Raw genomic sequence first — 72,089 nt, 5'->3', positions numbered from 1 at the left:
ATAATTAAATTAGGATAGATAGGAAATATTAACCTCCCCAAAGATTAAGCTAGTGAGACACATCAGTATATCTCAGAGAACCTGGCTTCAATATTTCTTAACAAACAAAAAATATAATCAGTCTAGCATTCAGAAACCTGATCGCAGAAGATTCTCAAGTTTGTGGCCAACCTGGACCACGTTATAAGTTCAAAGACAGCCAGGCTACACACATAACAAGACCTTTTCTCAAAAAACCTGTCCCACTGACCCTATGTTCTTGTACCTTCTGTGTGCTGCACTCCCCACAGGAATCTGATAATCCTATGGGTTGTTGCCTGCATAATGTTCATAAATGCATAATAAGCTAGGTGTGGTGGCATATGTTTTCAATCCTAGTTACTTTGGACACTGACACAGGCAGGTCACTTGAAATAGCCTGAGCAAGACTATAAAATATAAAAATATTTTAAAAACCCACATAAATAAAACACCAGTGAGAAACAAAGAACCTTAGCGTTTGAAATGCCATTATCGAAAAGTGTCACATTAGAACTGCCATTTTATTAATATATTAAGTAATAATTACTAGCAGTCTAATGGCAAATAAAATAATAGTGATGAATATGGGGTAATTTTTTTATATCAGTGTCTATTATGACTATTGGTATTGCTAATGCCACTAAATCTGTTACCTACATGCAATATGGAAGGAAATGCTCACTGTTAGATGCTGAGCTCTCTGCTTCCTTCACCCAACTGAGTTTTGTTTACTCTTTTTCTCTTTTCACTGTCCTTTAGTTTCTTTTCCTTCCCCTTTTCTCTTTTGAGACTGGCTCTCATGTAGCCCAGGCTGGCTTTGAACTTGATATGTAGCTGAAGATGAACTTGAGCTCGTGACCCCCTTTCTCCAGCCTCCAAAGTGCGCAGATTACAAGTATGTGCCATAGTGCTTGCCCCTGAGCGAATTCCCTGTGTTCTCATCCTGAATTCGTTTATCACTGGGATTCAAATCGCAGTTTAATATTCCAGTTTCCTGCTACTACTGTGATTGGCATCACTGTGGGTTTTTTGTTTGTTTGTTTGTTGTTTGTTTTGTTTTTGAGACAGGGTTTCTCTGTGTAGCCTTGGTTGGTCTGGACTCTCTTTGTAGACCAGGCTGGCCTTGAACTCACAGAGCTCTGCCTGCCTCTGCCTCCTGAGTGCTGGGATTAATGGTGTGGACCACCACGCTTGCATCGCTTGTGGTTTTTACAGACAAAAATCTCACAACATGGACCAGGCTGGCCTTGAACTCTCAAGCTTTCTGCTTTAGCCCCTACCTCCCAATACTTGGATTACAGGTATGCGTCATCACACCCAGTTGATTCCAGTTATGAAGAACCTAGATGGGAAAGTCATACAGAAACATTTGTTCCATCTCAGTTCCAATAAGTCACTCCTAAAAAATTTCTTCTAGTACCAGAGAAAAGTATCATAGTAACCATAATTAACCACACGGCAACAGAGTCATGAAAATGCTGTGTATTTGCTCTGCAATTATGTCAGGTCCCTGGCTTCTTGAGACCTTTGCCCTTTCATCTTAGAGATGTTAAAGATAGGTGTTGGGCAGGAGATATGGAGAGCTCTCAGACAGCTGTTCTTGGATGGTTTGCCCATGAAGTCCCTCAGCTGTGGTTTGGTCCCCAGGAATGGTAAGAGAAGTGCTGAGCACCCCTTGGATGGGTCATAGTCTTAGTCAAAGTTCTGTTGATGTGAAGAGATGCCATCACTATGGCAACTCTTACACAGGAAACCATTTCATTGGGGCTGGATTAAAGTTTAAAGGTTTAATCCCTTGTCATCATGGCAGGGAGCATGGTGACACTTGCAGGCAGACATGGTGCTAAAGAGTAGCTGAGAGTTCTACATTCAGATCTTCAGGCTAGAGTAAGAGAAAGAGACACTGGGGCCTGCCTTGAGCATTTGAAAACGCCAAAGCCCACTGCCAATGAAACACTTCTTCCTACAAAGCCACACCTACACCAACAAGGCCACACTCTCTATTAGTGCCGCTCTGAGGTGACGAAGCATTCAATTCTGTGAACCTACGGGGAGCATTCAAACACCATAGTCCTGTTGATGGAGTCATGGGTCTGGCTGCCCTTGGCACCTACAATGAAAGACTGCTTAATGAACACTCTTTGCCATTCTCCATGATTTCTGACTGTAGGAGTCATTGTACACTAAGGGTGATGGGGGCTTATTGTACCAAGCATCAGGAGACAGGCCCATGGGGTTTGAATACTTGCACTCAGGGAGACAAGGACCATTCTTTGCTGTCTCTGAGCCCTGGACCCTTCACTAAGATCAAAAGGGTTGGAGCAGGTAATTGGTTTTGAGTTGATGTCCTCTTATGGCCCTCAGGTTGGCCTTGAGTACACTGTGTAGCTAGGTGACCCGATCACACTTGGCCTCCTATTTCCACCCTCTGGGTGCTGGGATCACAGGCGTGTGCCACCATGCCTAGCTCTGATTCTTTTATTTCGTTATCCTATTCATTTCCTAGGCCTGCCATAGCAAGGTGCCTGAGAGTGGGCAGCTTAGTCAGTAGCTCTGCTGTGCTCTGGGTGCTGAAGTCTCAGGTGAAGCCTTTGTTCAACAAGTTTGGTTCTTTTCTTTGCCTCCCAGGGCAGGATCTGCTCTAGGCCTCCATCTTGCCTGGACCATCTTTTCTTCTTTCCCCTCCATCTACGGGTTGAAAATGTCCCTTTTGCGAGAATACCAGTCACGGTGCCGTAAAGTTTACCCAAATGACCTCACTTTAATCGGATTACCTCTGCAGAAACCCTATCTTCAAACATTCTGACGGTGAACCGTTGACTTTCGTGGGGGGGGGGGGTGTTCGTGGGGGGGGGGGATGGGGGACATGAGTCAACCCTGAACAGTGACCTTCTGGCACTTCTTTGTATCAGATGCACTTAGGCAAACATCCAAATTTTCTGAGGTGTCACGGTGAATTCTTGACTTTCCCAAAAAGGAAGCAGCGTGGCTATTTATTACTTCCAAGGCACTGAAAGGACAGCTCTCATGGCAGTTTGGCATGGGTCACGGAAGTCTTGTTTGAAATCCATTTTCCTCACGACTCAAGAAAAGTATAGAAAGTGGTCACGGCTTTCCTCCTGGAGGAAATCACGGAGTGGAGCGCTAAGGCAAGCACCAACGCTGAAGGCAAAACCATCTTCACGTGACTAGTCTATCAAGGTTGGTGGAGACTGCAGGAGGAAGGGCGGGGCTGAAGCCTAGGAGCAGTTTTTCACTCTGGGCAGCAGACAGGCTGGTCCCAAGTGACACGTGCGCTTTCAGCCCCGCCTACAACACACAGAGCCAAGCAACTGCTAGCTATGGGGTCCACAAAGCCCTTAGATTCCCCACCCTGCATCTCAGCAGTTCCACTTTTGGGTGTCCCCAGGGTGGTATTTACTCAGCGGCACACCGTGTTTATAAAGTATCCTCTGCGTTTTCCTGCCAACTTCACTGTGGAATAGTTGAAATTAGGAGGAAAAAAAAAATCAAGACAAAAGGAACCAAGTTGCAAAGTCTGAAGTTCTCATTTCATCTAAAACAAGCTTTGTCTGGTGCTGGTCAGTTCTCTAGTGTTTCTTTAAACAAATCAGAAATGCCTTTTAATTATCAAGGAATTGTCTACAGGTCTTGAATTGCAACTGTAAAACTTGATGGCACTTGTTGTTGTTGTTGTTGTTGTTGTTGTTGTTGTTCTTCTTCTTCTTCTTCTTCTTCTTCTTCTTCTTCTTCTTCTTTTTCTCCTCCTCCTCCTCCTCCTCCTCCTCCTCCTCCTCCTCCTTCTTCTTTGAAACAGGGTCTCTGGTAGCCCAGGATAGCCTTTGACTTGCTTTGTAGCTAAGGATGACTCTGAACTCTGATCTTTTGCCTCAGCTTTCCCAAGTGCTTAGATTATAGACATGTGACACATAAGCCAGTCTGATGGCTTTATTTTATTTCATTAATGTTTCCTTATTTATCATAGTATCTTGTATCTGCACTGTCATCAGTGAATGAAAACAATTAAAATATGCAATTAATATTATGATTAAAAAGGGAAGAAGAAAATGAAAAATCATTTGGCCTCTTTTAACAGAGGTTAAAATCTGGATGTAAAAGGAGGGCCTAACACCCTACTTTTATGATGCTTTTCTTGTTTAAGACATTTTTCTTCCTTCCTCCCCCCTCTCTCTTTTTAAGACAGGGTCTCCTATATTATAGACTACCCTTGAACTTGTTATGTAGCCAACGCTGGCCTTGAAGTTCTGATTCTCTTGCCTCTACATCCTCATGCTGACATTAGAGGCTTGAGTCACTGCATCCTGGATACAGGATTGGGCCAAGGTGGTGTTTGCATGACAAGTAAATACTCTACAAGCTGAGCTCATCCCTATATGCACCTTTCCCAACATATTTCAACTTAAATTTAGTAATCTGATTCTGATTTAGGCTTGATTTGTTTTCACTATTAGTATATATATATATATATATATATATATATATATATATATATATTTGTTGGTTTCAGGGAGGGTTTTTTTTAGATAATAATTTTTTATTAATCTATTCAGATTACATCTCAATTGTTATGCCTTTGTCTCCTCCCATTCCTCCCTCCCTCTCTGTTTCACCCTATCCCCCTCCCCTAGGTCTGTGGCAGAAGGGGACCTCCTCCCCCATCATATGGTCATAGCATATCAAGTCTCATCTTGGTAGCCTGCCTATTCTTTCTTTGAGTGCCATCAGGCCTCCCTACCAAGGGGAAGTAGTCAAATATGGGACACCAGAGTTCATGTCAGAGTCCATCCCTGCTCTCCATACCACTGTGGATGATGTCCTGTCCATTGGTTAGATCTGAGTAGGGGTTCAGTGCTTACTGCATGTATTGTCCTTGGTTGGTGCAGTAGTTTGAGCAGACGCCCCTGGGTCCAGATCCACCCATGATGATGTTCTTCTTGTAGGTTTCTAGGACCCTCTGGCTCCTTCTGTTTCCCCATTCTCCCACACTTCTCTCACCTAGAGTCCCAGTAGGAAGTCCCCACATCTATCCCAATCTTCTGGTAAGTGGAGACTTTCAAGGGACATCCCTTTTGGGCTAGTGTCCAATTATAAGTGAGTATATACCATGTGAGTCTTTCTGAATCTGGGTTAACTCACTCAGTATGATCCTTTCTAGTTCCATCCATTTGTCCAAAAATTTCAGGATTTCCTTGTTTTTAGTAGTTGAGTAGTATTCCATAGTGTAAATGTACCACAGTTTCTTTATCCATTCTTTGAATGAGGGACATTTAGGTTGCTTCCAGGTGTTTTTGTTTTTCCTTTCTATAGACATTTTCCCTGCTTTACTTCCTTATGATTCATAGAGAAGGTAGCTGACAGTCATGTGTCCAGCACCTTCATTCATCTTTTCAATGTTAGTCACTCGGTCTGTGGCCTGTAGGTTGCTGTGGCTTCTTGGCCTCCCTGACCTTTGTCTTATATACATTCTAAGCTCCTCCAGGCAAGGATTTCTATTTGTTGTGTATGCTAGACCAGACTGAGTAGTCCTAGAGAGTGCACGAACTGGTAAGATCTGGTTCTGAATCTGCAATCAGCAATGTTGTGGAGCACATACTCTGTGGGAAGGGCAGGGTGTGCACACTCCATGCAGAGGGAGGTGAAGGAGGACATATAAGCAAAGGGGATGTGGAAATAAGTTTAAAAGAGAAGCAAGGGGATTCCCAAGCCTCCTGCATGGGGCTCCCAATGAATGCTGATGAAAAGTCACAAGCCAACCCAAGCCCCCGAGAAGAGCTGTATTGCCAGACATGTGCCACACAGACAAACTGACGGAGTTAGAAAACCTCTTCCTTGGCTTCAGAGAATCAATGGAGATTTGAAAAATATGAGTCATGCCGTACATGGTGGCTCACACCTTTAGGTAGAGGCAGGTGGATCTCTGTGAGTCTGAGGCCAGCCTTCAGTTCTAGGGCAGTCAGGGCTATGTAGTGAGACCCTAACTGGGAAGAGAGAGAGAAAGAAGAGAGAGGGAGAGAGAGAGAGAGAGAGAGAGAGAGAGAGAGAGAGAGAGAGAGACAGAGACAGAGACAGAGACAGAGACAGAGACACACACAGAGACACACACAGAGACACACACAGAGACACACACACACACAGAGAGAGAGAGAGAGAGAGAGAGAGAGAGAGAGAGAGAGAGAGAGAGACAGACAGACAGACAGACAGACAGACAGACAGACATGAAGCTGACACATGTTCTCACTGTTCTGGGCTCTGAGTGAATTATTTGGGGCTCTCTACTGCCTTTAAGGTCCTTGCCACATCTTATAGAAGGCTAGAAACTGACAAATTAAAAGCAGAAATGTAGAGGTGTCCCCTCACCTCAAGTCCAGCTACTTTTGGGTACTTCCTCATAGGCTTTGTAAAGATCTGCCCTCAAAGTCTATTATGTATCTGTAGTCCAATATTTATAAATATCTAAGGACCACTCCATAAATAGGTAAAGAAAGACATAAAATGGGTGCAGTGTACACACCTGTAATCCCAGCACTTGAATAGCAGAGGAAGAGTAAGTTCCAGGTCAGCCTAAGCTATGTAGCAAAACTCCATCTCTAGGCAAAACAAGGAAAAAAAAATCACTGGAGGACTTGATGATGGTGGCATGTGACTTTGATCCCAGCACTCTGGAGGCAGAGGCAGGCAGATATCTGTGAGTTCTGTCAACCTAACCCTAATCCTGAGTCCAGCCTGGTCTACAGAGATAGAGAGTCCCAGAACAGCCAAGGCTACTGGGAGAAGCCCTGTATTTAAAAAAAAAAAAAAAAAAAAAAAAAGTAACAGAAAACAAGACAATTGAATTAGCAGAACTTCAGAAAAATAAAGAGGCAAGGAAGTTTAAGCACAATAGAGTTTTGTGAGAGTGTGTAAGCCCTGCCCATACGGTTGCACATAGCTCTGGGGACCAGTGGCTTCTGGGAAGCCACTTTCTGATTATTGCCTGGGGCTGTTGCTGAGCCACCCCTGGGAGCTGCTAGGTGAAGTGTGGCTCCCTAGGGAATCCCCACCTCCCAGGGGAGTTTGGGATAAAAGAGCATCCTGATGCATACATAGGCTCTGGTGCTAAGACAGAGCCAAGTAGTATGTATCTGACTGTGGAAGACTTGAGCCACAGTCTCCCCTGGAGAGTTCATGCTAAAGGAGTGGAGAGACTCTGTGTATGTGTGTGTGTGTGTGTGTGTGTGTGTGTGTGTGTGTGTGTGTGTGTGTCTGGGGGATGTGGTGGGGGGGAGAGCGAAGGGTGTCACCTGAGCTAGCTTAGGCAGCAGAAGTGTTAGTGACCTTGATGGGAGGATGTTTTCAGATTTGGCAGAGGTCTAGGTGAAGATCTCTCTCCAGAGGAACAAGAGGCACAGGAGGGAATAGAAAAGGCAAAGCCGAAGCTGACAGTGTTGTTCAGCCATCCCACAGCCTTGCTGAGGTGACAGGGTGAGATGAGGTTCAAGCAAGCTTGGCACATTTCCAGGAAGCCACTCCACGGGGCCATTAGGGCACATCTCAAGCTAGGGTACAGCGAAATATAATAAAGATAACTAACATATGGCATGTCCAGAGTGCTGTGGGAAAATAAACCTTCGGTTTGCTCCGTCCAGGGTGAGAAGTGAGCTTGGATCCATGACAACGGTAGGATGAGTCCACTTTAGCACTAAAGTTAGGTAATGATTAAAGCCACAGAAACCCTGTTGATTGGCTTTCCATGAATTCTATTCCTCTGTTTGTCTTTGTCAACTTGAAAAAGCCTGAGGGTCATTTGGGTAAGAATGACCCTCAACTAAGAAAATGCCCACGCCCATCAGAATGGCCTGTGGGCATGTCTGTGTGGCATTTTCTTGATGAATGATTGATGTGAAGGGGCCTGGCCCACTGAAGGCTGCGACTACCCTGCAATGTATAAGAAAGCAGGCTGAGCAAGCATTTCATGGCATCTGCTTCCGGTCCTGCTTCTAGGTCCTTGCCTTAACTTCCTTTTATGATGAACTGTGTAAGCTCAAATAAGCCCTTTCCTTCCAAGATGCTTTTGTCATGGTCCTATCACAGCAATAAAAAGCAGACAGAAAAAATTCTGTCATAGCCCTGTGTGGTAGCGCACTCCTTTTATCTCAGCACTCAGGGACGCAGAGGCAGGTGAATCGCTGTGAGTTCCAGGCCAGCCTGGTCTACGAAGCGAGTCCAGGGCAGCCAGGACTTCAAGAGAAACCCTGTCTTGAAAAACCAAAAGAAAAAAAAAAAAGATTCTGCCACTTAAAAAATCCCCTTGATAAGTCTGGGTATGGAGCTCATTGTTTACCTAGCACTCATAAGGCCCTAGGTAGGTCCCCAACAGGTCAAAAGCAAGTCCTTAAAACTTGGAAATATGGGATTAACATTTCTCAGTCCTTTGGACTTGATGATATATGAAATTGAAAAAAAAAAAAATTGTCACAAAATTGAAGTTTTCCTTATAGCTAGGGTTTGTCCTCTCATATGAAATATTGCTAGTTTTGCATTTTTCCTTTCAGCTTTATTTTATTTATTATGATATTTATTAATTATACATTTTGTATTTATTAATTATAAATAATTCTTTATTATTTAATTTATCTATTATGATTCTGTAGCTCTAACTGTCAAAAAGCTAATTATATAGGCTAGACCTGAACTTGAATTTAAGGCAAGCATCCTGACCCTCCTGCCTCAGCCTCAGGGATGTGAGTACAGGCATCAGTTATCATCCTTAGCTCCGCACAGCTTGGTTTTATTGGTTGTCTAGAAGTTATTTCCTACAGAATAGGCTACAAAGACGTTTGAATTGGCTTTACATTATATCCCCAAAGGAAAGCAACTGTAATATAAAATTCTCAAATTTGACCATTGAGATTTAGATTAAAGCCACCTCAAGTCATCTAATCAAAGTGATCAAAATTGGGAACAGTTTAGCTGTGTGTAGTGGTGCATACCTGTAATTTTAACATTTGAGAGGCTGCAATAGGGGAACTGTGAGCTCAGGCTAGCCTGGGCTACATAGTAGTGAGACAGCTGTCTCAAACAAAGAGCAAATAGGGGTGATAAGATGGCTCAGTAGGTAAAAGTGCTTTTCATGTAACCCTGGAAACCATGATAGCAAGAGAAAAGTGACAGTCTAATATTGTCGTCTGATTTACACACACACACACACACACACACACACACACACACACACACAGAGAGAGAGAGAGAGAGAGAGAGAGAGAGAACACAGACACACAAAAGCCAATAAACTGTGGATTTTAAAGGTAGCATCACCAAGACCAGGTTTTTAGATTTTCATTCTATCTCGTGCATGGGAGTGTGGAGTGTGCACAGGCACAATGGTAAACATAGAGTCGGTTCTCTCCTTGTACAGTGTGGGTCCCATTAGTTACCCTTTTAAAGGTTGCGTGTTATCAATACTCCTGTTACCAAACACAACAAACATTTGCTAGTAGCCTGTCAGTTCCGTTGTCAATACTATTGATCAGTCAGTGGCCCTGGCACCTGTGTTTGAATTCAGTGCTTGCTAACCTCTTGCCCTCTGTGTGCTCCCTTGTCTTTTTAGCCTTTCCCAATGCTCATCTTTCTGTTGCTGTTGCTTGTTTTTTAAGATAAGGTCTTATTACGTAGCCAAAAACTTAAGCTTCTCCCCCTTTTCTCCAGTGCCAGGATTATAGTCTGCACCAAAGCCATAAGCATGCTGATTCGCTGCCTTAGGGCCAGTGAGACTGACAGAGGATGAGGATGTGCATTGGCAAACCTGACACTCTGACTTGGATTCCTGGGACCTCTATGGTAGAAGAAGAGGAGAACTGACTTCCACCAGCTGTCACCTAACCTCCCCATACACGTTGTGGCACCCCCACATACAGACGCACCAATAGGTAAACGAATATAATAACCAGCAAATAAACAAAAATTCCTCCTAACTATGTCATGGCATTATTATGAAGATTCAATCACTTTTTGGATGCATGCAGCCACCGCAGTGTAGGGAAAGCATTTTAGAGGGTGTGAGTTCTGTTTTGGTTTTTTCCCTATAATTTTTTCAGCCAGAGCTTCCTCCTCCCCCCACCCCCCTTCCTTCTGACAATACTCACTGAATTTCACAGATTGCCTTCCAGTCAACTTCCCAAAGTTGCTCAGATGGCTCAGCCCCACTGCCCCAGCACCATCATTTATTGGCTGCACCATTGTCATCATTTCTGACATCTACTAAAGCCAGCTCCCCCTGTACAGCACCAGTCAAGTTTTGAAGATGAAGATCTGGTGTAAGCTAAGCCCCATTGCAGTCCACCACTGGTTCCTGTAGAGTTCATAGTAAAGTCTCTAGAGTATGGCAGGGGGAATGCTTGCTGTCCAGGCTTTTCACTGCATCCGAAAACTTGATCCTGCTTTGCTTGACCACACCTTGCCCTAGATTTTCTTGGCAGTCCCTTACTCTCTGTGCCTTCTCTCCCTCTGTCCTCCCTCTCCTTCTTACCTCTGTACCCCAGTTCATCCTGCCAACCTGATGACTTCCTTCGAAGTTGCTTCAAGTTCTACCTCTTCTGCACCTCTCAGTAAGCTGGCCTGGCCTATGTAAACTCTATATTTTTGCTCCTCATCACTGTCCTTAGACCTTCTGTGGCCATGGAATAGAGTGCTTGGGTTTTGTTTTTGTTGCTGTTGTTGTTGTTGTTTTCTAAATGAGGTAATTGTCTAGCTTTTTTCACTACATTGAAGCCTTCTGGGAATGTGTAATGTTTTTAGACCTAACATATACCTTAGCTCAAGACTATATCTCAATACACATATACCCAACGAATAGAGTGCTATATGATCTATGGATGGAATGGGACGGGTAGCCTCCTGAATGAGTTGAACTGTTCTGAGTGGCCTATCAGGTACTGAGCCTCATAGGTAATTTTCAGTACACATGTGTCCTTTTCCCTCAGACTTTATCCCTGGCTAAGCCATCTTGCCAGTTGTATGTTTTTTTTTAAGAGAATATTTCTATAAATATTTTCTAGACTCCAAAATGTTTTTTCTTTTTAAATCAGAAGATATTTGCAAATACTCTGTTGTAAAAACAGATTAGGTGTAGTTTATAGGCTTGGTAGGTTTTTCTTTCATATAAAGATTTATTATTGTCATGTCTATCCAAATGAAAGTGATTTTTTTTCTCTCATGCTTTTAAAAGGAAAGAAAGATATGCTGGCTAGTTTTTATGTCAACTTGACACAAGCTAGAAACATCTGAGAAGAGGGCACCTCTGTTGAGAAAATGCCTCAGTTGGGTCAAGCTGTACATAAGCCTGTAGGGCATTTTCTTAATTAGTGATTGATATGTATGGGCCAAGCCACTGTGTGTGGGGGGCAGTGGGGGGGCCAGTAGGGGTGTGGGAGCGGAGGTTAGGGTGTGGGGGTGGGAACGGGGGTTAGGGGGTGGGGCGTGGGAGCGGGGGGGTTAGGGGGTGGGATGGAGTGGGAGTGGCTGGGTAGGGGGTGTGGGGGTGTGGGGGTAGGGTGTGGGGCCGGGGGCAGGAGGGGGGACATCGCAGGGATGCTAGTCCTGGGCTCCATAAGAAAGCGGACTGAGCATGGGGAGCAATTCAGTAACAGTTTTATAAAACATACTGTTCATAGATTCCTCTGTGGTCTCTGCATCAGCTCCTGCTGTTGGGTTCCTGCCCTGACATCCTTCATGATGGGCTGTGATATGGAAGTGTAAGCAAAGTAAACACTTTCTTCCTCAAGTTGATTTTAGCCAGGGTGTCTCACCATAGCAACCAGACCCTGATTAAGGCAGATTTTTATGTAGCTTTTGGAGGGTGACAAGGCAAGGGTCAGGCAGCACTCTGTCTGTGTTCAGCCTCTGGTGAGGGACGTCTGCTCTATCACAGCAGAAGGTTCCTGGTGGCTGCAGGCGTGCCGCATCTTAGTGAGGGAAGACAGCAATTGTGGGCTGTTCTCTTTTTCAAATCTGAGAGCCTTAACCCACTTCCATAAAATGAGTATCAATCTTTCTCTATCCACTACCTCTCAGTGCTATTATTTTGGGACTCAACCTTCTAGCATATGAACCGTTGTGGGATGAACTATAACTAAACCATATTTTCTCTATTTTTTGCAATCTTTAACTTATATGTGCAATGGGTTATTGTTGTATTTTACCACAGCTAGTCAATATGAAACCCCTCCCCCAACCCTGGTTTTTGGTGAATGATCTACACAGAAGTGCAAGAAACAAAGAAAAGAAATGGGGCCCAGGAAACAGCTCAGTAGTTAAGATCACTGGATACCTTTTCAGAGGACGCAGGTTCCTCTCTGAGCACGGTGTGGTGGTTCACAGTCGCTGTCTATGACTCCAGTACCAGGGCATCCAACACCTTTTTCTGTCTTCCCTGGGCATTGTGGGCAAAATACCTATACACATAATATTGAAAGAAAAAAAAAGACAAAGAAAAGAAATGTATCAAAAGCTTTGTTGGTTTATAGACTTTGATTATTTGTAATGTCAATAAGGTATTTCCGAGTCAGTGGTATTCAAGGCCTATGATTATCCAGCTGTGATACATTTCTGTTAACTTAGTCTTTGGGACTCAGAGGTAGGGATAGTTGCAAGTTCAAGGTCATTTCATCTACATAGTGAGTCCTAGGCCAGATAGGACTACATAACAAGAACTTGTCTGTAAAAACAAAACAAGGGGGTGGGAGAAAGAGCCAGAATTTACAACAGAATACAAATCCAAATGATTAAGATAAAAAAAAATGATAATTTTATTTGAGTTGATATTATCTCTTGTATTTTTGGTTATGAGCCTAGCCTTTAATGGCTGAGCCACCTCTCCAGTCCTTGATATTATTTCTTAGCTGAGAAATTAACTTTTTTTTCTGTGTTTTTTTATCTCATTAAATCTTTGCTTGAACTTTCCTTTCCTATTATTTTATTTAATAGAGTCTTCTAGACAAAGGTCCTCTTTGGGTAGTTAATCGCCTCACCTGGACAAATTCCCACAGTATCTTTCATGTCCTTTGTGTACTCTGGACAAATAAAACAGATGGGAGCGATACTTTGAGCCAAAGAACACAGTGCAGTTGGCAATCCCTGCCTCATGTAGCCACAGCCATGTTTGTAGTTGTGCTGGACAACAGATGCTAAAATGCTATAGAGTGGGAGATAAGGTGCACAAAACCCCTGGGGCTTTCTCACATGCACAACCATTGTCCTCCTGAAAGCCTAGTGTGGACGACTCTTCCCCCTTTCTGCTTTGTGAAGCGCTCCTCAATTAAAACCTTTATTTCTTGGGGCTGGACAGATGATGGCTTAGTGGTTAAGAACACTCACTGGCTACTCTTCCAAAGGACCTGAGTTCAATTCCCAGCACCCACATAGCTGCTCACAACTATCTGAAACTCCAGCTCCAGGGCATCTGACACCCTCACACAGACACAGGCAGGCAGGACACCAATGCATATTAAATAAACAAAGAATACATTATAAAACCTTAGTTCCCATAAGAAACATTTTTCTCTTTGCACCCATGTTTTCACAGTGCACTTTAGACAGCTCACATAGGTGTCCGTCTGCAAATCTTCCTTTTTCTGCTAGCTACTGTGCTTCCCAGGAACAATAGACTGTGGTTCTTTCCCAACCAGAGTCTCAGAGCATAGCATAAGGGAGGCCTGTTACTCAAATGTTTGTTGGATAAATATTGAGCAAATGCAAGTGAGAGCTGTCTCAATCAGAAATGATGTAATGCTTGGAACCACTGGCTCAGATAGTAATATCCTGAGCAGATCAATTAGGTAACATTTTTTTTTAAAGGCTACGATTCCTTGCGTGCATTTGTATCAAGTGTACTGAAGGTAATTGTTTTCAAACCCAGGCCAACATTCCAGTCGCAATGTTTTAGCTTTGTCGAACAGGTTAGAGGGAGTGTCCAGGAGTTAAAACTGTGACCTTTGAAGCGAGGACTCTCATGTTTTACTCCTAGTGTGGAAGCTACCAGACAGTTAGCCTGGAACTTCTCTCCCTGAGTTCTACCACTTGTAAAATAAGACAAAACTCCAACCCCTCCCCAGTGACTAAAATAGGACATGCCACACCCAAACCCTGTATGTATTAAGCAGGAAATAAATGATTGCCTTTATTTGAAGGCCATATGTTTCTGAAGCTCAACTGAGTAATCTGGTCTGAACATTTTGTTTGCTCTCTCATTTCCCCTAGTGTACATTGTGTAGGCAGGTGTTCGGATCTGACCTCAGCGCCTGGGATGGCGAGCCTCCCAGGATCTATTTACAGTGACACTACCGTTGTCATTTCAGATTTCATCTTTTTTCCCCCCTTCTTTTCCCAATTTCTCTGCCTCTTTCCTGATGCAAGTCTCTGGTTGTAATGTTTGAAGTTGAGGCTGGGAAGGAAGTAGGTGACGGTGTACTTACATCTAGGTGGTTTGGGATCCTAGGAGACTGAATTTGGCTCAGGACTGAAGCTATCGTAGACCTAGGGTAGACTATTCAAAGGAGAGATCTATACGGAAATTAAGGTGACTAACTGAGCCATGATTTCAATTCAAAGGCTTTGGACAGTCTAACTGCCTTCCAGGGGAAACCGAGGAACAAAGGAGGAGGTAGAACAGCCTCACGTCCCAGGGGTCCAGCTCATAGTGTGACTTGGAGAGAGGAAAAAGCCATGGAGTTCTTCTCGTTCCCCCTCCACCCCAGATGAGAGTTTCTCTGTGTAGCCTTGCCTGTCCTGGACTCGCTTTGTAGACCAGGCTGGCCTCAAACTCACAGAGATCTGTCTGCCTCTGCCTCCTGAGTGCTGGGATTAAAGGCGTGTGCTACCACACCCAGCTAGGCATGGAATTCCTTTGTTTGTTTGTTCTTTGTTTTTCTATACAGAGTTTCTCTGTATGGCCTTGACTATTCTGTACTTGCTTTGTAGACCAGGCTAGCCTCGAACTCACAGCGATCCACCTGCCTCTGCCTCTCCAGTGCTGGGATTTAAGGCGTGTGCCACCACCGGTGGGCTAGGCATGGAATTCTTAAACATCTAAGAGATCCTATCTGAAAAAAGAGAGTTCATCTCCGAGGTCTCCAGCCAAGCGGTTTGCTTAAGGTTTGTATGAAAGACAGAGAAGGAAAGTGCGTTGATGTTTCAGATGATAGGAGCTCACTAGTTTAGAATGTGTACCTGCCCTGGAGACTCAGCCAGACCAGAGGTGCCTGGCTTCAGTCTCTGATAGGCTCTTGGCGCGAATCGGAAGAATGGTAAAAGTGGGACACTGAAGGATATGCTGCCCTAGCACATACCTTTTCTTTATGGATACTGGTACCTACTCCCAATGGAGTAATATCCCCCAAGCTTAGCTGAAACATTTTAAACCATGCGGTTTACTTTGCTCTGATTCTCTTTGTATGTAGAAACAACTGTGTTGCTCATTCCATCTTTAGTGAAAGTATTCTGAAAGCTTGTTGAGAGTACAACTGAGCACTCTGGCCAAAAGGCCACAGTCATATAAGGTAGCATGATACTGTGAATTTCAGTTGCCACTGATTTTATTTAGTGTTTAGCTCTTTTCTTGGGAATAAGTCTAGTTTGCTTTAGTATAATTGTAGATGTTTAAAGGTCTTAATGCTTGAATTACTATACTGCTCAACTAGGGAGATGCTGGAAAAGAACAAAAGAAAATCAGTGACCAAGAGGAAGCCCACTGCACACATGCGGCCTTTGAGCATGAGACAGATGTCTTACTGCCTTTTTTTACTAGCCATATGCTTACTAAACATAGATTAAGAAATTAATATTGGCTGGGCATGGTGGCACATGCCTTAAATCCCAGCACTTGGGAGGCAGAGGCAGGTGGATGGCTGTGAATTCGAGGCCAGCCTAGTCTACACAGCAAGTCTGGGATAGCCAAGGTTACACAGAGAAGCCCTGTCTCAAAAAACCAAAAAAAAAAAAAAAAAAAGAAAGAAAGAAAGAAAGAAAAATAAATGAATATTGATAATAAATTATCTGTCTCTTGAAGCCAAAACTTGCTTTTGTTTATATTTCAAGAGGAACCCATCAGAATACCTGCAGGGATTTATGGTCTCAAGTGAGAGAAACATGAAGATGAAAATAGTTAATGATCAAAGCTCAGCCAAGTTGTCTTGGTTTATGCCTTTCCAATGAATGGTACATGATGAGTGACCCCACCCCCACCCCCACTTTCCTTAGGCAAGCTGTTTAGGCTGCTCGGTGCCCAGCTCCCCTTCCATTCTCCCCTAACTGTGCATGCCTCTGTGTGGAATGGCAGTTAGCTCGGTGTAGTCTTCTGACATGAAATACATTTAAATCAACAATGATGCTCTCCTTTGAAAGCAATCTACTTACAAAAGGCTACTAGCCCCTTTTTCTCCTTTTTTTTTAAGCCTTGGCTGTCCTGGACTCACTTTGTAGACCAGGCTGGCCTTGAGCTCACAGCGATCCACCTGCCTCTGCCTCCTGAGTGCTGGGATTACTCCGCAGCCACCACCACCACCACCACCACTGGGCTCAAGTTATTCTTGTAATCTTCTTTAACCCCTTCATGGAGGGTCTGAGTCTTGGGGCGTGAAGATCTGTGCCTGAGTCTTGCTTGTTCATCCTGTGGTCTTGAGAAACGCACTCAGCTTTCACCTCTAGGAAATGGAACATTGAGGCTTCCCGACGGCTAAAGGGCTCCCTGAGCTAACTCCACAAATCTGAACTGCTTGCAAGTTCAACTTATAACGACCTAAGATCTTCTTTGTCCTTCCTTCTCTAATGCAGAGATGACTTCTCCTGCTCGCAGCCCGCTCTCTGACTAGGTCTCACAAGGTGGCCCAGGGTGGCCTCAAGCTTACATTCCCCCTGCCTCAGCCTGCTGAGTGCTGAGGATATAATTTAGCAAGTTCACAGCAGGCCTATAGCCAAGCGTGTTGAAAGAGGTTTTTGTTTGTTTTGTTTTTTAATTTTCCCAGACGTTTGTGTTTACATAAAGGCTTCTTTGCTCACTTGCGAGCTTGTTAAGGACCATAGTCTTTCTGACTGAGTCTAGCACCGCCTCAGGCACGCAGCAACTGCCTCCTAAGGACCCCAAAATGGATGACCAGGGAGCAGGCTGGCAACCCACTCTGCTTCTGAAGGAAGCAGATCAGTCTACTGTATCCCGTGTAGATTTGGCCTTTCTTTGTAGCTCCATCAGTGGATGGAGAGGTCTTTACGTTTCTCTAATGACATAAAAGCTAGGCAAGCATCCATAAAGAAAGAGTCATGCATGACACCGGGAATAACAAATAATCCCAAAGAGAGCGCAGATGTTCAACCGTAAGAACAATAAACTCCATAAAACCGTTCCAGGATAAAACACATCCTCCAACAACAGGAATTAGAATCTCTTAAAGAATGAACAAAGAATCGGGGGGGGGGGGGGTGGAGGAAAGGGGGAGAATCACTTTTTGTGAACAAACCACTGGCTGCATTTGCCCAGCTGCATTTTCTTTGAAAAAGACAAGTGAATGAGAGCCACGGCCTGCATGGAAACTGTGCGGAGTTCTTAAACCGGGCTCCGAGGGCTCTCAGCCATTGCATGTGTTTCCAGGACCTGGGGACATGGAGTCCTGCGATTTTTCCCAGCCCTAGCATAGGCAGCAAAGAAAAGCAAGCAAGCTAACCCTCGTGTGCCTTAGTGTCCTAAATTCGGAAGTGAGTATAAGAATGTGTTCGTCCACTTACATCTCAGGATGATGTTAGGGATTAAATGAAAATGTTCAGGGAAGGACAACGCAACCCTCAATAACCCAGATGTTTACAATTACTGCTGGTTGAGGCCTGCATGGGTGCCTTTAAACCTAGCACTCGGGAGGTTGAGGCAGGTGGATCGATGATGAGTTCGAGGCCAGCCTGGTCTACAAAGTGACCCCCCAGGACAGCCAAGACTACACAGAAAAACCCTGCCTCGAAACCCCCGCCCCAAATAAAATAAACAATGACTGCTTGTTGCAATTGCCACTTGTAACCCTATACAGTTCCTCTCTTCAGTTAAGATGCTACAGGAAGCCAACATGGCGGTGTACTCCTTTAATCCTAACACCCCAGAGAGAGAGGCAGGAGGATTACTCTGAGTTTAAGTCCAGAGTGGGTTACATAGTGAGTGCCAGGTCAGCCAATATAACACAGAGAAACCCTGTCTTGGAAAACAAAAACCAAAACAACAACAACAACAACAACAAAAAACAAAAATCAAAAAAAAAAAGAAAAGAAAAGAAAAGAAAAAAGAAAAAAAAAAGGTATTTAGTTAGTTTTATGGGTATGTTTATGTGCCTGAGTGCATATATGTGTACCGCATGTATTCATGGACCACATTCACATGGCAATTCACAACTATCTGAAACTTTAATTCTGGGGCTCCAACACTCATTTCTGGCTTCTATGAGCACACACACACACACACACACACACACACACACACACACACACCATGCAGATGTATACACTGCAAAGAGTAAAATTAAATAATAAAAAGCCAGTTGAATAAAGGAATTCTTTCCACTGTTACAAACACCAGAAGTCCCGTGGCAGGCAGGCTCTGCAGATAAGCTGTTCCTGCCTCCCACATGGTCCCCTGAGGTCCAGAGCGCTGATAGCAGATTGCATCGCTTAGGAAGGCCTAGGAGGCCTGTGCTGCCGGTGAGAACCGAGCTGAGGCATGCCGGGATTGCAGGCCCAATTGACTTGGTTTCTTAGGTCATCTTTTCACTGACTGTAAGACATAATACTAATTTACATGGTACTAATTTCCCTACTCTACTGATTTCTGGTATTGTTTATAGACTATCAGTGCCCAGAATACTTGAATTTCGTTTGCATTCTTCTCCCATTCTCAGCAGCACTTTTCTGAGTTCAATTGTCAGGCTGTGTAACAATTTTTAGGTCAAATATACTTTTGGGTACAACTACTGAGAGGAACTGGGTATCATACATTTCTCGAGTCTGTTGTTAGATATTATCGAATTATTTTAAAAGCAAAATTTAACGGCTTTCTTCAGCATACCTGAGTTTTGTTTTCTCCGTGCCTCCCGCAGTCTTAGTGGAAACTTCTCTTGGCATGTGGTCTTCTGAAGGATTGACTTCTTCCAGGTGCTTCTCATTGCCAACTCCAGAGAAAGCCAGTTACAAGATGACAACATAAGGGTGCATCATATGTACAAGGCAGGTGGAGCCCTCGGGGCAGGTGCACAAAGAGGACCGAGTGTGGACTTGAGAGCTGCCCAAAACCTTGGCCTGAACTCATGTTTTCCTATATTCACTGTATACATTTATGCAACTTATTTAAAACCTTTGATTTTCATTTTTTTCTCACCTTAAAAGAAGGGTATTAAGGGCTTAGCTTTTTAGGGAAACTAAGAACAAGTAAGTTAATAATAAGAAACCTTCAGTATATACCCTTAGAACTCAGTAATGACAGCTACAGTATTCTCTATTTCCTTTTTACAACTACTAAAGTTACAGCTTTACAGCTTTTACAATTCAATGAAGGCACAAACTATTTCTCATTGCATACAATGTAAACAAGTATATATGCTTATTTCTATATGTCTACATCAAGTCCACGCTCGCTCCTTTTTGTGTGCACCTGCCTCTCAGGCTCTAAATGCCTGGTAGACATCGACTTGTTTGTTTGTTTGTTTTTTTGTTTGGAGATACGGTTTCTCCGTACATCTCTGGGTATCCTGGAAGTCACCCTGTAGACCAGGCTGGCCTTGGACTCCGAGTCTCACCTGCTTCTGTCTCGTTTGTACTGAGATTAAAGGTCTGTGACATCAATACCCAGCCCCTTCAAACTTTTAAGATGGCGGGTTTTGTATCTGAATAAAAGTTGATCAACTAGAATAATAAACAATGTATAACTTTTCTGGGTTTGCAGATTTTTTTTTAAACCTTATTTTTAGGTTCACATACAAAGTAAGAAGTTTCCTAAGTCTTCTTCACATCTCATTATACTGTTTTTTTCTGTTTGTTTGTTTGTTTTGTTTTGTTTCTCTGTGTTAGCCTTGGCTGTCCTGGACTCACTCTGTAGACCAGGCTCGCCTCGAACTCACAGCCATCCCCCTGCCTCTGCCTCCCAAGTGCTGGGATTAAAGGAGTGCGCCACCACCGCCCAGCTTGATTTTATATATATATATATATATTTCTCCTTATACCCTCATACTACTGTTCTCCTCATGCTCACTGCCCCCACTCCAGCCTGTCCTTTCTCCATTCAGTTAGTCCTGCTTTTTGCTTCCCTGCTCCTCTTTCTTTTTCCACCTCCTTCAAGAGCTCGTCCTCCTCTCTTTATTTCACACATGAGAGGACACATCGACATTTGTTTTTCTGAGTCTGGCTTATTTCAATTAACATATTGACTTCCAGTTGCACCAATTTTTCCTGAAAATGTCAATGATTTCATTTCTCTTTTATTTTTTCTTCCTCCTCCTCCTCCTCTTCTTTTTTGAGACAGAATTTTTACTGTGTTCCCTAGCTGGGATGAACATCACTATACAGATCAGATCCATCCACCTGCCTCTGCCTCCAGACGGTAGACCACAATGCCTGGTTCATCTTTCTTTACAGCTGCAGATAGTTCCCTTGTGTGTACGCACTGTCTTTCCTTTATCCATTCATCTATTGATGGGCATCTAGGCTTAGTCTACTTGCTGGCTGTTGTGGATGGCTGCGTAGCTGTCTATGCGTCCTGTTGATGTAGTGTCCTTCAGGGATATGCCTAGAGTGTTATAACTGCGACACTCACACACACACACACACACACACACACACACACACACACACACACACACACTCACACACATGCTTGGGGCTTGAATGGAGATCAAGGATATCTTGGAGGGGTCTGTTCTTTCTTATCCATAGGGATCTGAGGGATTGAATTCGTGTTGTCAGGCTTGGTGGCAAGTGCCGTTACCCACTAAGTCATGAAGCTGGCCCCTATTTGCAACTTTCTTGAGGAATTTTCAAACTAATTTTCTACAAATTTACATTTCCACAAACATTTCCTGTATTTCCATATTCTTGATAGCAGTTGTTGTTGTTGTTGTTGGCATTGTTGCTGTTTAGATAGGGTTTCATTGTGTAGCCCTGACTGTCCTGGAACTCACCCTGTGAACCAGGCTGGCCTTGAACTCACCAAGATCTACCTGCCCCCTCCTCCCTAGTGCTGGAATTAACAGAATGCACCACTATGCTTGGTGAATTTATTTATTTTTTTCTTTTTTCTTTCTTTCTTTTTTTTTCTTTTCTTTTTTTTTTTTTTGGTGGTAGCCATCTGATTGAGGAAAGATGGAACCCCAAAGTAGTTTCAGTTCATATTTCCCTGACGACTAAGGATGTTGAACACTTTTTATCAAGTACTTATTGACCATTTGTATTTCTTCTTTGAGAATGTTTATTCGGCTCATTTGATCTCTTAGTTTTGACTTTAAATTTTCAAATCTTTTATATCCTGGGAATCAGTCCCCTGACCAGTGAATAGGTGGCAAAGATTTCCCCCCATTCTGTAAGCTGTCTCTTCAATATGGTGGTTGTTCTCTTTCTTGTGTAGAAGCTCTTTAATTTTTAAAATGTTCCTTTTTCCCCCTCTTCTTTCTTTCCTCCCCATGCCCTGCCCACCTTTGCTGTTATTGCTATTTATTAAGACAGGGTTTCTTTGTGTAGCCTGAGCTGTCCTGGGCTGCAGACTAGGCTGGTCTTGAGCTCACAGAGATCCACCTTCCTATGCCTCCTGAGTGCTGGGATTAAAGCTATGTTCCACCACCAACATGATTCCTTCATTTCATGTAACCAGATTTGTAAATTATTGAGATTATTTCCTGCGTGTTAGAGCGCTCAGAAAAATCCTTGCTTATGCTTTTAGGCAAGAGCAGCAAGTGATCTGAACCGTGGCACCATCTTTCCAACTCCATCTTGAAATATTTTAACTTGTGTTTTTCCCTAGTAGTTTAGAAGTTTCAGATCTGCGTTAAGGTCTTTGGTCCATTTTATTTATTTATTTATTTGAGGATGCAACATAGCCCTGGTTGTCCTGGAACTCACTTTATAAACTGGGCTGGCCTCAAACTCACGTAGATCTGCCTGCCTCTGTGCTCTTCAGTGCTGGGATTAAAGGCATGCGCCACCACGGCCAGGATCTTCGATTCATTGTGAATGAATTGTTATGCAAGGTAAGAGATGAATTTCCCACTTGATTCTTCCAGACATGGAAACCACATTCCCTAGCAGTGTTTGTTAGAAGGTATTTGTTTTGTTTTATTTTATCTTAGTCTAATTTATGTTTTTGACAGGTCTGGAAAAATTAGGTGGCTACAAGGGTAGATTTATTTTGGGGATCTCTATTTTATTTCACTTCTCTACATGTCTGGTTTTGCACTGGCACTGTGATATGATTTGAGGTTGGGTATTGTGGTAGCTCCAGAATTAATTTTTTTCCCCTAAGGATTGTCTTAGCTCTTTGATTTCCTTATATATTTTAGGATTGGTTTTCCACAGTCTGTATTATTGAGATTTTTTTATGGGTTTGCATTTAATCTTGTAGGCCACTTTCTGTAAGACAGCCATTTTCACAATGTGATTCATTCTAACCCTGAGCACGAGAGGTCTTTCCACATTCTACTGTCTTCTTCAATTGCTTTTTATCATTATTTCAATGTTTTGCCTCCTCAATCGGTTTATTCATAGGTTCCTTTCTTGATCTATTGTGATTTTTTAAAAAAGGTTTTTTCAAGACAGGGTTTGTATAATAGCGCTGGCTGTCCTGGACTCTCTTTGTAGACCAGGCTGGCCTTGAACTCACAGTGATCCGCCTGCCTCTACCTCCCTAGTACTGGGATTAAAGGTGTGTGCCACCACGCCTGGCTCTATTGTGATTTTTTTTACTGCATATTTCTCCCCTTGGCATATTTCCCAGTGAGCTTGTTATTGGTATGGTTTTATTGACATGAGTTAATATTAGTCAGTTCTCAATCACTGCAAACGATACATTATATACACATGGTTTAACTGAAGTATCTGAAACACTACAGCGTTTCATCCTTGCACACCTTGGCATGCGTTTCTTAATCAAAAGAGCGTTTTCCCATATAATCACCCCGTATGTCAACTATGAAATTTGATAAAAATCTTTCTCTTAGGGAAACCTTCCACTGCTTTTGCTCACTTTCATCCTGTCAGTGGAAGCAAGTCATTCTGAGTTCCTGCTGCCTGCATGTCAGTTCTCAGAGGCTCCTCAGGACAGAGAGCAGGTTGGTTCTGAGAAGGTAGATGTCACAGCACATTGTGATAAATGAAGCTGTAGAGGAAAGTGTTTGTTCTTAGCCTGTCTCTGCCTGCTCCAAATAAAGACTGGGATATTTTAGGTAACCAGTTTTTTTGTTTCCTCAACGTGTCTTTACTCACTCATTGCACTCAAATGTACCTTCTACCCTGTTCATGAGCCTGACATTTTTTCCTATAGCACCCACCTCCCACTTTCACCTCTCTGTGTGATTCCCTAAATATCATCTGGTCACCCCGTGTCAGCCTTCTCTGAATTGCTGTACTGTTTGCCATGTGCTTTATCTGTGGAACATTATTTAATAATGTTCTCAGATCATTTTCTATGACCTCCTGAAAATGATTTAGGCTCTCTCTGAGCAAAGGTCTTGTGGTGGTTTGCGTGAGAACAGCTCCCCTGGGCTCCTATGTTTGAATACACGGACCGTAGCTGGTAGAACTGTTTGGGAAGGATTAGGAGGTATGGCCTTGGTGGGGAGGTGTGTCTCTGGTGTGAACTTGGAGGTTTCCATTCCCAGTTAGATATTTCTGCCTTGGGCTCGCGAATCAACTGTAAGCGCTCAGCTACTGCTCTGGCTTCAGTGCCATGACTACTGCCATGCTTCTCATCATGGTGGTCACGGACTAGAGTCCTCTAAGACCGTAAGCCCCAAAGAAACACTTTTCTTTTTTTTTGTTTGTTTGTTTGATTCTTTATTTGTTTTTTGTTTTTGAAGATAGGGTCTCTCTGTGTTAGCCTTGGCTGTCCTAGACTCGCTTTGTAGAGCAGGCTAGCCTCAAACTCACAGCGATCCGCCTGCCTCTGCCTCCCAAGTGCTGGGATTAAATGCATGTGCCACCATGCCCAACTAACACTTTCTTTTATATGTTGTCTTGATCATGGTGTGTTATAGCAGCAATAGAAAAGTAAGACAGACTCTGTGAACAAGCACTGTGAAAACATAGTAGGTGCTTGATATTTATTCATCTGCAAAGTTAAAATAATATATGGTTGGTATAAAATTATTACTACATTAACTGATGTTTTTTATCTATCTATGACTAACAGTGAAACTGTGCTGACTGTGGCTTTTATGAATCCAGACTTTGTCAGGTCAAACGTGAGAGTGTACAACTGACACACCATCAATGGCAGTTGTTTTGTTATTGGCGTGTCCTTATCAAAAGATACAGACCCATTATCTGAGTCAATGTTAGTTGAAGCTCTTTTGTTTAGACAGAGGTTCTGAAGCCAGCTGGATGCCAGGTACTGTGACATCATTTGGATGGCTCTGTGGATGGAATGATCTAGATGTTTCAGTCATTGAAAGAGCTAGATTGTTCCATGGTTTGCTTTGTTATTCAGCTATCATTGTCTGGCATGTAGGAGCAGCGTGCTTTGCCACCTGCTTCGCTTCTGGAAATGATCTTGCTTGAATCATGAAGTGATGTTTTAAATGACTCCACTAGGCTCCTTCTGCTGGCTCTGCTCACAGACAAGTTTCCTCATGCTATAGAATTCCTACCATTATGTAGTATTTTAGTCACCACTTATATTTCTTAAACATTTTAGTGTGTTCATTAAAATTGTTTCTGTTTATACAGAAGCTGGTCAGATTAAATTACTGAGGTTTTTGTTTTGTTTTGTTTTTGTTTTTCCTATGTAGTCAAGAAAACATTCAGTCTCCTTAGGGAGCATATTTTATCAGTTTCTTTAGTCAGAAAATAATTCCATTTGGACTACATGATTTCAATTAACCAACAGTTCAAGTTTCTCTTTAATTAGTCTGTTCACTAGTTTGCACCCTATGCCACTCCATTTCTCTCTGAGAGTCTAAAGTATCTTAGGCTGGCCTCAACTTGCTTTGCAGCTGAGATGACCTTGACCTTCTGAACTTCTAGCATCCACCAGCCAAGAACCGAGGTTACAGATGTGTGTCATAGTGGCCAGTTTTCAAGAGTTCTATATATTACCTCCTGAGGTTCTGAGGTATGTGTGTCTGGGTCTCCACTTGTCATGGCTACGGCAGTTGGATGAGAGTCACCTGGTAGTAGGGACCTAGCACCTCCTAGCTAAGACACGGTTGCATTCTTGCTTTCTGTGTCAAGGGAATCTGTGAAACAGCACACACGAACCTGAGGTGTAGACACACAAATTGCATGTGAGCCTTTTGCATGCACCCACCCAAGTTCAAACTCTACAGCTCTGAATAAAAGCAAAACAGAGCAAAGCAAATATTTGGGTTTGCAGCCACTCAGGTTAGTTTTCCCTAAGTGTTAGTCACAGTGTAGTTTGACAGATGTGATCACTGCCCTCCATCATTTGTGAGGACAAATTTCTGTAGAACCTCCAGATAGTGAGTCCAGAAAGGCAAACTGTAGAGGCCGGTCTATTATAAAATGATACTTTCTCCACAGTTTGCTTTGATATTTGGTGACCTGCAGAACTAGGTCCTAAGACTGACAGTTAGCCAGATAAACAGGAAGCTGGATTCGTCATGACTCCTCACCCTCAGGGACTTGGCTTATATGCCAAGGTCAATGTCAGGGAGTGCCATGGATCCCTTCACAGACCTCGGCGGGGACCTTAACTTTCACTATGGAAACTCTTCTTCTAACATTTATGTACACATTTGTGGTTTAAATCAAGAATGGATTAATTACAGAAAATTCCTTGAAATGTTTTGGTTTTGAACTGAGATTCAAGTAAGACGTGCTGGGCAGAGGGAAATATGTAAGGCTCAAATGTACTGAAGAAATATACGTTAGCACAAGGTAAAATAACAGATGAGAAGTAACACACTATTTTCTTAGAAAGTTGGGCCTGGAGACATGGCTCAGGGGTTAAGAACACTGGCTGGACTGGCGGGGAACCTGGGTACAATTCCCAGCATCTACAAAGCAGCTCATAGCTGTCTGTAACTCTAGGGCATCTGATACCCTCACACAGACATATATGTAGATGAAATGCCAATGCACATAAAACAAAAACTAAATAAATTATTAAAAAACTTTAAATGAAAGTTCTTTGAAAATTGTCTATTTCTTCTTCGCCTTGACCCCCTTTCTCACTTTCAGTGGGGAAAGCCATTTATTTCTCTGAACTCTGTTCTCTGTGGGATAAGAGGTGAAGATGGATGCTTTTTTCTTTTTGAAGCCGATCTTGCTCTTTTCTCCAGATTGAGCTTCTGAGCTGAGGCTGAGAAAACAGGCTCTAGCCGTCAAGCCTGATTTACACAGGCCCTGTTAGCTGCTTCAGCATTAATCCTCTTGTTTCTCTTTTACTCTTGTGCCTACCTGTGCCAAATGCCATCTAAGACAAGCTCTTTCTTTCTTTCTTTCTTTCTTTTTGTTGTTAGGTTTTTTGTTTGTTTGTTTTGTTTTTTTGAGACTCACTTTGTAAATCAGGCTAGCTTTAAATTCACAGAGATCCGCCTGCCTCTGGCTCCCAAGTGCTGGGATTAAAGGTGTGCGCCACCACCACCCAGCTCTCTCTTAAACTGGAGCTTGAAATTTTTTTTGTAAGGAAATTGTATAAATTTCCATACTATGTTTATTCATATTTATATGCTCAATGATTTTTGCTATAAATTCAGAAAGATAATTAAGGATGGTAAAAATCACCGAGCATCTTTCATCAAGTGAAAGCATCACACACCCACTTTAGAATTCAGAATTTGCTGAGATTTTCTATGTGGCTTGTGGGTGGCTCATCCTAGTGAAGTTGAGAGAAACTTATGCTGTTGATTAGCTAAAATCATATAGGATATGATTTCAGTCTTCCTTTTGTACTGTTGGATTTCATACTCAGCTCCCCTTCAAACTTGAGAATTATCTACCTATACCTCTTGTACAATTCTCTCCATTGTTGTTTTTAAAGCTGTTTTATTGGGTTCTTATGTCTGCCACCATTCTCCACCCCAATCCTTTCCAACACCCCAACACTAGGTAGGAAAGACCAAAGGTTAGATGGGGGAAGAGGAAATAGACTTCTTTAGACTATTTCCTGCTGATTAGGGCCAAGTTAAATCCTCTTCACCAGAATATCCAACAATCCAGCAAACCAGTCAAATAGCAAGCTAGTAATCCAGCAATAGCGAATGCAGCAGCAGGAACCAACAAGAGCAGGGACCAGCAGCAGCAAGGCGAGCATCAGCCACCACAGGCCCTCTCAGGCTCTTCTTAAGAGTTCCCAGAATTAAACTATGTGTGGCTGGCACAAATCGTACCATAGCATGAGACATATTATTATTATTTGCTGTGGACAATCTGAAGCAGCCCCATATCCCATATCTGGTATTAAAACAAAAACATGTTCACATGACACACCTGGAGTTTTAGAAAAACCAAATTCTCACTACAGCATCATGGTACCCACTGCTTATAAAATGTGTGTTGCATGTGTCTTTAGGTTTCTCCATGTCCCAGATGACATTCTGACAGCAGCCTGAAAGGCCTCACAGATGACAAAATTGAAAGTCAGACAGCACGGCAGACACAACAATGACCCCCAGAGATATTCAGACTCTAATTTCCAGTACCTGTGTGTGAATTTGTTACCTTGTGTGTTTTTTTTAAAAAATGTGATTATAGGTCAGACTTTGAGATGGGGAGATCCCTACAAATTATCTATAGACCCATAGTAATCATGGTATCTTTAAACCCGGGAGACCTCTTTATGGTCATTTTAGAGAGTAGTATTAGTTGAGGAAGAGCACAGGCCTCAAAAAGGAGCACGAGAAAAACTGTAGAGAATTCTGAGAAGCTGGAAAAGCCACAGAAACTGTACATTAGAACTCCAGGAAGAACAGTCTTTGTCAGACTTTAGGTCTCCACGAATGAAAAAATGTACTCATGTTGTTTTGGTTTGTGATTACTCGACATAGCAGCAACATAAAACTAGTGCAGGTAGGTTGAGTTGATTGTACAGAGTCATAAGACCCTATATGTGGGGCAGGAGAGATGGTTCTGTACTAAGAGTACTTGTTGCTCTTTCAGAAGATTCAAGTTCAATTCCTGGCTACCAGATGATGCCTCCAGTTCCAGGCATCCAGGACCCGTTTCTGGCTTTTTGAAGGAACCATATATACATGTGGTGGATGTGCATACGTGCTGAAAAAATGAAAGAAAAAAAAAAGTAAAAAGCCAAAACAAAGCAAAATTTCATGCACTGGAGTCAAACTTAAGAGGAAGTGACCAGAAAGAGAAGTGAGGAGGATGGAAGTCTGACGCCTGGGGTGAACTGGAACACAGTTCCAGCGCTGGGAGATGGGAACTGGAGGATTTCTGGGGCTTGATAATCACCCAGTCAAGCCAACTGGTAAGTTTCAGACTCAGTGATGGACCTGATCTCAAAACAATAAGGTGGAGAAGAGTAGAAGAAAACACTAATTTGTCAGCTGTGCACTCTCGATGTCTCTGTGTCTGTGTCTGTCTGTCTGTCTGTCTGTCTCTCTCTCTCTCTCTCTCTCTCTGTCACACACACACACACACACACACACACACACCACAAAGAATCTAGCAGAGAGAATTAACATGTCTCTCCACATGCCAATGATTTGAACCAAGGTGAATTGAACCAATTTTACTTTGTTGACTCTTCTTTTTGGTTCCTTTTAAATTATCTTTGATCTTGATATATCATAGTGTATAGATTCAATAAAAGCCAAGGAATGGCCAGAGGTGGTGGCCCACACCTGTAATTTCATCACTCAGGGAGGTAGAGGCAGGCCTCTTGAGTTCAAGGCCAGCCTGGTCTACAAAATGAGTCCAGGACAGTCAAGGATACACAGAGAAATCCTGTCTGGGGGGGGGGGGCAGCGGGGAACAAAACAAAACAAAAAAGCCAAGGTATGCATAACAGCAGGAAAGAGGAAGTTTTTTTTCCATTGTCTATGTGAGAATCTATCATACTCCACCAAAAGGGACTGAGAAGCCAAACATGCAGACAGAAAAATGGAAGCAGAGCGGTGTCATCCATGTGGTATTTGCTGATACTTCAGTTCTGTGGCCACATGAAGTACCTTCTATCCTACTGTATAGGACTTAGTTAAAATTAGGTGGTACCCAGTTCATCTCAGAAAGCTGTTTCATACTCAAACAGCATCTCACCACCCTCATTATTTCACTGTCTCTCTATTGTTGTACTTGCAGAGGAAAAACAAAGATGATTTGTAAATATTGACTGAACAAGGGATACCTAGGATAGCCTTCCAGGAAGGTCCTCCCACTGCCACCTCCCACTGCCACTTCCCATTGCCACCTCCCACTGCCACCTCCCACTGCCACCAGAGTGGCTATTTAGAGGTGGGAGGGGGTTAGCTGGGAACATTTCAGAAGTGAGGACATCTCGAGCAACTGGATGGGTGTAGTTAAAACCTAAACCAGAAAACGGCAGCAAAATAGGGGGATAAAAAGGATTGTTACAGAGCTGGAGTGATGGCTCAGGGAGTACAGGGCTTCTTTCTTTGCCCATGTAAAAAGCTGGATACAGCGGTGCACAGCTGCAATCCCAGAATTCCTATGTCAAAAACCCCTATGACACAGACTCAGCCATGAGCCAACTAGCCTCCAATATACAAGTCAGCAGCAAGAAAAAAGATAGACTAAGCTTCCACACCTGGGGAATGGAAGGGACTGACTCTCCCAAAGTCTTCCTCTGGCCCTGGCACAAAAGATCCCTCACTAGAATACTCTTTAAAGAGAATTATTGGGTGATTGAACTTAGTCTCATTATCGTACCATACATCTTTTTTTTTTTTTTTTTTTTTTTTTTGGTTTTTCGAGACAGGGTCTCTCTGTGTAGCCTTGGCTGTCTTGGACTCACTTTGTAGACCAGGCTGGCCTCGAACTCAACAGCGATCCACCTGCCTCTGCCTCCCGAGTGCTGGGATTATAGGCATGAGCCACCACAGCCTGGCTTCGTAACATACATCTTGATCCTCACACAGACTCACGGAATAAAGTCTCTGTTTCGACTGGAAAAGAAAATCCTTGAAAATTTTATAATGAGAGTTGAACGAGAAAACTTCAGGTAAAAGACTGATGGATACAAAAGCAGAAAATCTCCTTTCTTCACTTGCCCTTCCTCCTCTTCCCTCCCCACTTCCCACCCTCATTCTATCTGATGCTCACGTTGCTTCTTCTCCTGTACCAGGCAACTGGGCATTGAACCCAGAGCTTCGCATATGCCAGGCAGGTGCTGTACCATTCTTGATTTTCAGATGTATTCCCATTAAGTTTTCCACTTCATCTTGTTCTCACTCTGTAGCCCAGGATGGCTTTGAACTGTCACTCCTCCTGCCTCAGCCTCCTGAATAACTACGATTACAGGCCTGCAACAGCAAATCATTTTTCATCTCTAAGGAAAAATGTTCGGCACTGGAATGAAATGCCTAAGGAAACCATGGTAGTATTGGGGATCAATCCAGGTCCTTGCATGTGGTAAGGAAATACTCTGTGAGCTACACCTCATCCCATAGACGCCTTTTAATTAATTTGTATGCATACAGTAACCTGAAGATTGCACTTAGGGCCTTACTGCACATGCTAGGCCAGCCCTGGACCTATGGTCCCAGCGCTCTTTTTACTATTTAGACTATTTTATTTTGATCTCACTAAATTGCCCAGGGTAGCCTTGCATTCATCATATAGCTCAGGCAGACCTTGAACTTCTGGAGTCCTCTAAGACGGAGCCTGCTCTTTATTCATCAGTGATCATTAAAGACAGTGCTGAGTTGAGACAATGAATGGCCTGGCTGGTTACTCAGGAGTTTATTGTGGAATTATCCCATGACTATGTGTAGTGCTACTAGATTCATTATCTCTGACTTTGAGAACTGAGAAATCGGAATCTTCCAGTCAGTATAAAGCTGTAAAGACATGGTCTTGCTACACAGCTCAGCTGGCCTAAAACTGACTATGGTGCTCAAGCAGGTTTTGAGTGCATGCTCTGTCTGCCTTAGCCTCAAGGGTACTAGCATTACAGGCATTTACAACCTCCCTATGCAGGAAAATCTCTTCAGCAGTTTACAACCTTATTTAAGAAACTGTTTCTCACCAGGTGTCTTTAATACCAATCCCTGGGAAGCTGAGGCAGGAGGATACCTACAAATTCAAAGCCAGCCTGGACTACCGAGACAGGACTCAGAACCACATGCACAGATTGTTTCTCTGCCAATGATCAATCACAAAAGTCTACCAACCAGGCTAGTGGTGCTCTCTGGCCAGATTTACAATTTATAGTTTAGATACATGAATCCTGAGGCCAAACAGGGGCCCGGTGGCCCTCCATGTGACAAGAGGTAAGCAGCAGACAGATGAACTCATCCTTCTTTTATCATCCTCTGAAACCTCTGCAGAAACATAGACCTGAGGGTGACCTAAGACGGTGAGTCTTTTGTTGTTGAGACTGGGCTTCACAATAGCCTTGGCTGGCTTTGACCTTGCCAAACAGCAGAGGTTGGCTTTGAACTCCTAATTCATCTGCTTCCACCTCCCGAGGTCTAACATGACGGACAAGCACCATCATACACATCTTGTTGACCTTGAGTCATTCGGAATTAAACATTTCATAGCCTATGCTAAGAAAATCAAACAGCACAGCAATAAAACTTTGTGCCTGGTCCACCCATTTATTCTTCAGACCCAGATAATGTGAATGCATTTACTTACCTTGACTAAACGCCTACTGCCAGTATGCACTCAAACTTGAAAAGAGGAACTCATTACATAATTTTAAATCAAACTACGTATCATCCTTTCCACACAAGATTGATGTCTGTGTGTCTTTGCGGTCTTTTAATCTATAATAAACTTTAATATATACAGAGCAGTGGAGACTCAGAGATAAATATATTCTATTTTGGGGCACTTGAATGGCAGCAACTTCCTCTTTTCAAACAAAAGAGAGTTTGCTTTGCTTTTTTCTTTTCCAAAACACTTCATGGTGCCAGTGCTTCTGAGCTCATATTGTCCGGACTCTTTGCTCTAAAGTTTGGGTGAGCCAATCTAAAGAAAGGTGCCGATTTTTCAAGATCACAGAGTGTAAAGTAAAAGGGGCTGAGTAGAGTGGTGTAACTGGAGGGGAAAACTCAGGAAGAGGCAAAGAAGCCCTAGGGAAGCTTCCTCTAGATGAAGGGATGCTGAGGAACCAACCCGGGCTTAGCACACTTTCACTGTCTGCTCCTTTTGGCCCTTGACGCTTAACACATTATTATTATTTAATCCTTGTAGAAGCGTCATCTGGCTCCTAAATTCATGCTCCTGCTCAAGTCACTTGAGCTCTGCTAACTCTGTGTGGCCTCTACTCACAGGGTGAGCCTTTAACAGGCCCTTTAACATTCTTCAGATGACAACCTGAAGAAGCATACAGGGTGGAGTTTGCAGAGTCTGCTCTCTGAGGGGAGGGCACCGAATGAGTGCCGCCTTAGCTCTGAGAACTTGAGTGGCTTTGGTGGTGGTGTTTCTAGATATAATACTGTGATGAAACTCTAGTGTCGATTCAGACTTTTCTCACTAGGAATTAGTCCACTGTCTGGGCCAGCATCTCCCAGATAAAGAGACAAATGAGGGACAGAGGAAGGCAAACATGGATGCTCAATATCCAGAAGCCAACAGTAAGGGATTTACATATTCGTCTGAGTTCTGTTTGATGTTAGATGTGGGTGTATGTGTGTAGATATGAATATGTGTAAGAAAGAAAAAAGTTCTTGTGGGGTGTGTGTGTGTGTGTGTGTGTGTGTGTGTGTGTGTGTGAGAGAGAGAGAGAGAGAGAGAGAGAGAGAGAGAGAGAGAGAGAGAGAGATTTCCAGAGAAATCTTTCCCCAAGGGATGTAATTCTTTCCCTCTGGGGTTGAGAACTCTGTTGCCAAGCTGTCTTTTGGCAGCATCAAGCACCAGGCAACTTGTCTTTTCTTATTCCAGGTGGACATACAAATAGTCTTCTTCCATGTAATTTTAGTTGCCCCATTTGTTAAGACCTATTAGGTAAACAATAGGTGCTGCTCCATCTGGAGTCTCTTATTTCTACACACACACAAAGGGAATTGTCTAATGAGTGGCTGTGACTACTGTTCTGGGGTCACATGATCACTGAGGGAGTGATTGAGTCAGTGACTGAGTCAGGCAAAAGAATAAGCCCTCTTTGGTCTGAGCCTGTGGGCAGTGAGTGATCACTGTAGGTTTTGAGCAAGACACTTATTGACACGGTGAATAAAGAGTTTCTTTACATCTGGGCATGGCTGTGCTTGCCCGTGGTGTCAGCACTTAGGAGGTAGTAGCAGAAGAGTGATGATTCCAAGGCCAGCTTCTACACTTCATGGTTAAAATGACAGTTTATGTATGTATGTATACATACACATATATGTGTATATACATCTGTGTTATACATATGTGAACATACATATATATGTATATATGAACAGTAAAAGAGTACCCCTACTTGGGTTTGATGGCACATGCCTGTAATCCCAGCATTTCAGATCCTGGAGAAGGAAGATCATGAGTCAATGAGGTCCTGTCTCATCCACTCCCTCTTGTCCCACAAAAGAAAAAGAAAAGAGAGGATTGATTCAGGAATAATGAAATGTCCAAGAATATATGTCCTTCAGATTGGTTTTGTAAATGCTGAGATGGCTCTGAGTGGTGACAAAGGACTTCAGACCTAGGGGAATACTGAATGAGTATTAAGTGTTATGGTGGTTTACATGTGCAAGACTCTACATCCATAAGTCATACAATATATGCATATAGTTATGGGGTTGTAATCTTTTCTTCCAGTATTGGAAAAGACTCTCCAGAAAATAGTGTTTTGGAGCTTAGATATCTTTTCTCTTCCATCAACATATTATTTCCTAACCCAAGGGCCTTAAGATGTGAGCAAAATGTCTATCATAGTTACTGTCCTATTTCTGTGAAGACACACCATGACCAAGGCAACCCTTATGAAAGAAAATATTTAATTGGGACTGGATTACAGTTTCAAAAATTTAGTCCATTTTCACCTTTGTGGGGAGCATGGCGGCACACAAGGAGATATGGTCCTGGAGAAGTAGCTGAGAGGGACCTCATAATCTTGAGGTCAAGAGAAAAGACAGAGACTGGGTCTGGCATGGGCTTTTGAAACTTCAAAGCCCACCTCCAGTGTTATACATTTTTGTTTGTTTGTTTGTCCTTGAGACAGGGTTTCTATATGTAGCCTTGGCTATCCTGGACTCCCTTTGTAGACCAGGCTGGCCTTGACTCACATAGATCCACCTGCCTCTTCCTCCAGAGTGCTGGGATTAAAGGCATGCACCACCACACCCAGGCCAGTGTCCTACTTCTAAGGAGGCCACACCCACTCCAACAAGGACACACCTCTTAATCCTTCAAATCCTTTCAAATAATTCCAGTCTCTGGAGACTAAACACTCAATATATGAACCAGTGAGGGTGAGGGGGCATTCTTGTTCAAACCACCACAATGTTAAAATGTAGCTTTGTGGCAAGAGTTACAATTTATATGCAAATGCTAGGAATGTTTTGATGGGTGTGCAGTGATAGAATGTGAAGAAAATGTTTCACTGTTTTTTGTGGTTAAGATATCAGCTCTTCATTCTCCATGAGGACTATCAGAAGTTACCAGCACTCCCTTTTCTCCTCGGCCTAATTGTTTCCATTACTTTGGAGCCCCAGGGTAGAATGGTTTTTTATAAAGCCAACCTGGCTCCTCCATGGCCAGGGTTTTCAATATTACAGACAGGAGTGGGAATCATCAGTCTCTACCCTTTCCTGGACTGAGAACCATCCATCCTCTATTGCTGCTTCAGAATTTAGGAATGTATAAGCTGATACAATGAAGTCAGCTTACCTACATATGAGATCATTTGATTTTTTTTTTTAGAGCAATGGCTCTCAAACGCTTAATGGCAATGTGAGTTTCTAGTGCTGGTGCAGTGAGCGAGAACGAACATGGACCCTGTAGGTCTATATGTTTGAATCCTTGATCCTCACTCAGTCGGTAGAATTGTTTGGGAAGGATTAGGCAGTATAGCCTCAAAAGATTTATACCGTTCCCAGTGTGCTCTCTGCCGCCTGCTTATGGATTAAGATGTGAGCTCCCAGCTTCTGCATCAACTTCCTGTTGTCATTTCTTCTCTCTGCCATGATACACTCTAGCCCTTTGGACCTGTATATCCAATTAAACTTTCTTTTATAAGTTGCCTTGGTGTCACGGTGTCTCATCATAGAGACGGAAACGAAACTAATACAGTGGGTCTGTATGCTTAAAGCCATAGGTTCAATAGTCTCTCTCTCTCTCTCTCTCTCTCTCTCTCTCTCTCTCTCTCTCTCTCTCTCACACACACACACACACACATACACACAGAGTTGTGTTTTGAATAAGCCCCTATAGGTTCATATATTTGAATGCTTAGTCATCAGGGAGTGGTGCCATTTGAAAATATTAAAAGGATTACGAGGTGTGGCTTTATTGGGGGAAGTGTGACACTGGTGGTGTCGTGAAACCCCATGCCAGTCAGGTCTAGTCTCTCTCTCTGTCCTTCCTCCTTTTGGTCTGGGGATTAGGATGTAGCTCTCAGCTGCTTCTCCAGCACTTTATCTGCCTGCGTGCCACCATGCTCTCTGCCGTGATGGTGATGGACTAACCCGCTAAAACCGTAAGCAAGCCACAGCTAAATTCTTTCTCTTATAATAGGGACCATGGTGTCTCATCACAGCAGTAGAACAGTGACCAAGACACATACACAAACACACACTCAAAATGCCAGCTTCCTATGGCTTTAATTTCAGTTTGAAAATCACTGAGAGAGCAATCCTTGTTTGTACTTCCACCTTCTTTTGGTTTATTTGGTTTGTTTAATTTTTGGTTTGGTTTTTTTGAGACAGGATTTCTCTGTGTAGCTTTGGCTGTCCTGGACTAGCTTTGTAGACCAGGCTGGCCTTGAACTCACAGTGATCCACCTGCCTCTGCCTCCCGAGTGCTGGGATTACAGGCTTGCGCCACCACGCCTGGCTATACTTCCATCTTTGAATTTGGAACGTGGTCTTCAACCAGATGCCCTATCTCTTTATTTGGTGTGTGTGTGGAGAACCACCTCAAGGAGTCCTTTCTCACCAGTGCCAATGGACAGAGGGATGGATGATAACTGAATTCTGGGAATTCTTGTTTAAAGCTCTTTGGGGATATTTCCAATGCAAAGTTTTGCACATCATACAGGAATTTTCTGTACTTGAAAAAGGATGCAAACAAACAAACAAAAAAAGCCCCCCCCCCCACCATGGTGGCATATGCCTTTAATCCCAGCACTTGGGAGGAGGAGGCAGGAGGATCACTATGAGTTTGAGGCCAGCCTGGTCCACAAAGTGAGTCCAGGAAAGCCAAGTCTACACAGAGAAACCCTGTCTCAAAAAACAAAACAAAAAAGCAAAGCAAAGGAAAGGAAAGGAAAGGAAAGGAAAGGAAAAGGATGCTCATTTGATGAACAACATTGTCTCTACTTACCAACAGACACACAATCTGTGGCCCCTGAAGCTGGAAATGCTCAGCTTTCTGGGGTCATCCTTGCCTGTGCACTAAAGACAGAAACTGCGTTGCCATCCCAGGCTGGGGAGGCATGGCAGGAGGCTCAGGTGCCCCAACCACATTCTCTTTCCTGTGTCCTTTTGCTCTGTGGACAGTCTGTTTAAACTACACAGACAGTTCCAAGCTAAATGCAAAGAGAAGACAACATATCTCAACTCCTTCTAAAAGAAAGTACTACTGGGGTAGAATTTTCCAGAATCTGTTCTGCTCTTCCGTGGCAAGTGTACCATTGGAGGAGGGATCCCTAGGCACAAGAAACAAACTACCTGGATGTGTTTCATAGAACACGTTTCTACCCAGTTTGAATATCATACTTGTATAAAACAAATTACATTTGAAGTTCAGCAGGGAAAATTGTCATTTGAAAGGAATTTCCCTGCAGATCTCTTGCCAAAAATATAATTGCTTTGTTGTCCCTTAAGTTTTCTGTTAGCTATAGAACCTCAGTTAAACAGAGTGTTTGAGGAGCCAGGGGATGCTTGTCATTTAATTCCTATCTGTTTTGACTAACATAATATTTGGATGGAGGGTTTTAGTACTTCTTGCTTTGAGCATAATTGTTCAGCAGCATGCTTCTATCAGCTAGATCATATCAGGAATAAAGACCTGGGTTACAGACCAGCGAGGAGGATCCTCTGGAAATTAACATTTCGGGTACCGAAAATCTACTTGTAGTTTTATTTCATTGTCATGAGTGTTCTACCGTAGTGCTCAGCAGATAAGACCACCCTTTGGTTTAAAACTTGCTTTTGAGAATATATCTATATTTAGACATACTGATCATTAGGAGATCACTGGACTTAAGACATCTTTAAAGTGCAATTGCCTTCTCACTGGGTTAAAAACTAAGGCTTTAAAAGGAGGTGGTCTCTGTTTTAGCCTTTTTATTGCTGGCATGAAGATTAAAGTAGCAGCTTGCAAGTTGACTCTGTCCTAACTTGGCTGAAAGACACCATCTGTGGATGCGTTTGACAGGAGAAGAGGGAAGTTCAAAGCCTAGGTCACTGGCAAGCTCTGGGCTCAATTTCAATTCAACGAAAGCTTACAAGATAACAAGGATGACTCTTGGTCTCCAACCCTGGGTGCCGCTGGAGAGACACAGACACAAAGAAGCTCCAGCCTTCTGCAAACTCAGTCTGGTACAGGGAAATTCTTCTGGTGCACTTGGGAGGATGGGAACGTGTGGGGCCCCAGTAAGGGAGGTGCAGTCCAGGAATCCTTAAATGTGTTGAGAGTGGAGGCTGGCGATGCCATCGGTGAACACCATGGAATGCTGATAGATTAAGTTTCACCACAAGGGCTAGGCTGGCTCTCACACATGGAAAGCATGCCTACTTAAATTATATATATATATCCATACTGTGAAATCACAACTGTGAACACCCAGCACCACAAAAATAACTCCAAGCTACCAAGCTCACAGGATCGGCTGTCTCTCCATTTTTCTGTTAATGTTAATATGCGACGCGATAATTCTTGCTGTCATCTGCTGGCGCTTGTCACCAGACGTGTAGCAACAGGTGCTGAATGTTGAAGGGAAACGGCGACTAAAGAAAAATCCTATCGGTTGACTTAATTTTTTTGTTTTGTTTTGTTGAGATGGGGTTTCTCTATATAACCTTGGCTGTCTTGGACTCGCTTTGTAGACCAGGCTGGTCTGGAACTCACAGAGAAGCATCTGCTGCTGCCTCCTGAATGCTGGGACTACAGATGTGGGCCACCACTGGCCAGCTCATTAACTTAATTTTAAAATGTGATTTAGGGAAAGATGATAATCCTTCTACTTTTGTTGATGTTCAGAGAACCCCATGGCCCTGCTGGTCAGGTATAGGAGCATGGGGTAAAGAAGTTTGGGGACCAATATCAGAGGCAGTTGTTCCAGCCCCATCCAGCAGGGACTCCTTTTTCTCCCCTAATGATGGTAGGTGGACTGGGACACTGGTGACTCTTTAGCCTTGGACTATATCTTGGTACTAACATTGCTGAGGACAGTGGGTGCTCAGCAGTCAACTGTTGAAGCTGGAACTGCTCTTCCTGAAAAACAATGTCACTGTAGTTATTACGCTTATGAGAAATTGTGGTAATATAATAAGGGCAAGATGTTAAATAGGGCTTGAGGGCAAGCCTTGGAGTTTCTATCTCTTATTATAATTTAGACTGGACTTTAAGTAAGGCTTCCTTATTTTGGTCAATGCAATTGACTAGTATTTTCATATTTTTAGCACTTTCTGGACATTGGGCATATTTTTTTCTTCTGTTAAAAGGTGATAAAGTAATGTTCTTAACACAGTAATATTGGTATGAAGGTTAAACAGATTAGAATATGTAGCTTGTTTTTCTTAGCACATAGAATGTATAAGCTGATAAGTGCATATTTCAAGCCATTTGTTTGTTTATTTTTGTATATGGGAGGGCCTGTAAATTGTCGGGTTTGGAGACAAACACCTTTACCAAATGGATGACCTGCCTGTGTCTCAAGGGATTCTTTATTTATTTACATCAATATGATGCAGACATGGTCTGTCCTCATGGAGAAAGTCAAACAACACTGGGAAACAGAACTCAAGTGATAACACATGCTGTCAAGGAGGTGGAGAAGGGGAAACACTTCTTCATTGTTAGTGGGAGTGCAAACTTGTAAGGCTACTTCAGAAATCAATCTGGTGCTTCCTCAGAAAACTGAGAGTAGTTCTACCTCAAGACTCAGCTATCTCACTCCTGAGCATATACCTAAAAGATGCTTCACCATACCACAAGGACACTTGCTCAACTATGTTCATAGCACCCTTATTTGTAATACTGAAAAACTGGAAACAACCTAGATGTCCCTCAACTGAAGAATGGACAAAGAAAGTGTGGTACATTTGCATAATGGACTATCACTAAGCTATTAAAAACAATGACATCATGTAATTTGCAGGCAAGTGGATGGAACTAGAAAAAATAGTTGTAAGTGAGATAATCCAGGCCTGGAAAGACAAACATGGTATATACTTACTTGTAAGTGGATGTTAGCTATAAAGTACAGGATAACCATTACTACAATTCACAGACCCAAAGAAGCTAAGTAACAAGTAGGGCCCAAGAGAGGATGCTTGAATCTCACTAAGAAAGGGAAATAAAATAGACATCTGGGGTGGATGGAGGAAGGAAACTGTGTGGGAGAGGTCTTGGGGAGGGATGCAGGAGGAAGCAAGTGTGGGGAAGATGGGAGTGGAGTGAGGAAGACAGTGAGAAATTATCTCTGGGACAAGCTAGAAATCTAGGGCAATGGACCCTCCCAGGAATCTATGAGTGTGACCCTAGAGAAGACTCCTAGCAACAAGGGATATGGAACGTGAAAAAGTCACCTCTTCTAACCAGGCAACACTTCCAATGGAGGCATGGGGGTACCAACCCAGCCACAAGACCTGCCACTTGTAGCCGTAAGGCTATTGTGTAATTCACAGCTGATGTTTGTGCCCCCTGTAACTGGTGGCAATTCTTGTTCTGAGAATCTCCTGTCTCAATTTTGTGTAAACAGTGCTCCCCAATTGTCCCCTGATATGACAATAAAGTAACTTATGGGCAATTCCTGAGCAGGGGAGCAGACATGGGCTGGACTTCCTGCCAGCCAGGGTAGAGGACTTGCCTTCAGGAGGCCTCCATTAGGAGATGGAGCAAGAAAGCTACAAAGTGCAAGTGTCTCTGGCATGTACACGGGGAGGAAACCAAATTAGCTTAGAGGGTTAAGAATAGATTAATAGCTGCTCATCTCTTGCCCTGTGAAGCTTGTTAAAATAACATAACAGAGTCTCAATTATCTGTGTGATAGCTGGGTTAAGAAAGAAACTGAAGAACACAGTCTTATAAAAATATCTTTCACATCAGCCTACAATTTTTTTCTGCTTATAAATGGTGCAAAGATAATGAGGGAGCAGAAAGGAAGGAATGCGCAACCAATGGCCAGCCCAACTTGAGTCCATGTCGTAAGAAAGAGCCCACCCCTGACACTATTAATAATATTCTGCTACGTACGCTTGCAGACAGAAGGTTAGCATAGCTGTCATCTGAGAGGCATCACTCAGCAACTGATGAAAACAGATGCAGAGACTCACAGCCAAGCATTAGGAGGAGTTTGGTGAATCTTGTGGAAGAGGAGGGAGGAAGGATTGAAAGTGCCAAAGAAGTCAAGGAAACCACAAGAAAACCTACAGAGTCAACTAACCTGGGACCATAGGGACACACAGAGACTTAGCCACCAACCAGAGAGCTCGAATGGGATGGACGTGGGCCCCTCCCCCCACATATGTAACAGATGTAGAGCTTGGTCCTCATGTGGGCCCTCTAACATCAGAAGCAGGCTCTCTTTGACTATGTTACCTGCCTTTGGAATTCTTTTCCCAAACAGATGGCCTTGTCTAGCCTCAACAGAAGATATGCCCAGGTCTACTACAACTTGATATACTAAGGCAGGTGGATATCCATGGGATGGCTCCCCTTCTCTGAGGAGAAAAGAAGGGGGTCGTTGGGGGAGGGAAGGTACCCTTATTTGATCCCATTGTGAACCCGGAGGTTGTGAACTGTAAAAACCTATTTCTTATTTGGTCCTTTAACCCAAGAACTTTCTGTTTACGGAAACAGGTGATTATGGTGTGTCTCAGCCCTAGCACATACTTTTAATCTGAGAGCTTTCTGTACACAGGATTTAATAAAGTGAACCCAAGGTCAAGAGGTGGAACAAGTGACCGGATGGCAGGGATTAAATACAAAGGAGGGACTTTGAGTTGAAGGGTATTTAAGGCATCGTGGTGAAGAAGAAAGAGCTTTTAGCTTTTTCCTCCTGGGCTGTTGGGTGAGGTACCAAGCCTTCTCCTCCTGGGCCATCAGCTGAGCTAGCAAGTTTTTGGTTTTTTGGTTTTGGGCTTTAAGCTTTGAACTTTTGGTTTTCGGCTTTTTCTTTTGGGATGTGAGGTGAGTAGGAAGGTCAGATAGGTGCTTTCTCTGCCTCTCTGAGCTATCAGGTTTTCACCCCAGCATCTGGCTCTTGAGTCTTAATTGGTAAAAATCTAACAATTTGGGATTTTCATTCTTAATAACTACAGGGAGTGGGGAGGGAGAGACTGGGAGGAGAGGAAGGAGGAAGCTCCTATTGGGATATAAAGTTAATTAATTAATTAATTAAAATATAGGCAAGCTGAGCAAGCCATGTGAAGCAAGCCAGTAAGCAGCACCCCTCCGTGGCCTCTGCACCGGCTCCTGCCTCCAGGTTCCAGCCCTGCTTAAGTTCCTATCCTGACTTCCTTCAATAACGAGCAGTACTGTGGAAGTGTCAGCCAAATCAGCCCTTTCCTCCCAGACTTGCCTTTTTAGTCATGGTGTTTCATCATGGTAATAGAAACCCTAAGACGGAAGACTATGCCAGTCTTGCAGTTGGCTCCTTCGATTATGAAGCTCCTGGGTTTTTCTGGATGCCCTTAACACGCATCCTAGCTTCTGAAGATGCCAGAGAACTGAGGTGAGTTTCTTTGCTACTTCCTTCCGCTCAGTCCTGTGTAGCCCAAAATAGACCCTGCTGCACTGAAAAAGTACAACTGTACTTTGATGCTGTTGAGTATTTTGGGGGAAATGAAGTTATTGTTCCACTACACAGAGGTAATTCTGACATACTCAAGTTGGACCATGGCCAGAACTGATAGGACTGTCCTTTGAAGCATAGTATAGGCACTGTTCCTTACAATGGGGATTCGTGTGACTATTTGGACAGTATGTTTTATATACACTTTGAAGGTCAACTGTAAAATATCGTGAGGAAAAGACTCCTTGGCTTTCAGGGGTTTCCCTGGTTAGTGGGGTTCTCTCTAAATGCCCAATTCAGTGTCTTACCTTGTGCTAGACTAGTTCTATCTATTCAACAGTCTCTCCGTTTCACTTTTTTGGGTTTCTTGTCATCCATAAAGATTAAGATTAGCAACGGAAATTCTAAGAAAGCGAGTGTGTGACTGCTGATACTGTTTTCGGAATCATTCTACTTCAGTTTCAAAGACATCAAAAGGATGCAGATGTGTTCTTGGTTGCCCTGACTGGCCCTGGATGAAGGGCCTGGGGAGGTGTGAAGGTGGGGGTGGGGCAGTGCTCCAGTCTCATGGCTATGTTTGGAAAGAAGACAGGTGTTATGGCAAAAGGGGCCATAGGAAGTACTTGGATTTTGTCACCTGCTCAACTGAGAGGCCTGAGGGAGAAGTACAGTTACCAGTAGGAGAGATGGCTGCTTAACAACAGCTCTACTTGAGGTCATGGATGAGGATGCAGGGGCGGAGTTACATTATGTCAGGGAGCCTTGTGTAGTTGTGATTCTAATGCTAGGTGTGTGATACTGGAAGATTGCCATAACCTCTCTGTCACTGTACAGGCAGGACAATTGGATAAGCTGACTAGGTAATGAAACAATGGGCAGTTCGCCTAGTGTCTTGCACATAGTCGAAATCCCATAAATGTTGGAACTATTCTTGTTAATTTTGTTGGTATTTCTAACAAACAGAAAAAAGCGATTTAAGAACAGGGAAGAAAATAAATACACTCTCTATTAGAAGGTAATATTGAAATTATTGACAATGCCAAAGGTGAAATTCATTCGATTTTAATTTTCATCAATTAAGAAAAATTTCTGTTCATTTTACTACACTTTTTAATTTATTTAGTCTCTCTGTCTCCCTTTTTGTCTCTCTCTCTCTCTCTCTCTCTCTCTCTCTCTCTCTCTCTCTTTCTGCGTGTGTGTGTGTGTAATATACGCATGCCAATGTAAGTGTGTGGATCAGAGGTATGACATTTATAGACTCATATTTGAATGCTTGGTCCATAAGGAATGGCATGATTAGGAGCTGTGGCCTTGTTGGAGTAGATGTGCCCTTGTAGGAGGAAGTGTGTCACTGTGGGGTGGCTTTGACGTCCTAAGAAGCTCAAGCTATGCTCAGTGTGGCACCCAGTCCCCTTCTGCCGCCTGCAGATCGAGGGGTAGAACCCCAGCCACTTCTTCAGCTCCCTGTCAGCCTGCACACCTCCACATTTCCTGCCATGATAATAACGGACTCTAAATAAATGGGCTCTGAAACTGTAAGCCACCCCCAATTAAATGTTTTTTTTTTTTTATAAGAGTTGCTGTAATCATGGGTCTCTTCACAGCAATAAAACCCTAACCAAGATGAAACCTAAAAAAGTCTTCATATACCAAAGTTATTTTAGCATTAAATCCAGGCAGTGAACAAACTGGGAAGAAAGTTATCCGTGAACATGCCTTTAATATAAAACAAACAGTGTCAAGTATCAGAATGCATTTAATTTCTAGCTTTTTGTGTAGGCGAATAATTCATGAGCACAAGGTAAAATATTTAATATCTTCATTTTAACTTTTTTGATACAATGAAATACTGTTATAGCTATTTTATAACAAATATTTAAAAAGTATTTCTATTCCCTGAGAATTTTATACAATGTATCATGACCATATTCACCCCCTTCCTTCTCCCTTTAACTCTTCAGAGAGTAAGACCCTCATCTCCCTGCCCTTCCTCTTCTGAGACTTCATGGCCTGCTTTATTTTAATAACCCATTGGTTGCAATCTGTCCTGCCCACATACTCCTGAATAAAGCCATCCACTGGAGCGTAGTTGAACTGCTAGGGGATATACCTTTAAAGAAAGCAGACTGTCCCTCTCCCAGAAGCCATCCACTGTCCATAGCTCCTCAAGTAGGCGTGGGAGTTCAGGGAACGCCCCAGCCCATACTAGAACATTGACTGGCTTACTCTTGTGCAGGCAGCCATAGCTTCTACGCCTTCATGAGTGTGGCAGTCAGGGCCAGAAGACACTGTTCAGAGGGCAGTTTGAAACCATGTCTTTTTAGCAGAGTAGTCGTAGTAGCTTCGTCACTGGGGCCGGTGAGCTTCCCAGCCATGCATTCTGGTCCAGAGTTCCAGTACCAAGTATTGTCTTGAGTAGCTCAAGGCTTAAATCCAATCAGAAAGCAACTGGTCATGCTTATAACATCCCGGCTATGGTTTCAAGCACGGCTTGTCATTAGTATAGATAGTACAGATAGCTCTAGGGTGCACAGTTGGGTAAGACTTGTTTTTGTTTTTTCATTTTCTTTTTTTCTTTCAGGAGCTTGAATAACACCTAGGGGAAAAAAAATACCAACCAGGGGAAAAACTTTCTGGTTAGTACAACTTGAATTCTCTATGTCCTCTGACCAGTCCATGTGGTGTCTTTAGCAATAGGGTTTTACCATCTGGTTCGAGATCATGGAGATAGCCTGTATGGGTTTGGGGGTTCCTGGGACACTGCTGGCCAGCAGCTGAGGGGAAGATACCCCACATCTGGCACTAGGCTTTTCACTTGGCAAACTGTTGCTTCTCAGACAGCAGACTGTGTTTTCCCATAAAGTTGGACGGCTAGTTGTGCCACATTATTTGGGTTTTGTTCTAATGCTGTATTTGGGAAAGTGCTGTGAAACTTCTTGGAAGTACTTTTATTTTCATAATGGATCCCTAGAATCTTATAAAGAGTCACAGCAGCTATAGTGTCATAACACGAGCACACACACACACACACACACACACACACACACAAACACACACATCTGAAAAGAGAAAACCAGCACAAGAGACTGAAGGGCACAGCTGGCAGGGGTTGGATCCATGCTCCGTAATCCGTATGTTTACAACTGAAATTTGTTTGGATACTTGCCGTCCCTCAGCAGTACTTGACAGGAGGCATATGTTCTTAAAATTTGTCTTTAATTTCACCAGTGGCTCTTGCTAGTAAATCACACTTTCTCACTTTCAGACAATGTATAATTTATTTCTTGTAGTGATCCCTGAATCCATCTCCAGTGAATAATAGGCACTCAAGTTTTGAAATTTATAAACAGTTTAGATAGATGTTATCAGTTTGAAGGAAAAGAAACTATCCAAATATCTGTAAACAACAGATAACTGAAATACATTTATTTATTTTAGATAGAAAAAGAGATTAATGAAGATATGACCCACATAGTAGGAACTTGACCTTCTTTTTGAGTTCCTCATCTTATGTTTGCTTGTTGATTTTAGACATTCCCACATGTTTAAGTTATTTTGGAGGAAAATTTGTTCCCTCCTCAGGGACTGGTCATGCTCAGTATGTGGCTTAGGAACAATTGCCTGTCTGCTTGCCTTCTTATATTCTCACACGTTCCTACAGAAGACCCATCTCCAGAGGACGTGGAGAATGCCAAAAGGAAGTGCCATGCCTGGGCATGGTAGCACATAACTGACCTTAGCACTAGAAAGCTAAAGAAGTAGAGTCAGCTGGTGTTACAAAGCAAGACCCGGCATGAAAAAAAAAAAAAAGATGAAAAAACAAAAACAAAGATGGGGGGAGGAGAACAGAAAACAAAAGCAAGAAAAACCAACCCTACATGTCTGGAAGTGTCATTTGGAGATGAGGGACCATAACAACCCTTCTTGTCATATTACTTTGAAAAAGCACTCCCCGATCCACAGTCCCCACCAGACTAAGAGCATGTGAGACATACAAGTGATGGCTACCAGATGTGGTGGTCTGAGTGAGAACAGCCCTCATAGCCTCTTATATTTGACTGCTTGGGTCCCAGTTGATAGAACTGTTTAGGAAGGATTAGGAGGTGTGGCCTTGTTGGAGGAATTGTGTCACCGAAGGTAGATTTTCAGGCTTCAAAAACCCAAGATAAACCCAGTCTCTCCCTCTCTACCTCCTGCCTGTGGATCAAGATGTAAAGCCCTCAGCTTCTGCCTCTGAGCCACGCCTGCCTACCAGGGACCAGCCATCTCCGTCACCGTTATGGTGGTCATGGACTAATGCTCTGAAACTGTAAGTTAGTTCCTCTGAAACTGTAAGTTAGTTCCCAACCAAATGCTTAAAAAAAAAAAAAAAGATGTCTTTGTCATTGTGTTTCTTCACAGAACAGTGACTAAGACGTCAGGTGTTGCAGGGACTGGGAAAAACGTGCTAGGGGATTTTTGCTAGGGTTTCCCAGATTCATTGTTAGTAAGAACATAGTCGGCTCTTGGTTTTGGAAATGGCTATGACTTCTGCAGCCCTAATGTCCACTTTGAGGCCAGTTACTTTGTACTCATCTATTCTTTCTGCTCAGAACAGAGGAGCAGGGACATTTTCCACTTGTCTTTCTGTTTGTGTTCTCAGGTGTTTACGCTGGTAGACTCTACAGAGACTGCAACACAGACTGCCAGTGATTACAGCTGTTAGCAGCTGCAGGTTTGTCTGGTTGGTTTTGGTCCTTGGCATTTCCCAGGTTTGGCACTGGAGGTGGTGAGGTCTTCCACAGGAAGGCTTCGTAACATTAAAAAGTGCACATAAACATGGCTGTGTTGAGGAAAAAAAAAAAAGAGAGAGTAAAAATTACTTGAAGAAATCAATATTACGCTGAGAGGGATGGCTCACACATAAAAATCTCAACCATCCTGAGGCTAAGGCAGAAGGACTGTCATAAGTTAGAGGGAAGTCTAGGGAGAATCAGTTGAAATATCAGTCATGTGTGACTTCATCAGTTTGCCACATCTCAGTGAAGAAATGAGAAAAATATGCTTTGATGGGGGAGTCAAGATAAACGCCGCAATCTTACTTTCACTTAGAAGACAGAGATGTGGTCCATTTCCTTGGACGACTGCGGCCAAGAGAATCACACTGCTGGACTCAACAGCCATAGTAAGTAGCAGCTTAGGGACTTCCCAAAATGAGTCACTCAGAGTTGTTCTTGAGCAGCTGACCACACACAGGAAGCTGCTGCTCCTCAGGACCTCCATCCTTTTCTTCTCCAAGCCTCTTTATGCTCTTCCATCCCACTCCAAACTTTTTATTTACATACGTCTTTTCATCTTAAATCAAAACAAGGTCTCTATTATATACTTGACGTCACCATGTAGCCCAGGCTGCCCTCAGGGACTTTATTTTGTTTTGTGCTTTTGAAATGAGATTTCTTTGTGCAGCCTTAACTGCCCTGGAATTCACTCTGTAGACCAAGCTGGCCTCAAACTCAGAGATCTGCCTGCCTCTGCCTCCAAGTACTGGGTGTAAACGTGAGCACCATCACCACCCAGCTTCTCAAATACATCCTATTAGGAGGAGTTTCTTGGTTCTTTGCACAGTGGTCTTGGAAGTAGTCATTCTGGGAAGCAAAGACGAGAAGACTGGGTAGAAAGTGAAATTCATCCTCCTTTAGTTAATGTGTTAAAGGATGTGAGCCACCTTCTCTTCTTCTCTGACTCCTCCACTTTCTCCTCTTCTTCCTTCTTCCTCCTCCTCTTTGTTTTCTTTGTCTTGATCTATCACTACATTAAGTTTTGAGCTCCCTGATTGGCTAGACTGGCTGGCCTGTGAACTCTGTGGGTCCACCTGTTTTTCCCAACTCCTCCTGAGCGTTAGAGTATGGCTGTGCATGACCAGGTCTGGCTTTTTAATGTGATGTGAACTCAGGTGCTTCTGCTTGCCTGGTGGGCACTTTACCCACGGGACCATCTCCTGAGGCCTGTGTCTTTTTCTTTTCTCAGGAAATTGTGAACTTTGGATTTAACATGTGTTTAAGTTTCTTTTTTGAATTTGTGTGTGTGTATGTGTGTGTGTGTGCATGTGTGCATGTACACAAAATAAAAAAAACAGCAAAACTGATTACTCTAGGAATTTTAAAATAATATATGACAGTAGTATGGAGAATGATGTAGGCAATGACTGTATTTGGATAGTTTGATGCTACCATTTTTGCATATTTCCTAAGGTTTGTTTGTTATTGTTGATGACTGTAATCGTGTTATTTTGCCAATGCACGGTGTCTATGTTGCACACCTAAGGCAGGAATGCTATCCTTATCCTTCCTTGTGTGTTTTTTGTTGTTTGTTTTTGTTGTTTTTATAATAGCACTGAAGGTTGACTTTATGGAATTTGAATCTTAAGATACATTTACGTACTGCCCTATAATAACTTGGCTGTTTATGCAAATTGTGTTTGTGCATTTTCTGCCTGCCCCAAACACCTCAGCCTTCCTTCTCCTCTCCTGATCCTCCGGTCTAATCTGCACTAGTTTTCCAAGTGAGCTTTTATGGCATTTAAATTGTGTTAAGACTCAGTTTTCTCATTTGCAAACCAGGGGTTTGTATACATCTACTCTCTTTGATATTTCATGGTCCCTCCTTTCTGTCTCCCAACAAGGTTTCTGGCCAATGTCTTCCCGAATCAACTTGCAAAGTGTTATAGATAATTCTAATTATGCTGCTATCAAAATGTCAGCTTCCGGGTTTAGGAAAACCACTCTACTCTATTATCAAGGGACTGTTCTTTATGCAAGTCTTTGATAACATTTCTTTATCTTACTCAAAGAAATTCTTACCCCTATTTGGATTTCTTTGTTCTATTTGACCCTTCCACTTTTATTATACCATATACCCTTCTATTAGACAGGCTAAAGGTTAGGCTAGTTGATGGATCAGAGTCTTATTTTTGTCTTATTTCCTTGTAAAACCACACAGAATAAGTGGGGACAGTTTTTCCACCTTCTTACATCATCAGGACTGTACAGCACACATTGCTTTTGGGGAGAGGGGGTTGGACAATATGCTTTGATTTAGAGGAGGCACTGTAGGGTTTGGTTTAAAAGCCACCCCTCTGTACATCCTCTGGGTTTTATCTCAGAAGGTCACGATCACCCCTGTCTTTCAGTTTATGTGTGGCAACAGTTGTTTTGGTCAGGAAATGCCCACCCATGAAATGCACACACTATATATGTGCAGAGTTCACACCATGTCTCCCAGGGAGAGCAAAGAGGCACCTGGACCTTGAGAACGGCCTGCCGAGCACACTGAGATGTGGTGGTGCTTTGGCCCAAGGCTGGTTCCTGACTTCCCAGTGTGTGCCAGAAAAGTGTCTGGCTTGCAGGTGGAAGTGGGTAGATAACACCAGGTGTTTGTTGAATTTGGTTTCTAGCCGTGCAATTGGCTGTGGAACTGCCTTCCTCCTTCCATCAAATACATGATCCAGGCAAATATGCCAAGTTTGGTTCTGAAAAACATGTGGCCCTCACCTGAAACTATCAATAGCCTCAGGAGTTTTCAGTGCTCAGTTCCCATACAGATATCAAAGTGCTAGTGAAAGCCAGCTAAGCTTTATTATGGCTATAATCCCAGGGAGGCAGAAGTTTCAGGAGTTTGAGATGAGACACAGATCCGTAGCAATTTGGGAGCAAGCCTGGCTACTTGAGGCATTCTCTAAACCAAACCAAGCAAAGGCTAAAGAATCCTTAAAGACATTCTCAGAAATTCAAGCATGGCTTGAGGAAAGCAATGCATACTCAGACAGCAAGACTAATGACAAAGTTCCATCTCACACTCCAAACCAAAAAAGGAGGGCAAAGAGAAGTCTCTTGTTTACCTTAGCTATCAAGGTAATTAGTTGGAGAAGCTGCTATGGTGAAAACACTTAAGGATAAATTGCTCTTAAAATATATATCCTGGCCTATGATGGCTCAGTAGATAAAGCACTTGCCACAGAAGGTCCTTCCCTTCCTCTTTTCCTTTCTGCCTCTCTCCTTCCTTTCATAGAAAAGCCTAAAAATAAATACAATCTCTTGCTTCCCATTATGTATTTTATCAGAGCAAGACTGTGAGTTATAAATATGAAATGCATCTTAGGGAGAGCCTGAGAAATCGCTCTCTGCTCTCTGACTCACTTTTGTTTTGTTTTGTTTTTCAAGACAGGTATTCTCTGTGTAGCCTTGGCTGTCCCTGACTCACTTTTGTAGACCAGGCTGGCCTCAAACTCACAGCGATCCGCCTGCCTCTGCCTCCCAAGTGCTGGCATTAAAGGCATGTGCCCCACACCCGGCTCACCTTTGACTCAAAGTCATTTTGTCTCTAGTACTTATTTCCAGTTAAGCCCATTGTTCTCTGCACTGGTACCAAGGATTGAGCACCAGTACCAAGGAATGCTGCTTTCCCAAACTTTTAGCCAAGTTTCTGCTCTGAGAGGCAGGCACTTCCCTGAGACTTTCTCTACAGTCTAAACGTTTTTTTTTTGTTTTGTTTTGTTTTGTTTTGTTTTTGTTTTTGTTTTTGTTTTTCGAGACAGGGTTTCTCTGTGTAGCCTTGGCTGTCCTGGACTCGTTTTGTAGACCAGGCTGGCCTCGAACTCACAGCTATCCACCTGCCTCTGCCTCCTGAGTGCTTGGATTAAAGGCATGCGCCACCACACTCCATGAGAGATTTAATCTGACTTTTTAGGGAGCTGACTTAGTTATCCTTCATTGAAAATTGCTTCTGAAGTTTGTTAGCATGTCTCTTTAATGGCTTTCAACTAGCATTTCTTCTCATTTTAGTTTAGGGATAGAAGTCTTCCATTGATTTGAATGTTTTGAGGAGTGGCTGTATTTAAGTGGAGTGGGAAGGTGAGTTTTAAACATACACAATGGCTGCCCACAGAGAAACAGATGTGAGAGGAAAGGGCTCATTTCAAATTTCTGATTTAAGACTCCTAAAGTTAGTCAGGTGCAGTGGCGCATGCCTGTAATCCCAGCACTTGGAGAGACAGAGGCAGGTGGATCTCTGAGTTCAAGGCCAGCCTGGTCTACAGAGCAAGTTCCGGGACAGCCAAGGCTACACAGAGAAACCCTGTCTCAAAAAAAGAAAAAAGAAAGAAAGAAATGCAAACAAAACAACAACAAAAAGACTTCTAAAGTGTTGCTTTCTTTAGCAAATTGTTTTAGCAAAAAGCTTTTGTCCCCAATCATTTGAAGTGGGGTGTTGGAAAAAAAGATGAAATTATTTTATCTATAATTATTGAGAAGAAGCATTTTCTTATTTTACTCATATATGTTTGTCATAAGTATTATAAGGAAGATATATAAGTGCATCTATATGTGCATGTTTATGGGTTGGTGCACATATGTGTATGTACATATATTGGCTCAAGGCTGATCTTGGGTATCTTCCTCAGTGGCTCTATATCTTATTTACTAGGCATGATCTCTCACTGACACCAGGACTGGCCAGGTCCAGCTAATCTAGCTAGCCACTATTGTCCAGGGTCCCCTGATTCTGCATCCCCGGTGCTTAGCTTACAGAAGGCTGCCATGTCTGCCTGGCTTTTAGGTATGGTCTGGGATCCAAACTTTGGTCCTTATGCTTTTGTGACAAGTGCTTTACCCTCTGAGCCATCTCCTCCACTCAGGAGATATATTTTAAGAGTAAAATAGTCTTAAGTGTTTTCATCATAGCAACAGTGCTTTGGAATTTAAGTACATGTTCTGATCTTGAATAGAACCTAATCCACTTAATTACATTTTATAGCCAAGGTAAAAAATAAAGTCACCTGTATTCTTATATATATTAGAGTACCAGCCTAATATTCCTATGAATGTCCAAACACACAAGAACATCACATAAGACTGAAGTTGTCAGAAAGATAATCATATCAACCCTTGGTCTAAAGTAGGTCTGTGATAGACAGGATGAAACCACTCTCTCCTTCCCCACCATTCCCTCCCTTCCTCCCTTCCTCCTTGTCTCCTTTTCTTTCTCCAGTTAAAGAATCATCACTGAAGTTGTCCTAAACATTCTAGACCACAGATGAGTCAACTATGGCTGTAGAGCCCATATCTAGCTAGTTGCCAATTTTTGTACACTTTGAGATGTAGCAGAAGAAGAAGGAGGAGGAGGAGGAAGAGAAGGGGGGAGGATGAAGAGAAGATGAAGATGAAGAAGGAAAGAAAAGAATAGGGGCAGAAGAAGAGGAGGAGGAGGAGGAGGAAGAAGTGGGGGAGGATAAGGGGAGAATAAGATAAGAGGAAAAGGAAGAAGAAAAAGAGGAAAGAAAGAAGAAAGAAAGAAAGAAAGAAAGAAAAAAGTTTTTGTTAAAAGTTAAAATTTTAGCTTGGGCATGGTGCCTCATGCCTGCAGTCTTAACACTTGGGAAGTGTACATAGGAAGACCAGGAGTTCAAGTCATCCTTCATTATGTAATGAGTTTGGGCCAGCTGGGGCTAACCTTGTCTCAAGAAAATAAAAAACAAATAGCCAGGCACAGTGGTCCAGGTCTGTAATTTCAGGCCTTGGATGGCTGAAGCAGGAAGATTTTAAGTTTGTGGATGAGAATCTGATGACGCAGAGAGATTTTTGTCCCAGAAACAAAGAGTAGGACATGGAGGCTTATACCTGCAGTCCCAGTATAAGGAGGGCAAGGCACGAGAGGAGGCACAGATTTGAGGCCAGCCTGGCTATGTAGTAAGCCTCAGGCTAGCCTGGGCTACAAGATAAGACCATGTTTAAAAAACAAAAGCCACCACCCACTGCCAACAACAAAATAGGGTAGGAGAGATTGTTTAGTGAGTAAAATGCTTGTTGTGTAAGCCTGAGGACCCAAGTTTGGATCCCAGTACCTACATAAAGGCTAAATGTGCCTAAGTGTAATTCCAGCGCTTTGAGGGAGGGTGCGCAGGTAGATCCTGGGCATTCACTGGCCAGCCACTCTAGCCAAAGTGATGAGTTCCAGGTTCAATGACATGACTGAGGAAGACATTCTAGGGTCAACTTCTGGTCTCCACCCGCATTGATGTGCACCTTGCCACAGGCACATATGTACATACCCTGCACACACACACACACAGACCCACAAACGACAAAGCAAAACAATAGTTAAAAATAAAAGCTCAAATTTCAGTCTTTATGATTAAGTATTTCTTTATTTGTGGGGACAAGCTCTCTTGAGCCTAGGTTGGCGTTAAACTTGATGTGTAGTGAGGGTGGTCTTGAACACTTGATTGTCCTGTACGTACCTTCCATGTATTGGGATTCATGCCTGACTTCCGTGTACTAGAAAGACAGGCCAGAGTCACTGCACACAGATACAAATAAGGTCTCAATGGTGTGCAGATATACTTATTCTATATACTTATACTTGCAGCTGACTTCCGGCTACAAAATTATTTAGTATAACACCAAACGTCCTGTAAATTAAACATACTCATTTTCTGGTCCTTTTATTGAAGGTTTGATTACTCCTAGTTGTAAACACTGGGAATTTAGAAATGAGACAAATAGGGAGGGTGTGGAGGTACTCATGCAATTACAGTCCGTGGTGGTTTGAAGAGGAATGCCTCATAAGCTAATATATTTGAAGGCTTGGTCATTAGGGAGCGGTGCTACTCCAGAGACATTAGGAAGTGTGGCCTTCCTGGAGGAAGTGTGTCACTGGGGGTGGGCTTTGGATTTCAGAAGCCTAGGTCACGCCCGGTGTTACTCTCTCTTTTTACTGCCTGCAGATCTGGAGGTAGAACTCTCAGTTACTCTTCAGCACCACACCTTCCTGCATGCCTCCATGGTTCCGGCCAGGATGACAATGGGCTAAACCTCTGAACTGTAAGCCAGCCCCGATGAACTGTTGCTGTTTCTATACAGGAGTTGATGTGGTCACGGTGTCTCTTCACAACAATAGAAACTCTAAAACACAGTTTAATAGGGGAGCACAAAGAGAGAGACACAGACACACACACACAGACACACACAGACACACACACACACACACACACACACACACACACACACAGAGCAAGTGAACGAGATAGTTTCAAGCCTTTGACTAATACATAAGGAAAATGAAGTAGGTAGCACGGCAGAGAGGTTGGACTGACCTCTGTAGCACTTGAAAGTTGAATGACAATGAGTCAGACCTGCAGAACGGAGGAACAAGGCTTTAGTCAGAGGGAGAAGCAAGAGGTGGGTCTGCAGAACAAGGAAGCATGCTTACATCTCGGAGGGACAAGTGACGTAGCAGATGGGAAGGCCAGGGAGGGAGCTGGAAGCAAGCCAGCGCCAGGTCGCAGCTTGGCTATCCTAAGGAGGCAAGTTTACATTTTCTCTATGGGCAAAAGTTCTTGGTGGGTTTCATGCACAGGAGAAAAGTGTTCTGAATCATGTTTTTGAAAGGACCCATTCAGCTGGTTTTGGGAAGAGGCAGAATAGAAGCTAGAGGTAGAGGGCACTGCCGTGGTGAACCAGGTGAAAGGGGCTCATGTGTCTGGGAGGACCCGTGAAATGGGAAGGACTTGCTGCTGGAGACACTCTGTAGCTCCCACTTGGATTTGTCAGTTAACACTAAGTCCTCACGTGCATTGAACTAAAAACAGCACAGCCCGTCAGACATTGGTTGCACGTGCCTGAACCTCAACACCTGGGCGGCAGGGGTGTGGGGACTGAGAGTTCCACATCAGTGAAGGTTACTGACAAGACCCCCATCTTAACACACAACAACTGTACCAGTAAACATAAGAGCTAATTCAGTCCTCTCTCTCATGCAGGGCTTACAATTAATGGTTGCTACTCCCTTGTTCTCCACTACTAGTGTAGTTAGAACCCGAGAGCCTTGGCTTGGTTTGGTTTGGTTTTTTAGGATGGTTCTCATGCAAGCCAGGCTGTCTTTAAACCCACTCTGTACCTGTTGAAGATTTTTGAGCCCTGATCACACTTCATCTCCTGAGTAGTGAGGCTATAGCTATACGCCTCCATACCTAGCCTATCTCTAACTTCTTATCATTTTTTTTCTCACTGTTTCTGATGAATTTAGAAAGTAACTAAAACCACCCCACCCCAGAAGTATTCTCAGATAAAGATAGCAAGTTTTAAATTGCAAATCCATCTGTAGACCTATTGACAGAGACCGAGGATGGGCGTTGTAGATTTGTAAATAATAGAGGGATGAAGTCAGATTCCCTGTGGTGCTCGTATTATTACATCATTCTGATGGAAGTTGCTGACTCTGATTAGACTGTTTCAGCTGGGTCTGTGCCTCATGCACCAATGATACACACAGCTACGCCACAGTAACCTGAGCTTTCTAAGTCTGCTTGTGGGGGAAAATTCAGTCCTTGTTGTTTTGTCAGAGTGATCAGACACTGGCAACGTGCATCCACAAAGGAATTTTTCTGACAAAATCTGGGACATCATCTTACTGACACTGCTTTTCAAGATGGTAAGAAGTAAAAGTAAAGCCTTTTGAAAAGAAAGCCAGGACTGCATTCCTCCTTACAGACACTGTGGACACAGGCATGACTCACAAAGGCTATGCAACTATGAATAACTTCAGGTGTTTGAAATTCGTAAAATGGACTGAATGGTAAAAAGCTTGCAGGCAGCCCATTGTGGTGGCACACACCTTTAATCCCAGCACATGGGAGGCAGAGGCAGGTGGATCTCTATGAGTTCAAGGCCAGCCTGGTCTACAAAGGGAGTCCAGGGCAACCAAGGCTACATAGAGAAAGCCTGTCTTGGGGGGGGGGGGAAAGCTTGCAGGAATCAATAGCAGATCAGTAGGATTTTGTGGTAGGTCTATGGTGACCTGTAAGTGTATGAGAGCTAAGGGTGGACAGCTAGGTGATCTGCGAAGCCTTTCGCTGAAGTGGGAGACAGTGGAAAGTGACTTGAGGACAGATGGTTTCCATTTGGGGCCTGGGTTGAGCTCAGTGAGCTTGTGCATAGCCATTTGGGGCTACTCAGTAAGTAGGCCTGCATATAGGTCTGAGGTTTATAGAAGAGACTGTGATGAAAAATCTAGGGAGTTTGAAAAAAAAATAGTCTTGCTATATAGCCCAGGGTGCCCTCAAGGATGTGGTAATTTGGGATTTTTAGAATCCATGAAATAAATATGATAGCTCAGAGCAAGCTTGCAAAGCATGGAAGGCAAATACTGTCTAAGGGCTCGTAAGACAAGAGCCATACAAGGAGGACCCAGTTACCGAGACTTCAAATAGCACAGCAAGGAGCCCTGGGAGCTATGAAGAATTTGGGGTGAGGCATTTGAAGAATGTGGGGTAAGGTATTAGCTCGAGGTAAAATGTATACCGAACACATGTGAGGGCCCCAACTGGATTGCCAACTCTGAGTCCCTCGATCGGGGTTCTCACAACAGTGCAGGGTAGCACCACCAAATGCTGAAGAAATTGCGATTAGAAAATGATCGAACCAAGCATCATAGCCCCTACAGCCAGGACTAGGGGGAGCTGAGGCAGGAGATTTACTGCAAGTTGCAGTCTAAGCTGGCTGGGTTTCATAGCAGGGACCATGTCTTTTAAAAAAGAGATCTTAAATATTTATTGCATTTGGTCATATGCACACTATTTTAACAATTGTAACACAAGTCCTCCTGGTAGAATCAGGTTAAGGAAAACTAGATGCGGAGAAGACTGAGGAATGTTCTTGGGGAATAAGAGCATACAATCAAAGTTTCGAAAAATCTTTGACAATGAAGAACGGAAGTGATACAGGGCACCAGGGAGAAGGGATTTTGAAGGACGTAGGTGCCTTTTTTTTTTTCTCTGCCATGAGATCCAAGCTTGTTTAAACGCTGATGGGGAATTTAAAAAGAGTTCAATATGTATATACACGTATGTAGGGGAGAATAATTTTGGATCAGCACTGGGAACGATCATAGAAACACGGAAGGACTAGCTCCACATATGATGAAGACTTTTCAGTATCACAAGAGAAGTGTTGACAATCAAGTCGGATTTGGTGATCAGGTAATCAGAGTAGAACAGTTGCTACGTGGTGGCTTTCATAGTCTCAATGGAACGGGATGGAAAGTTATCTGGTGGAGGAGCGGGGCAAAGGGTAGCTGGAAGACTTGGTAGGGGAGAGCGTAGGAAACGGGAGCATGCTAGGGGATCATAGGAAAGTTACCGCCAGCCTGCAGAGCCCATTTAAGGCCGGCGCTCACAGAGTTGGGCACCAAAGCCCTCAGCTATTGCTTCTATCCTGCATCACGTGACAGGAACCAAGCCTGCTATATGCAGAAGGTTAGCAACTGGGTGGATAATGGCTTCTACTAGGTAGATGTTATGGGGAAACTGTGTGGCAGGGGAAGTGTGGCGTTTGATGAGAAGAGTCAGAATGTCCAGAGATGCAATCAAGTGAAATGAGACAGAGGAGCAGGTAGGAAGAAGCTTCTGACAAATGAGCAGATGGGCAAATAGAAGCCTGGAAGTGCTGACAGGACCCCGGCCCTCAACCTAGCTATGGCATACACTTGACATTTGCTAGTACGGCTATGCAGATGGCTTGTTCCATATTCAGTTTTTTTTTTTTTTTAGTGCCTTAATGACATATTTTTAATAATATACTTTTCAGAGTGTGTTGGATATGGTAAGCATAAATTCTTGCTTGATTTTGGATCTGAAAATACAGATAGATAATAGTCGGAGTTAGGCAGACTAGGAAAATAACTATGACTCCCCCCCCCCCACACACACACACACCTTGGACCATTTGTGTTGCTAGAGTAGAAGACCCGAGGCTTGATGACTTCTGAAGAATGAAGATCTATTTCTCACAATTCTGGTCCCCAAGCCAAGGGGTTCACATCTGAGCATATGTTTGCTGTACTATGGATAGAAATCAGAATGGCCAGGTTGTATGTGTTGGCAAATCCACTTTCTTGATGACAACATTAATTCACTCTTCAAAGCAGATGTATGCTAATCACTTCTGAAAACTTCTGCTTTTCTACACCATAGCACTGAAATTTAATTAATTAATTAATTAAAAATTAAAAGATAGGATCTCTCCACATAGCTGTGGCTGGCCTTGAACTCACTATGTAGGGCAGGCTAGCCTCAAACTCTTAAGTGATCCACCTGCCTCTGCCTTGCTGACACCACACCTGACTTGGAATGACATTTAACATGCAATGCGACATAGTAAAACCACAGCACCAGCCGTTACCTTTTGCAAACTTACGGTACATGATTAAGGGAATAAAAATTAGATAGTAAACTATTCCCCAAGTAGACTCAGTTGTTTAGCATTAGTGTTGTCTTTTCTTTCTGTCTAGTGGACAAAATGACATTGTTATTGTTGTTGTCATTTAGAAGAGACAATTGCTACACAGCTTAGTTGGCACAGAGGTCAATTTACTTTTACTAGACATGTTTCCAAGTACTTATATTGATTGAAAATTCAATAGAACTTGATTTAGTATTTGGCTTCATTTTAGAAAGTCACTGCTATGTACTTTAAGTAGTTTTACCTTAAATGTATAGATAATGTTTGTTTTTTTTTTTAAAAAAATGCGTCTGAATTTCCTTTAAAAGTTTGACCTAAATAAAAATAATAGTGTTTACAAGTCGGGTGTGACTGTCCACTCTGCAGATTCCAACCGGGGCTGATACTTGGTTGGCTACGAGTTGTGGAACTGACGCATTAAAGGAATTTTGTAGCATCTCATCAAGAAACAGGCCTGAATTCTCTCCAGTGAACCACCCAAGCTTCCTTCTTTTCCTTGTCTGAAGGTTTCTCCTTCATTTTAAGGAGTCTCGTAAGAGTTTTGTGTTCCTAAGTTAACGTCACTCAAAGGCTCTGCCAACGCGACCTTCATTCCCTAGAGGAGCTGATGGAGCACGGGCAATCTGCGCATGCCTGGGGCCCTGCGCAAACATTTTGAAGGAGCTGGCCAAAGAACTGGAGTTTCCCATTTGCGAATGAAGTAATTGCCTTAAAACTCAGCGTGACATATTCTGTGGATTAAAAACTGAGAGTCTAGTGTTTTGTTTGTTTGTTTGGTTGGTTGGTTTTGGTTTTTGTTTTTTAATACAAAAGCGAATGGATCATCTTTCCCTCTTTACAATCACTCGTGCATGGGCGCCATGGTTTTCATCAGTGAGAGATTATTATTATTTTTTAAAAAGATTTCTTTATTATGTATACAATATCCTGCCTGCAAGCCAGAAGAGGACACCAGATCTCATTATAGATGGTTGTGAGCCACCATGTGGTTGCTGGGAATTGAACTCATGACCTTTGGAAGAGCAGTTGGTGCTCTTAACCTCTGAGCCATCTCTCCAGCCCCCAAGTGATAGATTATTGAAGTTTACTAAAAAGACCCACCCCAATAAAACAACAATATGTGTCAGTATTTTAAGTATTAATAGATGCTTTGCTATTGAAAAGGGAAATTACTTTTTTGTCCCTTTTAGATCACAGATTGATAGTAGCCAACAGATCTTTGTCATGAAGGAGTGTAGGCCTAGTCATTTCCTCTGTATTTGCCCTAAGAGTAGAATTTGATAGGAGCTATAGGATAGCTGTGTCTGTAAAGCAATTAGTGTGTGTGTGTGTGTGTGTGTGTCTGTGTGCATACGCGTGGGTGTGTTTGGGAGGGGACTAGGGATAGGATCCCAGAGCCTAATACATACCGGACAAATGCTTTATCACTAAGCTACACACTCAAGCTCCCTTTATCCAACTTCTTAAAAGTATAAAGTCATTTCATTACAATAGAAATGTATACACATTATAGTGAAATTTAAAGCTGTAGCAATATTAGTTGATTTAAAAAAAAAATAGAACAAAATTACCACACTGGATTGGTTGGTGAACACTTTTTTTTCCACACTCCTTTCTCTGTCTGTGTGTCTGTGTCACCATATCAACCAATTTATGAGTTGTTTTATGTCCGATAATTATTTTATACATTTTCCCATGTTGCTATCCTTTAAAGATGTTCACATTTAAATTAACCACACAGTGCACTGTTACAATTAGTCCATTACTGAACATTTGATTGTTTCTAACATTTTGCTGTTGCAAAGAGCTCCTTGATAAACATCCTTTTACACAGTTTTTCTACACTTTCTTAATTATACCCCAAGGCCGAGTTTTCCAGAAGATGGGCTACTAGCCACAGGCCTAGGTTTTTAGAAGTCTGATAATTGCTGCCAAATTGTTCGCCAGGGAGCCCTGTTATCTGTTCTCTGACCAAGGAGATATGAGACCAAGGACATATGATTTCCCTCACCCACCGACCTGATGCCTAAACCTTTGTGCTTTCGTTTTCATTCTCACCATAGCTCTTTGAGGCAGACAGAACCAATGGGTGAGGGCTGTGAATAGTGTCACATGCACAGTGTGCTCAGTGCTCAGGTGGGAGAGCAGCCCCCTCATCCTTTCCTCATTCTTGCCCTCCTACTGCAGGTGGTACTGACACCAAGTAACTCCCAGCAAAGGACCAGGAGTAGGAATTCCCACTTGTGTTGCAGGCAGGGTTCTGTGGCATGATTCTTGTATTCTGAGCAAAGGGCTGTGCTGGCACACTGCTCACCCAGGCCAATGCTTAAGCCAGCGGGGAGGAGGTGGTAAGGAAGTAGAGGGTGACCAAATGGCAAACATAAAGAGCACAGCTCAAAACCCTTCAGCTCTTACAGCACATTGTGAGCAAAACAGCCCGGGCTATCCATCCATCTGGTGTGAAAGTTTAGTTAATGGGTTTGTTTTTCAATTATAAGATTTCTATGCACAGGATACTTTTGATATTTTATTTTTGGTTTCTAGACACAGGGTCCAAAATGGCCCAGGCTGGCCTCAAACAAGCTACGTAGCTAAGGATGAGCTTGAACTCCTAATCCTCCAGTTTCTCCATCCGAAATTCTAGGACTACAGGTGAGCATCACCATGCCTGGACCTTAAGCTTTTGCCATCATTTGGTTCTGGCTATGGGGAGATCCAGGGTCTCTTACATGCTAGGCAAGGAGCTTAATCACTGATCTGTGCCTCCATTTACGTATTTTTATTTATATACCACACTCAAGAAGTTAAGTTTTCATAAATAAGACAGAAGAGGTGGTGAAGGAAAAAAAAATCCCTTCAAGATAAAAAAAAAAAGCAGGAGTGCTCTTTCTTTCTTGTATCATGCAGTTAATATATTTAGTAAGGAAGGAAGAGGTTGGAATAAACAAACAAAAGCATTGAGTATAATCCTGAAGCTATCTGCTCCGGTCTCAGGAGTGTCTGGCTGTCCTGTTGTGTAAGGGAAACGTATGCAAAAGTGCAAGGGTGTGGGTAGCGGTGAGCAAGCCAGTGAGTGCTACTGATGTACACAGATGAAGCAGTCACAGGCACAGCGGCTGGAGCATCCTGCCTCACAGCGAGCACAGTTCCAGGGAGCTATCCACAACAGTGGCTTTCATGCCTCTGTTCTTCAGGGTCACTCTGAGTTCCCCACCATTAAACACACGTCATCAGGTGATGTCATTTATTTATAAGTCTATTTAGTCAAGCCCCTTAGAGACAGGAAATATGCCCCATACCTTGTTTCAGACAAAAGGAAATGATCCTATAGCAAGAGTTGTATCACTTTGACCACTGGGGGATAGAAATTGTACTTTGATGATTATAGTCATTGTTTCTAAAGATCTTTGGAACATATTTTCAAATTGGTCAATGAAAATCTATATAATAATATCTGATGTACAAATTTCAGGGTTTGATAAAAATCAATTGATGGCTATATATGCACATCATGTAGTTTGTGACTACAATATTTTAAATCAATGAAATAGTAATGGTGTTAGACCCAGATCAGCAATTCTTGATATTCAGGAATGGGTACAAATGCATTCGAATCTTCTTTATTTTACATAACTGAGGTTTTGAAAAAGCTTATTCGACCTTACCAGATAATCTTGTAGCTGGGAAGCAGAGTGAAACATATTTATTCCAGCTACTTTTCTGGTGACTGAGACAAAAATACTTGACAAAAGAAACGTAAGAGAAGGACAGCCAAGTCACCAAGGATTGTCCAAGGATTATTGTCATGATTCTCTGAATCTCCACTCTTAAGCTCCAGTCCAGCTTAGGCAAACCTTGACAGGAAGAATTCTTCTAATTCACCCTTGCTCTCTGTCTCTACTGAGCAAGTGTGGGTAGGAAGCCACATTCCCAGGGCTCACCTATGTTTCTGTTTACTAAGCAATAAAAAACCGTATCTTTTGGCAAATCCCAGTTCCACAAGCATTTCAGTGCTAGCACTCACAGGCAGGCATTCAATACAGCGAACACAAGAGAACGAGGCACTGCAGAGGCACTGCATATCTTAGCCAGAGCTGTAACAATGGCCTATGAGGTGGACTGGTTATAGATAGACAGCCTAGGCAAAGGCTGACAGGGTCTTCACGGGAAAAGGCAACTTAGACAAAAAGGGAGCCTCGCCTCGGCAAGTCCAAACTGAAGCACGGAGGCAGCAGTAACAGACACAAGAGACAGATGTTCCTGGGGCTAGAGAGATGGCTCAGTCAGTGAAGCTCTTGTTTTCATCACCAGGGCCTGAGTTGTTTTCCCAACATTCATAACAAAATAAAAAGCTGGGCATGGTAGCACGCTTATAATCACAGTTCTGAGGAAGCTGGCATCTCTGATTAGCCAAGCTAGCATACTTGGCAAGTTGTAGGCCTGTCAGCAACCCTATCTCAAAACAAAACAAAACAAACAAACAAACAAACAAAATAAAACAATGACAAAATATAGCCATGATCATGCCTGAGAAGCAATACGCTGAGTTGTTCTCTGGTCTTCATCTGCACACTCAGGCATGAACATGTTGCAGTAAGATAAAGGATTAAGACCTCCAAAGTAGGCCGGATCCAGACGGATGCTCAAGACATTGGGTTGTATCAACGTAGTCACGTGGAAGAACATGTGAGTGGATGTGACCAGTGAAGTGTTGCCTGGTGAATATTTCTTTATGTATGCTCACTGATGTGTTTACTAAGGGGACTGGAATCAGGCTTAGCAGACAGCTCAAGGGTGGCATGCAAGAGGATAATGTACCAGGTCTTGGGTTCAAAATGACATCAACAACAAAACCAACAGCCCAACCCCCAACCCCAAGCTTGGGTTCTAATCTCAGTGTCAAGTTATCAGTGTGTGGGCCAGTTGCCTGAGTCTAGATGTAAGTCCCTTCATTATAAACTCTGATTTTTTTTTCACTGACTACATTACAGTCTACCACTGTAGAAGTTAAGAAACCATTCTGTTTTTGCATGCTTTGCAGGAAGTGACGAGCACCTGGGAAACCCACACAGGCTGGTTTTGTAAGAAGTTGCTTTAGTGTCGCAAGGAGAAGCACCTGACTTTTTGTGGGTCCTTGAGGTACTGATGTGGGAAATTACGACACAGGATCCAGCAAGTGAGGCTTTCCGTTTTGCTCCTGAAGACCACAGGTGCTTAAATTGCATCTCAGCTTTTACCATTCCTCACCAATGGTGTGGTGTTCCTGCAGTGAGAGGAAGTGGGGTCTTGAGGTCTTAGTTAGGCTTGGGAGATAGTTAAAGCACACTTGATGTGAAAAGAGACACATGTCAATGTCAAGGGTGTAGCAACCTGGGTATTTGCCTATGAATTTATCATCATTAAAAAAAAAAGCAATTTTCCTGTGATTCTGTGGGTTCCCCATCCTCTTACAGTGCGTGGAGAATGACCAGCGTTATGAGATAAAAACAAAAACAATCACTTTAGTGCTTTTCTTCTGAAAGATTCTTTTTAAAAAATCAAAACAATATCCTTGTTTTATAAGCTCTGTTTTGTGGGTGGATTGTTGATTTTCCCATAGGAAAAAGGCTGGGAATATCATCATCATGTTTAACACTGACAGGAACCAAGGAACACACGACACTGAGTGCATACGATCATAGAAGCTGGCGTTGCTGGGGCCATCTGCAGTCCCAGCATTCAGAGGGCTGAGGCCGGCGGCGTGTCAGGAGTGTGAGGCCACGCTGTGCTGCACAGTGAATTCTAAACCAGCCAGGGCTACACAGCAAGATGATGTCTCAAAGGCAAACACAGCAACAAAACCACAACAACAAAAGGGTCCTTAAATCTCCACATGAACAACCCACTTGTAGAGACGGGTCCTGGGGCAGCGGTCGTCTCTGAAGAGCCCTAAGAAGCAGGGCTTTTTTTTTTTTTTTTTTTTTTTTTAGCTAAGGTCCTTCTCAGCAGGAAATATTATTTACTGCATGAGCTGAAACAATTGATTCATCTAGGGGATTACCGACAGAGTTATTGATTCCTTTCCACGTCCACTCAAACAGGACCGGCTGGCCTTTGCCATCTCAAAACAACCAACCAGGAAACAAATGAAAACAATACAGGCTTTTCTAACCTGCCAGGTTCCTCTAAAAGGTGCTTTGGGAAGAAATCTTCTAAGGAAGAGATGACTGATACTGGAGCTCAATTCTCTTCTGACTAACCATCGACTGCCAAGTTCTTCAGATGGAATTTATTTATTTATTTATTTATTTATTTATTTATTTATGTGGGGAAACAGGGTCTCTCTGTGGACTTCACTACGTAGACCAGGCTGGACTTGATCCCAGCACTGGGATCAAAGGCATGCCACGTCACTTGGCCCCAGGATGGAATTTAGAACATGGAAAAAGTAGAGATGCCAGTCTCTCAGAGCCTTGCAGCTTGACTCCCGGGAGAACCCTGGGCTTTATGCTCACACGCTGATACCTTTCTGTCGCTGCCCGTGTTGGCTTTTGGTAACTATGACAAATATGGGAGATGAGTGATTTTTATAAAGAGAAAAGGATTATTATTTTGTTTCACACGTTTGGAGTTTCCAGGCTGTAAGCAACTGAAGCGGGCATGGTGGCATAAACCTATAAACCCAGCATTCAGGAGTTAGAGGCAGGAGGATTAACTCAGAGTCATCCTTGGCTACAGTCCAGGAAACGTGAGACCCTGTTACAACACACAGGTACACACACACACACACACACACACACACACACACACACTCACTCACTCACACATGATGCACACACACTCACTCACATATGATGCACACATACACACACACACACACACACACACACACACACACACACTCACTCACTCACACATGCACTGAATAAGAGAGTGTCTCTGCCTCTTTTGAAGTCCTCACCTGATTAGGCCAGGCTCATCCAAGATGACCTCATTCTTACTTCATCTACACTCAGCTGACTAGAGCCTCATTTGGCAAAATCCCTTTTTTTTTTTTGAGCTGTAATTGGATGTACTCATGAGATGTTGCCCCGTCAAATTCACATGCCTAGATCACACTCAAAGAAGAGGGAGAACCTGGGGGACAAATACCACAGAAAAGAGGAGTCAGGAGCCTGTTCAGAATGTGGCCTCCCACAGAGCGCTGCACAGAGGCAGAAGTGAAGTCAAGTGGGGTATTGCCAACACACAGGGAAACCACCTTTTGGCAAGCACGGAGTCTCTCAGTGTGGTTTCTGCGGAGTTTCACTTCTCTGCCTTAGGTCCCTGGGAGCTGAGCAGCAGGCAGCAGCAGTGGAGCTTGTGTTTTGCAGAACAACTCCGGTGCTGACCTTTTCTCCTTGGTTCTCCTGGCTAACAGGCAAGATAAGTTCTTTGCTTTTCCAAAAGAGTAAAGTACTGAGACAATGAACACATTTGTGCTTAGCCTGGTAACATAAAGCCTTTGTGGATACTATGGGATCATCAGTGAAAACTTTGATCTTCAATAAATGTGTTAAAGCCTGTACTGCTTTCTTTTTGAGGCCTCTAATGTACTAGATAGCCAGAGCTGGTTTTGAACTCACAGTGATGCTCCTGCTTCAGACTTCCAAGTACTGGGGGTGAGGGGATTACAGTTTTATGACACCTGCATTTGGATCTGCTCTTCTTTTTAAATTTTATTTTAAAATGTATTTATTTTTAAAGGGGTGTATGTGTGTGTGTGTGTATGTGTCCAAGGTGGTATCATGGTGCATATGTAGAGGAGTTGGTCTTCTCCTTCCATCACGTGTTCTGGGGACTGAGCTCAAGCCATCAGACTTGTGGGACAAGCTCCCATTGGTCCTGTGCTACTTTTTATAAACTCATACAATTTTAAAGCAGGAAGACAACTTCTATTTCTAGAAGGGTCGTTTCTGAGTTTTATTCTGTAGAATGCTTGGAATAGAATCCAAAGTATTTTATTAAAGTGTTTGGAAAAGACTTGCCCCTAGACATGGCAGACTGGGATCTAGGACACTCACTGACAACAGTCTGTAGCCTGTTAATGGCTGAGTAAATGGCTGAGTAAGCCTAAAGCAAAGACACTCCCAACCAAATCTAGAATCTCCTTAATTCAACCAAGGTTTGACAAACCGAATCCTAGGAGGTGTGGTCATTTCCCAAAACCAACTAGAGGGTGGCTGGCAGGGCGAAGGCTTGAGAAAGCTTTCGCATTGACTCCAAACATCCACCCATAAAGGGGATTTCGATAGATTCAAACAGAGCTTCGAGAGAAAGTAAAGGACATTTGTGTAAACAGCTCTGCATGTATATTATATAGCCTCTGATTAAGAAATCAGAAGAGGCCAGGTGATGGGCTGCACGCCTTTAATCCCAGGACTCAGGAGGCAGTGGCAGGCAGATTGCTGTGAGTTGGAGGCCAGTCTGATCTACAAAATGAATCCAGGACAATGTTACACAGAGAAACCCTTTCTCAATAATAATAATAATAATAATAATAATAATAATAATAATAATAATAATAATAATAATAATAAATAGAAGGAAGAAACAAACCAAGAAGGCTGAGTGTATTGCCCGCCCCTTCCATATTACCCAGTTGGACAACCTGCCCAGAGTGGACATCAAGGCAGGTATCTCACTGATATTCACGAATAATAGTTCCTGGAAATGAAGACCCTGAGCCTCCAGACCATGAGCTTCCAGTCCACAGGGTCTTGAAGCAGGACCACATGGGCAACCATAGCACAGTGAATTTCCATGCACATATTCTGGGTTTAGGACATGACGGAAAATGACTTGCTCTAAAATCAGCCTACAATTAAATAAAAGAAAAAAAGAAAGCTTTAAGGTCATCACAAAGTTGGGATGGGTCTTGTACTATAGGAATTGGTTCCTGGACCAGACCACTGGGCACACATGTACCCACTGCATTTTGGGGTTTTTTTTTTTTTTTTTTTTTTTTTTTTGGTTTTTCGAGACAGGGTTTCTCTGTGTAGCCTTGGCCATCCTGGACTCACCTTGTAGACCAGGCTGGCCTCGAACTCACAGCGATCCGCCTGCCTCTGCCTCCCGAGTGCTGGGATTAAAGGCGTGCGCCACCACGCCCGGCTCCCACTGCATTTTGTAATCCAGATTCTGTAATGTGAATCACACACACCTGACTCAGGAAATGTGGGTCCAGGAGGTGCATACTTTGAGCATGAAAACAAGGAGTCATTAGTGTTACTAAGTCAGCTGGCCGGCTGGACATGCGCCGTTGTTCCCCCAGGCCACAAAGCTGGCACAGGCCTGTGGATGTGCAAAAGCAGGTTTGGGCTCCAGTCTCCACCTCACTCCTCTTGGGAAGAAGTCCAGTTAGATTAAGAACCTGGGCACCAGTGACCTTTTACTGTTGAGAAACCATCTCCTCTCCAGGGAGGAGGTTGCTGAACAAGTCAGACTTCTGCAGTTTCTCCAGTTTCCTTCATCTTTCCCTTGCCTGCTTCTCTTCTTTTCCTTTTCCCTTGCTTTTCTCTTTTCTTCCCTCAGCTCCCTTCCCAGTCTCCAGACTGGATAATTGAGTGAGGCTATCCTTCTGCTGCGGCTTCTTCGGTCTTTGGCCTTGCTTTGGTGCTGGGATGACAGTGTGAGCCACCACACCCAGATCAGGGCACTGGTTAAAACCAGAACCAAAACAAGGAAAGCTTACAACAAAGGCTCACAGCCACTTGGGCCCTGCACAGTGAAAAGGTAAACTGAGTAGCCAGTTACCTTCGGTCGTAAAGGAACTAAACACACAACCACTCACAGTAATTCTGGGGGGCAGGGGTGGGGAGGTGAGGGGTTTGCTTTGCTTTGCTTTTTTCCCACGAGGGGCAGGGCATAAACTCTGGGTTGTATTCCCTAGTGCCCCTTCCCATGGACAGAACTGCAGCAGCAGCTTCCCAGGAACACCTGTAGAGTTTGCTTTTTTTTTTTCTTTTTTTTTTGGTTTTTCGAGACAGAGTCTCTCTGTGTTAGCCTTGGCTGTCCTGGACTCACTTTGTAGACCAGGCTGGCCTCGAACTCAGCGATCCGCCTGCCTCTGCCTCCCTAGTGCTGGGATTAAAGGCGTGCGCCACCACGCCCGGCTTTTTTTTTTTTCTGCTTGAGAATTTACTGCAGGAAACAGGGGTTTGGGAGGGTGAGAAGCAGTTTCTGTTTTCCTTTTGTTCTTTGTTTTTGTTTTTAACAAGATCGTTTTGTTGGTTGGTTGGTTGTTTGTTTTTGTTTTTGTTTTGTTTTGCTTTGTTTTTGGAGACAAGGATTTTCTGCGTAGCCATGGCTGTCCTGGACTCCCTTTGTAGACCAGGCTGGCCCTGAACTCACAGTGATCTTCCTGCCTCTGCCTCCCTGAATGCTGGGGTTAAAGGCATGTGCCACCATGCCCGCCTTGACTGGGTCGTGCTCTGAGGCCAAGGCTAACCTCTAGTTTGTTACCCTTGCCATTAGCCCCCAAATGCTGAGATTATAGGTGTTTGCTACCCCACAAGGTAACTCACTGCACAGAAGCTTCCCAAGATTTTTGCCTACCTCTGGCTAATGAATAGGCGCCCTCCTGCCTTCCACTGGTTGCGTTCCACCTGAAACCTCTAGGCCAATTGAAGTAGATTGTGGGCTAAGTTACCGTTGAAAGGGAGGGCACCCACTTGGCGTGAGTGAAGCCCTGGGTTGACTCTTAGCACTGCAGAAAGCATAACAGAAATAACCATTAGTTGGAAGAAAATCAAAACACTAGTTGAGTGTGATGGAGGCTGTAAGTGTCACAGCTCTGAGCGGAAAGGCTTCTGTTAGACTTGAGATTTGTAAGGGGGTGGGGGAACCAGTTACACAATTTTGAGCCGAATTTAAGCATTAATTAAATACTGGCAAGGATGACAGACTCTGGCCAGATCCATTCCTGAGTTCACAGGAAATGGTGACGAGTCACATTTTGCAGGGTCTTAAAAAGGCAAAACTTCAGGGCCACCATGCTTCCTAGTAGGGCCAGGCAGAGACAAACATACGTCCTGGCGTATTTCCTGTCCCCATACGTCCTGCCCACACCCAATCATGCACATCTGGTGCAAACAAACTTGTCATTTCCCAGAAACTATAGCCCCAGCATTTCAGGAAGTTATCTGTCCTTGGGCAAGTGAGGTTTGCAATGTAACTTTGACTCTCTTTTATTTTTTTTTTTTTTGGTTTTTTATTTTTTATTTAATTTATTTATTTATTCATTCATTTATTTATTTATTTATTTATTTATTTTGAGACAGGGTCTTTCTGTGTAGCCTTGGCAGTCCTGGAATCACTTTGTAGACCAGGCTGGCCTCAAACTCACTGTGATCCGCCTGCCTCTGTCTCCCTGAGTGCTGGGATTAAAGGCATGAGCCACCACACCTGGTTTGGTAATTTTGACTCTTTACCCTTGCGGCAGCTCAGCGGGGGGAAAGTATCCGGGCAGTGAGGAGCCAAGGAACACACTCAAAGTCACACAGCACAACCAACCTCACAGGAGAGATTTATTGGGAAAGACACAAGAATGTGGCTGCCTCTGCTGCAGTGAGAAGCAGCTGCGAACTGAGCAGGAGACAGGCTTGTTGTATAGGGTTTCTTTGGGACGGTGTTTTCCAGGGAGAAGACTTCCAGGGTGGGGATTAGTGGGATTTGAAGTCCTGAGCTTGGGGCAAGCCCAAGGATTCATGGGTTTTGCTGGACTTTTTAAACCCCACGGTGAAATCTGCTCTATTGTATCCAGCTCCCCCAGAGACAGAGACAAATAGGATCTCTCAATTTAGGTGTTTCAGGCCAGCCTGGGACTCGTCTCAGTTAAGAAACAAAAAGAGGAACTAACAGGGGACTGTACTGTGGACATGGCTGTGGCGTTCTTTTAAGGCACTAAATAATGGGCAAAAATCTTCAAGTCTGAGGTACTGGAACTTCCTGTGAAGCAATAAGATCATGCTGTGATATTTCTTTGTTACCAGTTTTCTCAGGTAGACACAAGCTGCCTCTGGTCTAGCCCACAACCAGAGACTGGATATTTTAAGCAGAAACAAAAGAGGGAATGCCTGAACAGCACATGCTTTTCTATCCAACCACTGAGCTGACAGATAGATCAGGAAGCCAGTGGTGGCTGGCAGGCTGTGTCCTTGCTTCTTGTTTTCCAATGCTTTCGTACATGTCCGGTGGGGGCCCACTCATCACTTCTGTTTACTGGGTTTGAGTTGCTGTCTCCCCCCCCCCCCGAATGATTATGATATAACCAGCATATTATTAACGTCGATTCCAGTGGTGATCGCCGGCATGCGGAAGCGTGGTGGGACAGAGGCTATGCCCGTCTCTTCTCTTTCTTTGAAGTCCTAAATTGATTTCATTTTACTAAAACCCTTGACTTCCTGTATTGTATTTTGCTGAGGGGGAAAGAGGCAGATGTAGTGGGGTTCCTGGTGAAAAAGTCAGGACTGCACACGGTAGCTTTCATTTCAGGTTTTGGGAAGGGAAAGAACGAACGAAAGAAAGAAAGCTGAAGGGCTTTTTAAGGCCGTCCTTTTCTTTCTCATTCTCCTCCTCTCATCTCCCTCAGTTCACACTCTAACTTAAAATGGCTGTTTTCTGGCTTTGAACCAGGAATGACTGCTAAGGATTTCAAATGAGCCCTTAAACAATTTTATCTGTCCCAGTAATGGCCCCATTTTTTGATAAGTGACAGGGTAAAGCTGATAGGCCCGCTTCAAAGACGTGGGCAGTGGGCCAGGCCAGCCGCTCCCTAGCACTTCATGGAAGCCCTCGGAAAGCTTGGGTAGGTGCTGCACTTTGGACCCCATCCTACTATTGTAACAGGTGAGGCCCCTCATGCAAATATTTGCTTAAACTCCACCTGTAAACACTGTCGCCCAGGGAGAACGTGCACTATAAAAATGACGGCAGTTTTTTTTTAATAGACATTATCAAAATATTTGTGAGTTCTATTATTTTTCAAGGATGACTAGTTTGCCTGGCATCCTGACAGGGCAGGTGGGGCAGGGGGAGCAGACGGGCTTTGGCAAAGGTTGGTGACTCTAGGGTTTAGGAAACGAAAAGCCCTCCCAGAATGCATTGGGTCCCAGGTCTCAGACCCGAGCCTAGGAAGAAAGCTTAGCCAGATGGAGAGGCCTAGTCTAAGAGAGGGCCTCCATCCTCTGTAGAGGGGTGTTCTCTCCTTGGTGGTTATTTAGTTTTGTTTCAGTATTTTGGGTCTTTTGTTTTGTTCTTTGCTTTCTGAGGAAGGATTTTCTGGCTTCAGGCTTGTA

Source organism: Acomys minous, assembly GCF_964271855.1.
Source record: "Acomys minous genome assembly, chromosome: 3".
NCBI classification, from domain to species: Eukaryota; Metazoa; Chordata; class Mammalia; order Rodentia; family Muridae; genus Acomys; species Acomys minous.
Note: the sequence above shows the minus strand (reverse complement) of the source record.